Source organism: Dasypus novemcinctus, chromosome 2 (genome assembly GCF_030445035.2).
Source record: "Dasypus novemcinctus isolate mDasNov1 chromosome 2, mDasNov1.1.hap2, whole genome shotgun sequence".
NCBI lineage: Eukaryota > Metazoa > Chordata > Mammalia > Cingulata > Dasypodidae > Dasypus > Dasypus novemcinctus.
The window spans coordinates 58,213,053-58,285,141 of record NC_080674.1 but is presented as its reverse complement, the minus strand read 5'-3'; positions in this window follow the sequence as shown (position 1 = coordinate 58,285,141).

Below are 72,089 nucleotides of genomic sequence, written 5' to 3'. Positions count from 1 at the left end.
TATTGGGAAAGTAAAAGCCTTTTTAAAAGATAACTTTCAAGTAAGGCTATATCCAAGAAGCAAGGCATTGATCAGATTTTCACTTGTGAACGAAGTCACCTAAGGAAAAGAATTCTTTTCAAATCTCTCCTGAAGAGACCTATAACAACATAGGTTAAAAATATGTCTTGGATTGACACAAAAATGTCTTTTGCTAAATCTTCTCTCATTTTAAGAAGAGTTATATTATAAAGTGAAACATGAGCCTTCTTTATAGTTCAGAAAAGTTTGTGACCTGATTTTTATGGCAATTCTGATAGCTGGAGTAGTGTTCAAATGGCCCTCTTCAAGCCACAGCACTCCTCTGTCCCCACTTCTCACTGGCCTATTTCTCCTGACAGACTCCTTTTCTCTTCCTCTCATTTCCTTTTCTTCCAACTCAGTTTAGCCCAATTCCCAACAATTTTCAAGCCTTTAGTATGCACAAGGCGCTATAAAGATTTCAAATATTGATAAAGCATAGTTTTTTCACTGCGTGGAATGGACTAGAATTAAAAACCCTTTTAAAATGGAATCCAGGGAAGACAGTGTAACTGGAAATGGAAAGGAAACATACAACAGACCCTGAGAAGCTGGAAGGTGGAACTTGGCACAATGAGCTCATTACAGACAAGAGTAAATATACAGACAAGGCAAATATATTCCCTTACCTGGGTATCTTTATCTTTAAAGGAAAAAATTGGAAAACATATGAAAATTATGTTTTTATGTGACAGAAAGTCAGCAAAATATAAAGGACATCTGAACTTGTTTAGCATGGCCTTTATTTGGGTGTTTGGTTAATGGGTCAGCAATGTTTGAATTAGTAACAAAATAAAAATATACCCAATTCATAAACTTATATATTTTTTTCATTAATTTTTCTTGACTTTACCTCACCAAAATCACTGATTATGTTGCTTAGTCAAGATTTATAACATAATTTGTGTTCTATTAATATCAATGGACTAAAGGATTAAAAATATAATCATCTACATAGTTTTCAAAATTTGAATGTATTTTTCTCAAAATTGTATTTGAAAGTAAATATAAGTGAAGGTCATTTTTCTTGTACATTTCTTAAAAATGTTATGCTATTTTTCTTCTAAAATATTCAAAATTTTAAAAATACCATGGTAAAATTTTAATTAATGACAATATTGTAAAATATATCTAAATAAAGATGAAGATTCTTATCTAATTTGGAAAAGCTAATTTATTATTCTTAATGATTTTTTAAATAGAAATATTTGAAAATTTAGTGCTCAGTATAGTTGCTAATAAAAAGAATTGGCTTCACTATATTACAGCTAGACCTAAAAGTATGCCCCCTGAAGTGTAACACGATTTATTAAAACTTGTTCCTCATTCTCCATGTGCACCCATGATAAATAATGTACTGATTTAAGAGTACTCCTAAACCATGAATTGTCAATGATTAGAAGCAGAAAAATGAATGATCAGCATTACTGGGAAATAACAGTTGGCCGTGTTAGAATTTATTGCATTCATGCTATGTGGGAAAAAGAATATGACAAGTTAAAATAATTCACATTATCTTTCTTAAGAACTTCCATTGCTGGAATTCCTCCTGTACTCCAAAGGAGCACGCAAATTCAACAGAGGCAATAGTAAAACCTACCAATTTTCATGGCATTTGGAGCAGTAACCTTTTTTTTTCAAAGAAAAAGGGCAAGAGATATGCGGAAGTATTTCCTTGGACCATAGAGCATTTGTGCAGGCACTGAGCTTCCGTTCCTGAGTGAAAGAGATGCTTGTGAGTTTTTAAATATTTTTAGTATAAATTTATGATATATAAAGTCCTTAAAAGCTCAAGGACTTAAGGCAGAGACACCTTTTATGCCAGGTCAAGGGACATTATTATCCACCATCTAGTACGCTATCATATACACAGTGAGGCTCAATAAATGTAGTCGTTTAGTTGTTACCAAAACTGGCAAAAAATTAAACATATGTGGGGTGAGAAGAACATAAAGAAGCAAAGCATAGTAGTGATGGTTAATGATTGTGGTGTATTTATTAATTCTATAAAAATAATATTGTGAGAAATGAGGATGAATGCATCTTTAAAAATCCTAAATTTGGCTCGTTCCCTGCCGCCGTGGAGCTACGCGGAGGGGGAGGCTCTGGGAGTTTCAAGACTCGACTAACCCACCGCTGCGGTGGAGGAAGGCACTGTTGCTGGAGAGGTAATGGGCGTCAACACTGCATTACAAGAGGTGCTAAAAACTGCCCTCATCCACGATGGCCTAGCACGTGGGATCCAGGAAACTGCCAAAGCCTTAGACAAGCGCCAAGCCCATCTTTGTGTGCTTGCCTCGAACTGTGATGAACCCATGTATGTCAACCTGCTGGAGGCCCTTTGCGCTGAGCCCAAATCAACCTAATTAAGGTTGACGACAAGAAACTAGGCGAATGGGTAGGCCTCTGTAAAATCGACAGAGAGGGCAAACCCCGCAAAGTAGTTGGCTGCAGTTGTGTGGTGGTTAAGGCCTATGGCAAAGAATCTCAGGCCAAGGATGCCATCGAAGAGTATTTCAAATGCAAGAAATGAACAAATAAAAAACTTTGCTCTCAAAAAACAAAATTGCAAGTTTGAAGCATGGGTAAGAATTCTATGGTGAAGTTATCTATTAAGCAATTGGAAATCTTCAACTGGATCAAAATAAAAGAACTTGTAAGGTCTATCAAAAATCACACTTTAATTTTTTTGAACAGTTAAAAAAATACAAAATTTTCCAAAGAGTAATGTAAAAGATTCCTAATTTAAAGATAGTATATTAAGTGGGTGTTTCCTTTTACCCTTCCTTAAAAATGAAAGTCAAAAATCAAAATGCAAACTCCAGTTTTTTGGTAAAAACTATTAATAGAATAGCTAAAATGCCAAGCTACAGAATAAAAGTGGGGGCTGTACATGCAGTGGGAATCAAGCAAGGGTACATAAGAAAGATTGCAGAAGGAACCAGAAGAATTTATGTAGTAGGACTGAGGAAAAAAAAAACAAGAGTAAGACCAGAACACGAGTTACAAATGCTAAATCCTTTGTGTTTTTTGTTTTTTTTTTTTAACAGCAGGCCAGTGGTACTCACATTGGGAAAAGACGCAGATAAGGGTGGAGATAAACTAATAATCACACAGATAAGCTATGTTTGCAGGAAGGTGTCTGTCATTATAGCAGCAAAGCAGAAAAGATATTTTACATTGTAAATAATCACGAAGCCGGGAGAAGTAAATGCTAGATGAACTCCCCACAAATCCAAGGATCATAAGAAAATTCCAGGTAACCTGGAGTTCAGAGTTGGCTTTCTCTCACATGAATTTTCTTTCAATACCTTGTCCAAAAAATTTTACATCCTTCCAAGTGGAATGCTGAACATAAAAGTCCAGTGTAGCATCTGTACAAAGATATAAGGAAATGTCATAGAAAGAAAACTAAAAAACAAAGGGCATTCGACTACCACATGGGAGGTCCACGGTGCAAACCCCGGGCCTCCTTGACCCTTGTAGAGCTGGCCCATGTGCAGTGCTGATGAGCACAAGGAGTGCCGTGGCACGCAGGGGTGTCCCCCATGTAAGGGAGCCCCACATGCGAGGAGTGCACCCCGTAAAGAGAGCCACCCAGTGCGAAAGGAAGTGCAGCCTGCCCAGGGATGGCGCCACACACACAGAGAGCTGACACAACAAGATGACACAACAAAAAGAAACACAGATTCCCGTGCTGCTGACAACAACAGAAGTGGACAAAGAAGAGGCAGCAAATAGACACAGAGAACAGACAACTGGGGTGGGGGGTGGGGTGGAAGGGGAGAGAAATTAAAAACCAAAACAAAACAAAGGACAAATAAAGAAAAGCATCAGAAAAAAAATTACCATGGAACAGATTAAAAACTGTGACAGAATATTTCATCATGAATAGTTCCCAAAATTAATAAATTATTCACCCCTATAAAAAGAAGACAAAGATGAAATATATTTGTTAAGAGAAGAGATGTTGACAGTAAAGGAGGCAAAATGTGAACTGAAAAGCTAAACAAAAAATTACATGAGTTAAAGAAAAACTGGAAGGAATACAAGTTAGAATGGATAGTATTAAAAGAGCAGTAATGGAAGTAGAAAGTGGATAATCAATGTGAGAAAATCAAAAGTAAAAGGAAATAATGATTTTTAAAAATTTGACAGGGAGGATAAGCAAAGGGGATACAATAATATACATAATTTGAATCCCTATAGAAATATAGAAATAATTAAAAAGCACAAATTTATAAAAATAAAAGTAAGGAATATATTTCTGAAATTGAGGAAGACTTAAGGTTAAATATTCATATGGCATATCATGCCCCTGGGAATAATGACCTAGATGAGAGAACATCAGTCATATCCTAGTTAAACAGACCTCAAATATAAAGAAACACTATGGTGGACAGTCATGAAAATCCTCTTATCTCTCTTATAATAAGAGAAATCCAAATTAGAATTATACTGATATATAATTTTTCCACCCATTGGTTTGGCAAATAAAAAAAATAATTGGATAAAGTAGCTGTTGGAGGTGGTATGGAGAAATTGCTTCACTCATATACTTCCAGTAGATGTGTAAATTGGTATGACCCACATTAGGGGAAATTTTCCTGTAATTATTGTAAACCTCAAATGCATATCACCTCTGATGCAATGATTCCTCTTTTAGAAATATATCCTATAAATATAATCATACAAATGTGAAATGACATCTGTACAGTTTATCCTTTGCAGCATTATAGTAGCAAGGAATTAGAAACAATCTAAAAATATATGTATATAATACCGTCATACAATGGAATATTATACTGTCTTCAAAAACATTAGGAAGCTTTTAATGTACTTATATGTAATTAGAAAGATATTTTGTGAAGTAGAGAAAGCCAAGGGGTGGAAAAGCTTGTAAAATATGCTATCATTTGAGTTAAAAAGATGAATGAAAGAAGATATGTGCACATGTGCATGACTGTACTATATCTATGCCTGTGTAACTCAAGAATATTACACAAAACAACTGATAATGTAGGTTTCTTCCAGAGAGGGTAACTGGAGTGGGGGAGAAAAAATAATAACGTTATGCAGAAAATTTGGAAGCTCCACTAAGATTCATATGCATTTAAGAACTACTTAAGTTTTGTAAGCAGTCAGTTACTGGAGAAAATGAAGTTTTGTGGCCTAAATAAAGAAATGTGAATCAAGGAAAGAGGGATAGGTTAAAAAAATTTGACTATACTAATGTTGTTCAATAGAACTTGCAGCAATGACTAGAATACCCATAATTCTTCATCATCCACTACGGTAGGCCCTATCTACATTGAGCACTTGCAATGTGTCCAATGCAACTGAAGAACTGAATTTTAAATTTCATTTCATTTTAATTTATTTAAATTCAAATGTACGCATGTACCTAGGGGCTACTCTATTGGCTAGCAGAACCATATACTAAAATTTAAATGCTGTGCTCTAAGGTCAAAAATGTTGTTAGAATAAATAATTTACAATTTCTTCATGCTAATATACCCCTCTATGTACAAAACCCCAGTCTTCTGAGTAACTTTTTTAGTCTTTCTCAAACTTCTCTGACCCAGAGCCAGGGCCTTGGCTAGGCTACACAGTGTCTTTGAGGAAATCAGAAAAAAGAAGCAACTCCACAGGTAGATGGCTTGACCAATGATTGATGACTTGCTATGAATTAAGAAGGGTGGCCCTTTTTCTGCCAGGGCCCATAGATTTGTAAGTACAGCATGAGCTGGGTTTCACAGCCCACTCATGTCCTGTTGAGATTGAGGTACCCTCGTGCTGTGAAACTCCTGCACAGTTTTACACAGTGGCCCTGCGCATAACTTTTATTCACAATTAAAAGAAGCGCTAACCATTCGGCGATTCAATCATAGCACACCCAAAAGTTCCAAATACCCATCCCTTGACACACACCATTTGTGTCAACTACTCAAGACTAAGTGTTGGCTCTCGCCAGATATGAACTTTCTCCCTTGCTTTCTTCCATAATTATTCTTTTATCTGTAACCATAGTAATGCCTGCCTTAGGACATCAGTTTGATTATTAGACAAGGTAATTTATGTGCAACACTGACCTGTTCTGTAGTCCAGAGTGGATTCAGAATAAATCTTAGTTCTTTCTCACCCACAGATGTGGCAGGTGTGTATATTAAAGAGAACTATACCCATGGACTTTTTAAAGGCCATGTGAATATTCAGTGGAGTGTATACAAAACCTTAGAGAAAGTACATGAAGAGAAATGGGGGGGTGGGGGGGTGGGCTTGAATGGGACCTCACATATATATTTTTAATGTAATATTATTACAAAGTCAATAAAAAAAAAAAAAAAGAGAAATGGGACCTAGGAATAACTAGGAAGCTTGTGTGTGTATATATATGTGTATTTGGGGTGATGGGTCTGTTAACTGAATTTAACCATGGCACTCACTTCAACAATCCCTCCTGACATTCCTGGCTCTGTCAATGACACCAAAATATTTCCATCAAATAATATAGCATACTCTCCTGACCTCTAGGCCTCTAATCTGAATAGTGAGGTTCAAACTTGTCCCATTTTAAAGATGAGGAAGTTGAGGCTCAAATATTTTAATTGATTGGCCCAAATTCACACATTTTGAGTCAGAGTCCAGTACTTGACCGAAATTCTGAGTCTAGTTGTATTGTTTTTCACTAAACTTCTGTTGCCTAAACACAATATGCCAGTAATAAAATATTTGTCTTTCACAATTAATATTACTGACCCGAAATAAAGTTTGAATTACAAGTAAAGTTTATGTATGCTTGGTCACCCAAACTCATTAGAATTTATTTGGGGATGAGTCTTAACTCTCACGACCATCTGAACTTGTATCAGAGGTCACAGAACCACACTCTTCAGTTTATACACAGTGGTAGTGATTCATCCAGACTGAGTCATCCATGTCCATCCCCGCATCTTCTTATGACCAGCGTCACAAATGAGAAATAATTGGTCAAGCTAAAATTAGGGATTGTTTCTCTATAGAAGAAAAAAATAGTTTATCAAGGCACTGATCCCTGGGGCCTTTGACCCATTTGCAAGAAAAAAAAATATTGCAATTTTCTACATATTTCAGTAATACCCAATGCACTAAATAAAGTCCCCAGTACAGCACACCTACCACTTGGTAATGCACATATAAATTCTTATTTCAGTGTCTTTTGACTCAAAGGAAGGATAGCCAAAAGGGGGTCTGATCTATTTCAGACCAGGTCCCAAATTAAATATAGCCAATTTAAAATTAATCAGCACAGTAGTTATAAATAAAACAAGACTCAATTGAGCTGGTAACACTTTCTCCTTGTCTCCCACTCTCTGAAGTGTTGCAAGCTTACCTTTAAGTCTAAAAATGGGGCAGCCTTGCTGAGTCATCAATAAACTGCTGTCCTACACTTCACAAGAAGAGAAAATGCTCTATAACAATACTTAAGAGCTTGCCTCTCTGAGCCCACACTCCTGTCTTGGAACCAGTCTCAAATGCCATGACCATTCTGGAAAACTATTCTTGGCATATTAGACCATTGTCAGTGACTTAGAGGCACCACTCACTTTGGCATTGAAAGGGGACTTCTCTCTTTACAGAAGTAGAAATGAAGCTATCTACCTTAGCTCCATAAGTCACCAAATTCCCCTTATTAATGATTTATTTTTAGAAAAACCTTTGCTCCTAAGAGAACTTGGAGATTCAGACAGACTGTTAAGGCTAGAAGGGACTTAAAGAACAGGAAACACAGCTCTTCATTTTACACGTGGAGAATGCAAACACTGGACTATCAGCAGCAGTATCGCCTGTAATAGTAGAGATTTTTTTAACTCCAATATTATAGATTTGTAAACTGCTAACTTCTTATGATAAGATGAGTATGAGGATGCAGCCTGCCCAGGGATGACGCCACACACATGGAGAGCTGACACAACAAGATGACGCAACAAAAAGAAACACAGATTCCCGATGCTTTTGATAAGGATAGAAGCAATCACAGAAGAACACACAGTGAATGGACACAGAGAGCAGATAACTGGGGGGGCGGGGGGAGAAATAAATAAAAAATAAATTTTTAAAACCAAAGAGATGAGTATAACAAGATGAAATTCCAGTGAATAACATATAATGGCTTTATATTTATTCATTCATTCAATAAATATTCAGCACCTAGTTGTGCTAGTTCCTTTACTAGATGCTGGGAATACAATAAGGGTCATAAGTCACATGGTTTCTGCCCTCTCAGGACTTAGTGGGTTATACAGACAGTAAGATAGGTAAGTATGACAGCATGCTACTTATATGACAGAAGTACAAGGGTGCCACCAGGAGCACATCAGTAGAGAAAGAGGTGGAGAGGGAGAGGTTAAAGATTCTTAACCTAGATTTGGTCATCAAGGAGAGGGCTTTCCAGATGAAGTAACCTTTAAGCTATGACCTAAACAATGAATTAGAGTTAACCTGGATTTCCAGGTGAGAATGGAGGTAAAAAGAAAGAGTATTCCAAACAAGCCCAAAGACAGAAGGTAAGTGGTAAGGCAGGCTCAATGAACTGAAAACCATTCAGTCCCACAGAAGCCTGGATGGTCCAGGACAACCTTGAGGCTAGAGAAGCAAGCAAGGGCCAGATTATAAAATGAATTGTTAGAGACTGAACAGAGAGTGTGTATTTTTGTCCAAGGGTTTTGGAACCTGCTGTGGGTTGAACTGTGTTTCCTCCCCAAAATATGTGGACCTCCTAATCCCCAGGACTTCAGAACGTGACCTTATTTGGAAATAAGGTCTTTGCAGATGAAATTCAACAAGTCAAAATGAGGTTATCCTGGGTTAGGGCAGGCCCTTAACCCATATTATTGGTGTCCTTATAACCAGGGGAGAGGAGACGCAGACAGGCAAGGGAAGGTTGCCATGAGCCACTGAGGCAGAGACTGAAGCCCAGGGATTGCCCAGCCAACCACCAGAACCTAGGATGATGCAAGGAAGGACTCTCCTCTTCAGATTTCAGACTCCTGGCCACCACAATTGTGATACAATAAATTTATGTTGTTTTAAGCCATTCAGTTTGTTACAGCAGCCCTAGCAAACTAAGATAGAACCCAGTGATGAATTTTAACAGGGAAATGATATGATCAGTTTTACATCTTAGAAAGATTACTGAGGCTGCTACATTGTGTGCTGGGAATAGATTAGAAAGAGCCAGGACTTAAGGCAAGAAAACCAGCCAGAAAGAGGCTGCTTAGGCATCCAGGCAAGCAATGAGATAGTGTGAACTAAAAATAGTGAATGCATTTCAGAAATAGTCATGCAATTGGATGGACAGAACTAGGGTTTTTACCAGGGCAAACAGGAACCTACCAAAGGCATTTTCCTCTACATCTCTCTTGATCCATAGTCCATAAATCTTGGAGGTTACCAATCAAGCAGTCAATAAATTTCCCAGAGTAAATCAACCAAACTCCAATGCTGTCAAGTTGGTATCGTCTGGGTTTTCAGGATAAGGGTTATCAAAGGTCTTTCACTCTATCATTTATCTTTACAAATGTTTACTGAGGATCTGCTATTTTCAAGCAATAGAAATAAAAAGGACAAAGAATCATACAAAAATATTCCCGCATTGTGGGAGAGACAGATGTGTTAACAAATAATTATAAAATCATGTCCTAAGTAAAGTGATAATAACTCTGACTGATTTATGGAAGTGATAATCCAAACTATATATATATATCATTAAAGGCTTTATAGAAGGCTTTAATGGGTGGCTTTATAGAAGGCTTCCAGGGCTGAGTCATTAAAACACTTAGGAACAGATAAGAGAAGGGAGAAGGAAGGAGGGATGGTACCAATGAATGCATTAAAATTAGAAGTGGCAAGATTTCTAGATGAGGGTTAGAAGCAGTATTGTGCAATGGGGAGCATGATGTGAGAGGCAGAGCACTGAGAGAGAAAAATCAAGAGGCACCTAGATATGGAGACATTATGGAGGTTCTAGTAGGCCATGTTAAGAAGCTTGGGTTTTCCACTGGACAATGGTGAACCATTGGAAATAGCAAAATAAAAGAATCATAGAATCATATTTATGGTTTAGATACTGATATTATGATATTTTTATGAGACTAGGACCTGAAGGGACATTTCTAAGATCAGGAATGCAAGTTAGTAGGCTGTTGAAGTAGTCAGAGAGAGAAATGTTGAAAGTCTGGCCCAGGGTGATAGAAATAGGAATGTTGAAGTAGTCAGAGAGAGAAATGTTGAAAGTCTGGCCCAGGGTGGTAGAAATAGGAATGGAGAGGAGAATCGAGTGAGAGAACTTCTCAGAAGGAAACATTGACAAAATTTTGTAATTGAATGGATTGGAGTCAGTTAAGGAAGCAGGACAGTTAGAAAGACAATTGGTTTCTAACTTGGGAATGATGGGTGGATCCAATAATTGAGATAGAGAATCTTGAAGATGCTTATTTAATGGATTACTTCTGTATATTGAGTTAGAAGTGTTGAGTAAAATACAAGTGGAAATTCTAGCACTTTGATATATACGTGAGTCCAGATCTTCAAGAACATAAAAGATTTTGGAGCTATCAGTATACAGATGGCAAAAAAAAAAAAACCTTTAAGAATAAATGGAAGTGTCCACTTGTTTATTGGATAATGTATATTAATATGCATATCAAATGCATATTAAGTACTTTGTATGTGTATAGGAACATAGCATAGAATGAGAAGAGACATAGGACAAGAACAGAACTCTAAAAAGACTAAAATTCAATAGGTAAGAGAAGGCAGAAGTGTCTACAGAGGAGACAGAGAAGAAACCATCAGACAGATTCAAGGAGAACCAAGAGTATGGATATTATAGAAGTCAAGAGAACAGAGAGAAAGATCAATAATTCCAGGAAGATAAGGATTATAAATGACTTTTGATACAATACAATTTATTGATTTTATAGTGACAGCAGAGTCACCATGGCAGTTATTAAGAGAAATGGACCATCCAAGTTGGTCTCAGTGTAATGGTCAACTATCTTAGAATCTTCAGATGCTGGTTTCTGTGGTTTCTGGTCCCCCACTACTGGGAAAATAATTGGATCATATATGATGGCTAGGCACCTTCTGCAGAAAGACATGTATTTGAACTAGATAACCTTGGATATTTCTTAAAACTGAGAGATTCTATGATTATCGTGATACATAATCTTCCTAGATTTATCCTGTTGCAAATATAATTAGCTCTCATCCTTGATTTGATGCATGAGGAACATTAGGAAAGTAATTTCATATATCAAGTTAATCTATAATATTTGATTCCCACATTTTGAATATCAAGTGCCAGGAGTCTGGATAACAAGGAAGACCAGCCCTATCTCAAAAGATTTATTTGAATCTATTCAGTCCCTGTGTTTGGAGAGCAAGAGTGCAAAGAGTGAGGGATATCACCATATTATGTCTTAAATATTGTCATATATAATGTAGGAGCTTAAATGAATGATTTTGTTTTTCTTTTTAAGTCAGTCAAAGCAAAGGAATTCTCTGAAGTAATGTTTAAGGAATGTGGATTCTTCTGTAACATAGAAAGAGCACTGGACTAAAACTCAAGAGACCTGTGAATTAGTTTTCTGATCAACAGTAACCTGCTGGTTGCATTAAGCAACCTATTTAAGCTTAAACTTCTGTGAGAGTTTGAAATTCTTTTATGAATCACAAAAAGAGAAAGATTATATTTTTGAACTAATCAATTCTTTTGGGTGTGAGATCCTTTAGACTGGACTACATCAGTGAGGCATGACTCAGGTTGAGTCTCTACCCTCTTGATATAAATGGATCTGATATAAATGGAGACTCAGAGAAAGACACAGAGGAAAAAGAAGGTGTTATATTGATACTGCCATGTGAGAGAGAGGACTGCAGGAAAACAGAGAAGCAATGAGGGCTGATAGAGGTTCCAGAGTCTGGAACCAGCAGGGCACAGAGGCACAGAGGCACAGAAAGAAATCCTGAGGGGGTGGGCCCATGGAACCACTCAAGGCTTAAGATACAAACCCTTCCGTATGCTTGATAGCTCACAATTGAACTTGGGAAGAAAGCGAAGCAGCTAAGACTGGGAGAGGAGTTTGGAAATAGACAAGCCCTATGCCTAGTTCCCCACAGCTGAGTTCCAGGAGATAAGAGATTCTAGGGGGGAAGACAGAGACCACAGTAGAGATGGCAGCCATCTTTGCCACATGGCAGGACCCCAGAATCAACAGTAGCTGGTTTTGCTGAGAAAGCATCTCTGGTGGGGTCTTGATTTGGACACTTCACTGTCTTGGAACTATAAGTTCTTTTTCTTTTAAAAAAGATTTATTTATTTTCTCTCCCCTCCCCCTCCTGCCGCCCCAGTTGTCTGTTCTTTGTGTCTATTTGCTGCTGCGTGTTCTTCTTTGTCCACTTCTGTTATTGTCAGCGGCACGGGAATCTGTGTTTCTGTTTGGTGTGTCATCTTGTGTCAGCTCTCTGTGTGTGCGGCACCATTCCTGGGCAGGCCAAACATTCTTTCACGCTGGGCGGCTCTCCTTACGGGGCGCACTCCTTGCACATGGGGCTCCCCTACGCGGGGGACACCCTTGCATGGCAGGGCACTCCTTGCGTGCATCAGCACTGCGCATGGGCCAGCTCCACACGGGTCAAGGAGGCCCGGGGTTTGAACCGCGGGCCTCCCATGTGGTAGACGGATGCCCTAACCACTGGGCCAAGTCCGCTTCCCTAAATAAAATTCTCACTATAAAAGCCAACCCATTTCTGGTACCTTGAACTAAGAAAATTTCCCATCTGTAAAATTTGGTTGGAATAGATAATCTTTGAGAACCCTTCCAATCATTAGCTGATAGGATTAAAGGCATGACTCCACTCCATGCCTTGTTATGACTACTGAAATACAAATTAGTCATCTCAGAGCATATCCTAAGTGTCCAGGAAAGCATGTAGTCCACCCTTTGGAAAGTCCTATATTATTTCCAGGTAGAAAAGTGAGGTGGAAGGTAAAAGCTCTTGTTTTCTTAAAAGATGAGAAAATTCATATGTAAGTCAGGCAAAGCATGTAAATTTCCTAGCAATTGTCTTCATTTAGGAAAATTAAAAATCCTCAGAGAAACCCCAAACCTTTATCAAGACTTTTGCTCTTAAATACCTACCAAGTTGCTGTCATATTATTTGAAATTCATATCTTATGAAATGACAAACATTGTACTAGGCCTGAGAGAGATTTTCATGAGTAGAATTGCAATGTGCTGCCAGTCATTTGGAAGGAAACCTCAGAGAGTTTAAAAAATTAAAGCATCTACAATTCAGAAGGAGGAAACAGAGTATCAAATGTTTCTCATTCTTGCATCAGAAGACTGGCACAAAGGAATGGAAGAACAAAAGAGATAATTATCCAGAAACACTTGGACATAAAATTTAAAAAACCCAATCATTCAGCACTGGAAAATTATATGTTAAATTTTAATTTTCATCTAAATTCAATGTGAAGTACATTTAAGAACACTGAAAAATAGATAAATGAAGGGAAATACTTTATCTTTCCTCCCTCACTTTTCTAAAACTCAAATAAATAGGGTGAAGGAATAGGAATGGAATGTTTTTTTTATTTACTTGAGAAGCACACGTAAAATGATAGAGAGATACCTTTTTTAAAGCACATATTTTGTACCTGGGACTGGGAAAATCCAATCATGACCCAGGTTATGGTGAACTCTTCAAAGTAATGTAATGCAAATTAACATCAACAGGTTCTAGATAAAATCTACAGTGGTCCTAGCATCAAGTCAGTTTAGTCCAAAACTACCTTAGGGTTCTAAGATCTCCCCAAAATGCAGATATTTGTCAAATGTTATCAGGAGATCTGCATAACTATGGGGAATGAAGAGGGAATAAAGAATATTAATATGATTAATCAAATCACTAGAAGAAAATGGATTACTTTATGAAGGTTGTGATAATGAAACACCTGAAGCATGAAGTCCAAATTTTAGTTTCCTAAGCAGTATTCCCAATATGTTTACAAAATCTCTTTCCAGATTCACTTACTTTTATATTTTCCTCTCACATCTTTTCATAGTCTACATGTTCTTTCCATCCAAATACTACAACCACCCATGATCCCTTCTTGCCTCTTGTCTTAAGTAGAGTGTTCCAAAACACCTTTATAGAAACATTTGAAGGTAGACCATCTATTCTGGAGTATCCAAGGAAGGATGGTATGGATCCTTGGACCAGGAAGGCAAAGAAGCCAAAACAAGATGCATTGTCAAGCAGATATCCATAGTAGGCAACTGGTGTTCAATCCCACTGAAAAGTTGGAATAGACTATAGAACACAATTTAGAATTGTCATATTCAAAAGACATGAAACTGGAATATTTATTCTCTAATTTCATCCATCACTGGTCGAGAACTGTTTCCAATTTGTCTTGCTTGGTGACAAAGTCTTCAGGTAGAGAGTTGAAAGTGCTTGCAGTAGGAAATGGATGGCATTTACTGACATTTGAGTGGTAAGAAAATATGGGTAATATACAGGACCATATCTCCATTTCTCAAAGATATTTTACACTTTATGGCTTCCATACATATGCAAATGCTATTTCCTCTGCCTAAAGTGTCATTTCTTCTCTCTTTTTTCTTCTTCTCCTCTACCATTAAAAGTTTACTAACTTTTTAATCAAAATACCTCCCAAATCTGCATATTTCTGTGAAACAAAGGTCATTTAACAGTTTTTCTCTATGGAAAAATACTATGATAGATAACCTTCACTGAGTACTTAACAAGTGTCTAAGCACTTTTTGAAGGAGGTACTATTTATACCCCCATTATACCGAGAAGAAGCTGTGTATCAAAGATAGTGGATAATAGAGACAAGATTCAGGATAAAGCTGTCTATTTCTAGAACTCATATTCTCAAACACTATACCACAAAGAAATATAAATTATAGCCAGCTAAGCTCCGAAAGCTCAGCCTCTAGTTGTGGATGCAAGCTGTTCACATAACAAGGTAATCCATATCTGGCAATTGACCAATGAACAGAGTAAATATCAAGCCTTCCTTTGTATAAACAAAGATAAGTGGATGCACATAAACCCTGAATGGGATGATCTATATTTGGTCTTGACCCCTCTGCCCTACGTGTCAGTTTCCCCTGCCATCTTAAAAGATTTGGAAAATTTTCAGTTCCCTGATTCCTTCTAGGTTTCTGAGTTCTAAGAAAATGTCCCATTTATAATGTTGCAAAGTATTATTACCTCCTTGTTCTCATGCTGGGGTAGTTTATTCATCCAGGAACTAAATATAGAGGAGAAGGCAAAGAAGACCAAAACTTTACACATTTTCACAATAAGAACCATGCTTGTGATCAATTTAAGTCAACAATTATAACTTATACAGGCTTATAATTACACAGGCTAAAATTAAGCATTAACTCCCCATTTCCTACCAGCACCCTGACCCTTGGTAATCTATATTCTAGTTTCTGACTCCATGAAATCGTTTTTTCTAATTACATTACATCACATGAGTGAGATCATATAATATTTGACCTTTAGTGTCTGGCTTATTTCACTCAATATGATTATCCAAGGTTCATTCATGTTGTTGTATGAATCAGAACCTCATTCCTTTTGATTCTATTCATCAGACACTTTCATAATCCTTCCTCACTATTGTAGTCAGTTGTGGAAAAAAATTAAATTCTAAAATGGTAAATCATCTCTTTTCCTTCTTTAGAGGGGATGATACAAAATGTAATCATTAAAAAATATAATATAATATGATCATTAAATTAAACCTAATTAATATGATAGTTCCTGCTGTCCATAGCAAATATCTATGGAAGGGATGGTATGCCTGTTCTATTTCCTCAGAAGAATTGCCAAGACCTGATCTATGGCTTTTGTGTTTCATAACATAAAGTCAGCAGGTAAGCATGAATTAAATTAGGTAATAAGCAACTCCTTGTAATTTTTCAGAAGAAAATAAATTTCCCTTTGAAGACTGATACTTCAAGGAAACAAGGATTAAACAAATCTACATTATAGATTATAAATCACCTAATGTAAATTCCCATTGATTTTAAAGTTAGAAGAAAATAAAAGAACTAAGTATCATGGAGGAATATGCAGTGATGCCTCTCGCTACTCATTATAATTTTGCACTAAGTGGGGTTGACTTATTTCTTTTCCAAAAAAAATCTCTGATTTGCTAGAGCCATCAATAAATAAAACTGCAATGTTCCCTTCGAAAGCCTCCCCAATGCAACAAATCTTGGTGGTGTCTGGTAATGGAGGTAGGAAAATCTCTCTGGATTTTGTATTATTCTGTGCATTTGTCTCTAAAGAGTGCCGATTTTTGTTCTTAAATTCTGCAAGAGAACAACTCCCCCAGTTTTTATCTGCAGCTTTCTCAGAACCTAGGACTCAGACATAAATCATGGAAGCTGAGCTGATGACAGACAGAGTGACAACTCATACTGTGTTCATAATCACCCACTCTCTCCACCCTATTTCTGGAGAAAGCCTTGTGCACCAGATTTCATCTTGGTCCTTTATGCAAATACACTCATAGTGCTCCTTCCCTCCAATCTCCCAGATATGCCCAAGCTTGTCCACACTAGCCCAGAGAGCACAGATTAGATTTAAAATGAGCCACTTGATAAAGAGTTGTGTAATGACCAGCCTGTCTATCCCTTGCCTTCTGATTCCAGTGCTGGAACCCTTTGATTCCCAGCTGCCATTTCATGTAGTGTTTAGAATCACTCCTGTTTCGTATTCAGTGGCACTGGTGCAGTAGATTCAGTGACTGCATACTTGGCCTTTCTGCTCATTGCTCTCTGACCTCTGTGTTTTCTCCGTACCTCTGTGTTAATACCTGGGCTTCAGCCATGTTCCTGTAGCCCCATTTTATTGATCAGAAAGTTGGGCCTCCATCCCCACCTGAATAACCAGAACAGGGTTCCAGCAGTCCCAGGAACTGCATCTGTAAGAGCATCTTCCAGCTGAGGGAACTCACCAAGTAAAGAGGCCTGACCCTTCCAGGATGACCTTGTTCCTCACCTACGAAGTCCTGAGCTTCTTTTCTGGTGCCATCCTTCATGCAGCAAAAGGAAACCAGCCTAGATACTCAATGGACAGCTGTGAAATCCAGGGAGAGAAGACTCTTAGGCTTGTTTCAGTGTACAAAAGGAAACCGTGCTAAGAGCTTAAGCAGAAACACAGCATGATGGAAATGGCCTTTAGGAAAATAAGCCTGAAAGAGGAGGACAAATAAATAAATACAGATAAATATGCCTGCCATTAAATATGCAGCCCATTAAATACATTTCATACTAGCTTCACCTTGCCATGGATACAAGTTCATTGTGCTCCACTCTTCTTACCCTCAAAGTGAAAAAGAAAGTTTTCTGTGGGCTGGGTATTCTTATTCTCACCAGGTTTATCCTTTTTTATATTACTTTACATCTTTAAAAAAAACAAAAAACAAACCTGATGTGATTGTGCCTAGTAAAATAAAACTGTGATGGCAATAAGGTACTTAGAAAATGTCTAGAGTAAAGTTGAATTCAACTTGGGCTTTCTCAAATATCTTAAGTGCCCTTCCAAAGGTTTGAGTTCCAAAATAATTCAACATGCATTTAGTAGGATGTTTTCCAAGTCTTACTTAAAGTGAGGTGGGCTTTAAGGAAAACAGAATCCAAAAGTTTCTGATCCCTTTACACTTCAGTAAGCTAAATGAGATTTCAAAAGAGGTACTTGATACGCAAGAAAATCTTTTCTTTTATGAGGTTTTATGAGGTTTTTTCCTTAAAAGGAATAAGAAGAAATCTAATGCAAATCAAGTCAGAATTCTCCATGTATAATCAGAAACTTAAGCCACAAGTATTCAACCTCAATGTGTTTCTTTGTTTTCTAGTAAAGTGCCTATCGCGCTTGAACACTTTAAGAGACATTTCATATCCATGGTGGAATGCCTACTCTTAAATCTTAGTGTTCATTTTCGTTGCCACAACCTAGGTCAGCTGAGCCAGAGCATAATGGACTTTCAACAGACATTGTTAGCAAACTGATGTGAGTATAGATTTTACCCTGAGTCCAAAGCAAAGTAAGAGGGACAGCCACAGGGCACCCAGGTAGAAGAAGAGAAGCCTGAAATTCACAGGAAGAACACTTAAAAAAAACACCCAACAGACCAACTTAAGATGTCACTGATTATATTCATAAGCCCTTATGAACCCTAGAAATATTAGACACAAGAATGAAGGTTAGAGAATAGTAATTTAATAACTATGCAATCTTCTTGGAAGCTTTTCTCTGCCTCTTCCATACACAAGAATCTTTAAAATGCTAAGTGCACACCACTAGCTTGGCCGGTGGAAGAGGGGACAAGCAGACTACCTAATCATATGGTACAGATGTGCATTTTTAAAGGCTGATGAACATCATAGTAAAAATAAGCACACATGTTTAGGAGCACATACAAGAATGTAAAAACTTGGTTTGAGAAATGCTCTATGAATTACTAGCTGAATAAGCAAAGCAAGTCAGTGAGTCATTCTATAACTCAGTTTCCTCATTCGATTAATTGGATAACAATATCTACCTTACAAGGTAGTCTAAGAATGTCATTCTAGAGATTAAGTTTAGTTCCTTCCATACATGTGCCTCTGTTTTCTATTTGGAAAATAGAGGTGTACAGCTATTCTCTTCCTTGCATTTTATTAGCAAAGCCTGAGATGACCAAGAACTGATATTGAAATTGCAAACTGCAAAGCATCTAAAAAAGAAAGACATTGTATTATTCAAAGAGATCTTATCACTGGGGTGGGAAAAAGAAGTGAAGTCCCATAGGGAGACAGACGAGATAGAGAATATCCAGCTGAGCTTGGTCCTCCTCATGCATCAGGTAAAAGCCAGCCTGGCTCAGAGATAGGAAACTGGCCTGGGAGGGCTGGTCCAGAGGGCCCTGAACCTGGTGGGCTTGACCCTCCACCATCCACATACCTGCTGCACCTGCATACTCACTAGTTGGGTTTTCCAAGAAGCCTGATAATTTAGATGTTTTCTAGACTAGGGATTACCCAAGGCCAAACCATTTTTACCAAATCGTAAGAGACTCCCCCAGACCACACTAACTCCTTGAGCTTTTAGAAAAATAACTCAGGCATTAAGGATAGGAGTCAGGTCCTTGTCGAAAGCAGATGGACCAATCCAAAGTGGGTAATTTGAGGATTGTATAATAAAGTGAACATTTTTAAAAGTATAGGAAAAGTTTAGGGAAACCAAGGGGGAAAGCATTATTGGTCTTGAGCCAAAGGGTCTCCAGCGGCAAAGATATCTGTGTAGCTAGAGTGTCCTTACAAAGAGTCCATTTCAGGTGAAAGCCTCTCATTCTCAGGAAGGGAATCCCTTGGGTAGCTAAATATCCTCACCTCACTCTCCCTCTTCCATCCTATCTCCTGCCTTTGGCTAGGAGACAGGCCTGCCTCTCAGGGCAGCATGAAGCATTGATCCAGAGGGCAAAGAGAAAACACATAGCAATAGAGATCCCATAGATACCAGCTAAAACGCAAATGGTCCTTGACTGAACAGGCTTAATTTCTCAGAGTAGATGCTAGCTTCAAAATGGGCCTTACAGAAGATCATGCCCAACCCTTTTATTTTATAAATAAGAAAACTGAGACTTAGGAGAAACTTGCTCACAGTCATACAACGGGTGACCCAGATTAAACAGCAGAGTCCTAGGAAAGCTCTCTTTTCTGCAAGGATACACTGGCCAGGAGATCAGCAACACCATTCTCAACCTAGCTGAGCCAAAACATTGTATAACACTTTGAAATCCCTAGGATATCAGCCAAGTTAAAGAAATAGATGGTAGCAGTAAACCCTTTCTGAGCTCCCCTATCTCTACAGTACCTGCAGCTTTTAAAGGGCCACCAGGTTAACTAAACAGTTCAGAAATGAAAATTTGCCTTTGTTCTTTTTAGTGCTACAGAAAATGTCTAAAAACCCTGAGAAAGACCACCATAAAGTCTAGATCAAACTCAGTGTTTTACTTCCTTGTGAATTAGCAATAAAAAAGTTACCTAAACAAAGCTCATTGTTTGAAGGTTGATTGTCCCCATATCCTAAAGAAATGAAAAGAAACTATACAGTCAGCAAAGTACAAGATTAAAAAAAAAAAAAAAAGCTCCACCCAGAAGCAAATAGATTTCCTATAGAAACGTGATATTTCTTATCTAAAGGAAAGTTTTTTGTTTCCTTGTCAATCAATCCCAGCAGATCTTCTGAGGATTGGCCCCACCTTGGGCTGTGGGGAGCTCAGGAAGGAATGTGGGAGGGAAAAGGGGAGAGGCAATTTCCTGAAAGGTCAGCTGCTGGCAAGTGTCTGAAGCCTGGGAAAGTTGTGTCGGAATTCCTCTCCTTAGAGAGCTCCCATCCCATCAAAAACAATTCTGTGAACCGCTGGTGGTAACTCCCAGGTCATGGGCTGAGCAAGCCCGTCCACCAAAGGCGGGTTATGCCAGAACATGTCCTGGACTTTCAGCCGTGTTTTGTTGACTCTCTGTGTTGTATCCAGCCGCCAATGTGTAATATTGTTCTAAAGGCAAGTTCTCTCTGAGGGAGACAATTAGCTTCACCCAAGATTAAAGCATAAGAATAATTCAAAAGGCAAACCACAGAAGAAAAGTTCTGTTAGGACTCCTAGATTGTCAATTTCTAGGCTCTGGGTTGATGGTTCTTCCAAAGAAAATATGTGCTTTCACTACCAAAGCGATCCATTTCTAGGCAGTGTCCTATTCATCTGCAGAGATGTAAGTACTTGGATGGCATCCTTCCGCAAAAGGCGGCTCAGAAATCATATAACCTTAAAGGGTCGCATTTCCTGTGCTTCTCACCTCACCTCAATTCTTTCACCCACGCCCTTTGAGGACAATACTTGAGGAGACATGCTGCAGAGACTTTCTTTCTTGGCCAAAGTACCACCGAAAGTAACACTTAGTATAGGATAAGTGGAGGATAAAATAGGCTATTTCTAGATCAGTATCCCCCATACAGAGAGGTCTCTTCTCTGACTTCCAAAATTAAACTATGGATGAGGAAGCATTTAGGCCATTATAAAAGTTTTCCTCCAGTGCAGAGGGGAGCCAAAATAAACCAAGAAAAATCGATAAAAAATGCCGTACTCCAAACAAAATTTCCTACTTCTTAAGAGACTAGTTGGACAGCAGCCTTTGGAATAATTTATTTGCCTTATTTTCTCTGTCATTTAAATATGAGACAGATACTTGGTTTCCTGAACTTTTTGGACACTTTCATGGCCTTTAAATCTGGTACACTGGTGACCCCTAGAGGCCACAATTTTGGTCCAGGCTCAAGGTTACGATTAAATAATTTGTTGCTCTGGGAAGAATGTGAATGCATTATCAATTTTACAGCTGAAAAATAGCTCTTGGTTCCTATGGACACAAGAGACTCCAAGAAATTATCATCTGCCAGGTAAAATCCCCAAGATGTCAAATGATCCATTTTCCTGTAAATGAAAGAAGTTCGAGGTTGATGAAAACCTAAGAAAAGATAGGAGCTTCCAAAATGTAGCTCATTTTCTGACAGATTTCCAACGTGGCTGAAACATGAAAGGTTAGCTTAAGTGGATTACTTTAGCTATCCTTTGCCCCTCTCCCAAAGTATCCTGCCCAATTCTCAGCACAAGCATTTGAAAATGTGAGAAAAAGCATTCAAAAAAGAAGGTATTCTTGAATCCCTATAGTCTGACAGTGATTTGCATTTCCAGAATTTAAATGAAATAGCCAGCCATGCTTCACCATGTTTTCCTTTACCGGAAGAACTTTTCAAGCTAGCTGAATGAAGTGGGAGGAATTTCTCAGGGCCATGGAAATTAGGTTGAGGCATGATAGTGCAATGGGACTCTAACATCCCTTCAGGTGTCCAAGAGGTCCTGGGGCTGAGCTGCTTTTCCATTCACATGCAGTCAGAAGTCAGGAGTCTTGAACCACTTTCACTCTTCCCTAGTCACATAGCCTTCATGCTACTTATCAGTAGGGACAGAAATCAACCTAACACCTCAACTAGCCATTTTTATGACTAGATCATAGTGGCTTTGAATAAAAATTATTTACTTATCTAAAACTGTCTATGTTTTGGGCACTTTGCCAGTTACTTATCATATGTTATCTCTCATTTCACAACAACCCTGCAAGGTAAATGTTATTCTCCTCATTTTATTGATAAGAAACTGAAACTCAGAGCAGTCAATTTGATCAGGGTCACACAGCTCATACATGGTAGTTTGGTTATATTCCAAAATGTGTGGTAGTTTCTTTTTTTTTTTTTTTAAAGATTTATTTATTTATTTAATTTCCCCCCCTCCCCTGGTTGTCTGTTCTTGGTGTCTATTTGTTGCGTCTTGTTTCTTTGTCTGCTTTTGTTTCTTTGTCCGCTTCTGTTGTCGTCAGCGGCACAGGAAGTGTGGGCGGCGCCATTCCTGGGCAGGCTGCACTTTTCTTTTCACGCTGGGCGGCTTTCCTCACAGGCGCACTCCTTGCGCGTGGGGGCTCCCCCATGCGGGGGACACCCTTGCGTGGCACGGCACTCCTTGCGCGCATCAGCACTGCGCATGGGCAGCTCCACACAGGTCGAGGAGGCCCGGGGTTTGAACCGCGGACCTCCCATATGGTAGACGGACGCCCTAACCACTGGGCCAAAGTCCGTTTCCCCGTGTGGTAGTTTCTAATATCGTTAAATGTTAGAGCAGGAGAGGACTGTTGCACTCATAATTTGATCTTCTCACTTTATAAATGAAGAGACAGAGTAAGTGAAATTATGTGACTAAGGTCACATATCTCAGAGGTAGAGATGGTATCTTACTTCCTAAACCAGGTAAATAGTCTATTGTAATTCCTTTCTTGCCTTTGCAGCACAGATACTACAAAATCATTCTCCTTTAGTGATCTCTCTCCTGTACCTCACTTTGGTCAGGACAAATAGGTCTTGAAACTCACAATTCTGAAAAGAATTATGATAGAGATTTGAAAACCAGACTATATTTCTAGAATCGGACATTTTACTCTTCTCTAAGAAGCTACTTATTATATGACTTCTGGAAAACCCCATTAATTCACCAGCAAGTCAATTTCTGCTCCTAATATCACCGTTTAGTTCTGAACAGAGATATACTATCCTGTTAAAGTTTACAAACAAATGTTAAAACTGTCAAATTTTTTTTAACAGAATAATTCTACCAATAATAAACACATGGGATGATAAAAATACAAAAATATGCAATCCGTTTATTATATAAGAAAGGATATTCAATCCATTTTTGCTTCTACTCTTTTCTACTGCCTGATCCTTGGTCCATCCCCCAAGGTAATACTTTGGCATTAAGGTACTAGTTCTTTTGAAACTCTTATCAGTGAAATGTTGCTAGCAGTTCTAGTAAATATTTGCTAAATCAAGAGGTTAAAAAGTTAGTAGCAAAATGGTGGTTTGAGGATTATCTGGAAATTTTAATAATCTCTTTTAGCACTGTCCTTATATCACTGTTGATACAAAGTTTTAATGACTCATTTTCGCAGAAAAAGGAAGGGGTTTCTGGGAACCGCCCAGGTCTTGGAGGCCAGGTGTTAAATAGTAACAAGTCTCCTTAATTATTAGAATTCAGGGGCTTCCTATCTGACCTGAGGAACTAGGCAAACTGAACCTTCTAAGTTTGACCTTTAGGAATTATTAAGAGTTAGGAAAATTCCCTTGTGGTTCAGCCTGTGATCTGGCTTTTTAGTAGTGTAAAGGTACAAGGAAATAACAATGTACCATGTAGGGTGGCCCCATTGTAGGACTGTGATAGAGGAAAGAGCAGAGGGAAGAGACTTCAAAAATGCTTTTGCTTTTATTGCCTTTCCTTGAATTTTGATATGTGACCTGTCTTGTTCCAACTTCAAGGCCAGCTGGCTAGCTGGCACTACAAATAACAGTAATTAGAAAAACCCTGTTCAACCTTCTCTCCATCCTTTTGCCGTGGTAGAGCAGTTAACAGTAGAACTGCAGCAGAGCTCCCAGCTAGTAGTAAATCGAAGGCATTTTCATGAGGATTATGTGCTGCTCACCTTTTTCTAGTTCCTACTCTGGGAAGGATGGTTTGTATAGTGTTATGAGATGTTTTTTCTCAAGTGCCAACTCTTTTTTTCTGCTGTGGACACTTGCTGATGTCTCTCTTGGGCTGAATGGACTGCTGTCTTATCTCTCACCACTTCCTAAGTTCTGCAGTACAGAAGCCTTAATGCATTGAAATCTTCCCCCAAACCACGCCATAAAGCCTTCTCAATAAGCTGTTACCTACTAAAAACTAAAAGCAGGGGCAAAGAGAGCCTTTAGCTGAGAAGTGCTATAGGTAATACCATGGAGAACAGAAAAGAAAGCACTTAAACGTTTTTAATATAGTTGTCTGGATAAATATGAAAAGCAACATTTAATACCTCTCTAAATTTCTCTGCAGGCTGAAAAAGCAAAACAGGTCTCCCTACAACAAAATAGGAAAAGATAAAAGTCATGCAGGGGAAAAAAAATGGATTTGGCTCACAGATAAAATATTGCTTCTTCATATCCCAGAATATGGAATATGTGATTTTCAATGAAGCAACAGATTGCCTGAGACCTAAAGAACAAAGAGGGAAACACAGAAGAACATGACATCACCTCAGAGATGCCCACTCTGATGGCAGATATTCAATTGGAAGCTGGGTTTTTACCCATTTCCTTTGTGATGCCCTTTGCAATGCACCTCATTTAATCCTCATGACAACCACTAGAAGATAGGTAATTATTACATTATTATATTTTGCTGATGAGGAAACTGAGGCTATATGAGGTTAAATCAAATGTACAAAGTCAAGCAACAAATAAATGCGTGAGATTTGAACCCCAAAGATCTTGACTTCAAGACCTGTACTTTTAACCAAGCTCTCAGGTGAAACTGCAAATAGCCTGCCAGAACCTGTTTCCAAGAGCAATTGTTTCAGTTATAGAATTGGTTTTGACTTAGCCAGGGCTGCTTGATAGCACCTGCATCACTTCAGTTCTCACAAGACTGGAATGCTCTGTAGGCAGGGACAGCGCCCAGTGCAATGACTGGCCCATAACAGACATTTAAATGTTTGTTGTGAATTATCCCTCATGCTCAGGAGAAACAAGAAATTTTGGAAATAGCCCAGACTTTGGACTTTTACTAATATGGATCAAAATGGCTATTAGTCCTGACAACTTACTAAATCTCTCTCAGTCTTATTATCTTCAGGTGCAACTTGGGATATTACCTCAGGATAATATCTACCTTAGACATGTTTTTAAAGATGGAGTAAGTCTGTTTATAGCAAAAACCTACACAATAATTAACACATTTCAAGGACCTAATACATACCTCTTCCCTTTCCTGAATAGATCAATATACAAAGACCATTAATTTAAACCTTTACCGGAAAGAGAAGTCAATATCAAATAGTAAATAATGGTATTAATAATAATGATGATCATGATAATATTTTAAAATGAACAAAAACTTTCAAAACTCCAAAAGGAAGAAATGTTTTTGCAAGATGAAGACTTACCAAATTCTCCTAAGAGCAAGTTATTTAGCACATAGATAAGTACATATTGTATGGAAATACCTAGCACTCATTCTGGTAAAACTGATTCACTTCAATCATAAAATCCAGCAGGAAGCTGAAACCCAGAAATCCGAGGTTTGAAAAATAAATGGTTCCTGAGAATATGCGTTGAAAAAGCAGGGGTTATCTACAAATATTTGAAAACCCCTTTTTAAATAACTCATCTCATAGAGCCAAGTAATTGAAATTGATGACTTTTTAAAAAAGAGACTCACAAAAATATTGGTTTTCATTTTTCATTCTGAAAAAATGTATTGTGGAAAATGATCTGGTCTAGTGTGACCAGATTTTCTAGTGTGAAAAGTGATTTTTTTTCTAACCTGCATAAACCTGGATATTTATGATTTTTACAATAAATTAACAAATAATAAATTCCCCCTAAGATAGGTCTATAAATGAAGGCTTTTATACCCAGACCACTAAAAGTCCATTTATAAAACAAATCAATATTATTAATACATTTTAATAAAGCATTAAATCCATCCAAAGTGTGCAATCAATTGTATTCAGTGTAATCACATATTTGTGCATTCATTATTTCAATCATTCTTAGAGCATGTTCATTATTCAAATAATAATAGAAGTAAAAAACTTATCACCTCTCAATCTCTCTAAGCTTCCCTTGCAATACATAGCTGCTATTCTTTTTCCTTTTCTCTGGTATACTTGTACTTACATTTTGCAAAAAGTCTTATATATGCGATATCACCCATATTCCTGTTTTACATGAGGTTTTATTATCTCATATGGTCCCATGTTACAGTTTTTAGCTTTCCTTCTAGTAATGTAGATGACCTTAGACTTTCCCTTTCAACCACTGTCATACCCATGTAATAGCTCTGCTAATTACAACACCATCATATGCTTTCACCATTTCTGTTCATTTCCAAAGATTTACAAACAACTGTTTTCCCAGTTTTGTGCAGATTAACCCTCAGCTTTCCATTCTCTATCTTCCTTCTGTTTTCTGGTGACCTATATTCTAATTATAAATTCCATAAGTTTACAAAATTATACAGTATATCTAGTTCATAGCAGTGCATTCATACAATATTTGTCCTTTTGCGTCTGGCTTGCTTCACTCAGCATATGTCCTCCAGGTTCATCCATATTGTCATATGTTTCATGACTTCATTTTTTCTTGCCACTGCATAACATTCCATTATTATGTATACACCACAATTTGTTTATCCATTCTTCAGTTAATGGACACCTGGGTTGTTTCCAACTTTTGGCAATCGTGAATAACACCGCTATGAACATCAATGTGCAGATGTCTGTTCATCTCTGCTCTCAGTTCTTCTGGGTATTTACCTAGTGATGGTATTGCTGGATCACATGGCAAGTCTATATTCAACTTCTAAAGAGAGTCTTGAAAATAATATATTAGGATGCATAACATACTAGCATGTAACCTTTGGAACAAGAATTCAGAGTGACCTTGTATATAGTGGGCATTATTTCAGTTCCAAGTAATAAAATATCCAACTAGGAGTAGTGTATTGGGTTATTTCTCTTATATATCATATTTTATCAAAGCTGAAGCAATTTCAATTAACACAGTTACCATTATTTTGTGTTTCCAAAGAAAGAAATAGGTTATCAAGTAAGAAAAATGCTTTCTTATCACTTCAAATTTCTATTTGAAATACATGAATTAAGCATGCATCTGTATCGTGTCACTTCTTTATATACTTTAAAGTGTGAAATAAACTGGTTATCATTAAAATCTTTCAAATTCAGGTCCAACTCTTCTGTTTCACTTTCAACTCAAAATGGTCAGTGACTTTTTCCACTCAGTATTGGTCTCTGTGCCCTTAAAAGCATAAGTAATGCAGCATTTCTTAAAAATGTCTTTTAGAGAAGTAAAAGCCACTGAGCTCTGAAGCCAGCTTTAAAAGTAGGAAAATTTCCACTTTCAGGAATGTTGCTAAAATCCATCTAATTCACCATCTCCCCTATATACTTCCTTGGTTCTCAGGGCTTGAAAGAGTGCTCTACTATGGTCTCCAGACCACTGATACACTTGTATAATAATCTCAGAGATATTAAAATGTCAAGATAAATGTGCACCTTAAAATTAATGAAATATTGTAAAAAGAAGTCTGAAGACAGGTAGCCTAGGGTAGGTTCAATGATGATAATAGGAAAGGGGCTTCTTTCATCTTTCTGATTTCATGTGACTGGTAACCTCATGTTCACAAGATGGCTGCTATAGTGCCAGGCATCATGTACACACTCAAAAGAGGGAAAGGGGGAAAAGACAGGGTAGCACTGGCACAACTGTCATTTTATTTAGAAGGTAAATCTTTCCCAGAAACCTCCTACCAGGATCTCACTGACATTTCATTACCCATAACATAACAGTCACATGACTTCATATACTACAAGGATAACTGGTAAACTTAATAGCTGGAGAATGGAATTTCATGGCTAATCTAAGCTTATTTTAAAATGTTAAATGGCCTTGTGCAATTAGGTGTCCAAACAAAATCAGGATTCTTTTAGCAAGGAAGAAGGCAGGAAATCATTGTTTGGGAAGCAACTAGCTATGAAAAATGGCACCTTGCTAAAAGAAAAAGGGAGGGAAGGGAAGGCAACAGTAGACATTTTTTTAAAAGTTTAGTGACCTCTATCTAGTTAACAGTTAGTGAAGTAACTGGTTTGAGGGCCAATACCAGTCAAGTTGTTAGCAGAGTGTACATGGCATTTTGTATAACTTACTGACTTTATTAGTGATCTAGAAATCACTAACAGATTACCCCATTTTAAAACTGGCAATTCCAAACACCTAATTTCAAATCTTTTACTTTTATGTTCTTCATCTCCTCCTCCCTACCATATATTGGATATTTTAAATAAAATTCCTGCTATAAGATATCAATGTACTTAATCAGTTTCTCTGTTTGAGTTTAAAGATTACAGTTAATTATAAAATTCAGCTTGGATGACTTAAGGTTAACATCTTTAAAGTCTTATTTTATAGGTTATTATTTTAATTTTTTATATAAATAATGCCATGTATGGGGCTAAAGAAGGAGGATAACGAAGAAGATCGAGCTTTTTGTGGCCATGAATGTACTGAGCTGCTCAATATATAGATACTTTGTATTAGCGTATTATATACATTTCCTCCTGCAATTAATTAGTGATAGAGAAGAATTAATTCCTCTAATACATTTTTCTGTGGGGTTCATTAACTGAGTGCTGAAATAAAAATAATATGAAATCTCCAATAAGCTCCTCTCGGCATGTGATAATGCCTTACTTAAGAATGATTTTGGAGCAAGAGTCTTGAACTCCATTCTGCCTTTTGTCAGCTGCTATTGAGGTACATCCTTGCCAAAATGAAAAAGAGTACTTTAAAGTGGACAGAAGGGATTCCTTTTCTCCTTTCAGCTGAGTAGTTCAATTTGTACCAAGCTTTGATGTAAACATGATGAGAAAAAAAGAGGAGCCACCTAGTGAGTTAAAGCAGCCCAAGGCGAGAGACGGAATCAGCTTCGAGGTCAGCTGGTTGGGATGCCAACTTGGCTCCACTACTTTCCAGCTGCATGATTTTAGGCCACTTATTCTCTAAGGTTTAATTCCTAAACACAGTTCCTACCTAGGGTATATGCTCAACAAATGGCTGATATTATCTAACATCCAGGCTCCTTCTCAAGGAGGCTAAATTTGGAAGATAAGCGTGCACTTTGAGCGTTTCTCAGCAAACTTTGGACCCCAAAAACCTATCCTACCTACCTTGTGGCAAGCCAGTGACTCAGGTATTCAGATAAAATTTAGGGAGAGCATCTCACAGATTACAAGGTCCTTATGGGCAAAAATTCATTATTGTTTGTACCTATTCTTCCTATTTCTAACCCTGATCTCCATTTTTAATTTTTTCGCATTCGGAGAATTTGTATTCAAGCAGCCTTTCCTTTTAAATAATCTGCATATTCCAAAACATAGTTATAAGGAAACATTAAAAAATATAGAAATTTAAATGCTATATTTATTGTGGAACTTGAGAATGTCAAAATATTATAAACAATAATGCCTTCCTCTAATTTAACAATTAAAGAATAATGACATCAAACAAGAAGAAATTTTGAAGTCTTGAAAGTTTATTTCCTTTTCTATTTTATCCATGCTGATATTTAGACTTTTAAAAATTATAGTACATGTAAATTAACCTTTATTTAAGCCTCAAATAAATCAGAATTCTGGTGAAGTGCTATATAAACCTGAGTCTTCAGATCATCTATCAAAACCTCTCTTTTGTGGGGATGAGGAGGTGATTTACGCAATCTGTTATCGTCTTCTTTCTTCATGATATTATGAACTAAGAATAATACCCACCCTCAAAAATTTCTAACTGCCAGATTTTGTCTATGCCTCCTCCTTGCCTTGCCTTACAAAATGCTTTATGATCTAATCCCTGGCCACCTGCAATTCATTGCTCTCTCTCTCTTGCTCATTATACTCCCATCACACAGACTTCCTGTTTCTCTCAAGCTTGCCCAGCATGCTTTTTACTCAGAGCATTTGCACTTGTTTTCACATCTTCCTGGAACTCTCAATAAATATTCTTTGCCTTCTCCCTTTTTCTGGGGGGGAGGGGAGGGGTCCCTGCTCCTATGTGGCAGCGGTTCCTGTTTCTTTCAATTTCTTTACCCTGAATTACGTTTCTTCATAATTTTAAGACTATAAAGTTCTCACCCTCCTAGGAAAGAGCTGATTGATATTCACCATAGTAATGAGTACCACAGCACTGATCTTCTTTTATTTTAATACATTAGGAAATAAATAAATGTTTGGAGAGAGAATTATACTAATTACATTTAAATACCCTGACTCCTTTATTTATATATAATTGTGAGGGAAAAAAGAAAAACCTATCAGATCCTTTTCCAAAAGGAAAGGAAATTGGGAGAAAAGGTAAGAAAATATCCCAAGAGGGATGAATAGTAAGGAATTGTCACCAGAAGGTATTTGCTGGGTTGTCATAGAGACAAATAAAACATGTGTTTAGGACACCAACAAAACAGAAGCACCAAATTTAATTTTTAGGAAATAATTTTATAGTTTAAAAAAATCACAGCAACAAAAATGCAACCATCATAGGAGAAAAATCAGAATGTATTTTTTAATGTGTAACATTTTTAAAAATTACATATAAGGGGAAGCGGATTTGGCCCAACAGATAGGGCGTCCACCTACCACATGGGAGGTCCAAGGTTCAAACCCAGGGCCTCCTGATCCATGTGATGAGCTGGCCCACGTGCAGTGCTGATGCGTGCAAGGAGTGCCGTCCCACGTAGGGGAGCCCCACATGCAAGGAGTGTGCCCCGTAAAGAGAGCTGCCCAGCAAGAAAAAAGTGCAACCTGCCCAGGAATGGCGCCACACACACAGAGAGCTGAGGCAGCAAGATGATGCAACAAAAAGGGGACACAGATTCTGGTGCCATTGACAAGAATCCAAGCGGATACAGAAGAACACACAGCAAATGGACACAGAGCAGACAACTGGGGCGGTGGGGGAAGGGGAGAGAAAATTTTTTTTTAAATTACATATAAGAAGGAAATGTGTCTTACCACCTTTTCATTGCTTAAAGGCCTCCAGAGATTTTTATGTAGCCCTCCTGGGAGAAGTGGAGAAACCTGGCAAACATTACCTTAGCCAGGAGATCAAGGTCAATATCAAAAGTGGTTAAGGTCATGTTAATAGTAGGTACCTTGTATTTTACCTCTGTGGTTTTCTGCCCCAGAACACATAACCCCAGTCTAATCATGAAAAAACATCAGGCAGAGCCCACTTGAAGGACATTCTGCAAAATATCTAATCCTTAAAATTGTCAAGGTCATCAACAACAGGGAAAGTCTGTGAAAGTCACAACCAAGAGGAGCTTAAGGAATTGTGGCAAGTAAATGTAACGTATCATGAATGGGGTTCTGGAATAGAAAAGGGACATTAGTCAAAAACTCAGGAAATATGAATAAAGTGTAGGCTTCAGTTGATGATAATGTATCAGTATTGACTCATTAATTGTGACAAATGTAGCACACAAATGTAAGATATTAATAACAGAGGAAAATGGTAGTGGGGTATACAGGGTTTATAGGGACTCTACTATCTTTGCAATAATTGTATGAATCTAAAATGGTTCTAAAATAAAATGTTTATTGAAAAGAATTTTTCCAAGATTATCCTGCTGCTTGCTACCCCTCCATCCCTTAAAACTTTTTTTTTCTTCCTGCCTGTAACATTTCTTAATTGTTTCAAAATTCTGGGGGTTGAAAAAACAAGATAACAAGGAAGATTGATGAGGTAATCGGAATAGTTAAAAATACCAATTTTCCCCAACTTCTCTCCCAAGCAGTTCATGAAATGGCACCTAACCCACTCACTGATTTCTGACAAAGCCTGAAACTCTCCTATTAGGTAAAAACTCCACACTTCCCCTTTCTGCTCTGAGGCAAAGGATGCCTGGGAGAGCAGTGAAGAAGTGGGGTCATCTTTATCATGTCCTGGATGATAACAACTTTTCCTCCTTTGTACCACAGTCATTTATGTGGCCCAGGGGAAATTCACACAAGTTCACATACAAAGAGAATCTTGGACTGCTTCCCACTTAGCAAAAAAGAAATCTGATGCATTGGAGGAATTGTTCATTCTTTTGATGGGAATTGCTCATGCTTTTCAAAGGCAAAGACATTTAGAGAAAGGTAAAGTCCTAGACTGAAAGTTGGAAATCTAGATTTCTTACTTAGAAATCGAGCATGAAACTCAGAACATGTCTTTGGACCATCATTTTAACCTCGCAATCCTTTAATATGTTCATTTGTAGAAAGAGAATAATGGTAGTTATGAAATTCTATATCTCAGTGTTTTCTAGTCACATATAAAATTTCATAGACATCTATTTAAAATCTAGTTGAATGATCCTTTGTGAAAAACTGATTATCCAAAATGAAGCTGGTGTTAATAGTCACCACTGAGAAGTTCTGTGTAATCAACAGAAAAATAGATGCAACAAATGCCAAGTAGTTTAGGAAGGAAAGAGATCTTGCTTCATTTAGTTGAGAAAGTTTGCTCAATTTACTCAACAATACCATTAGCTCTTTTTCTCCCCTTGGACCTGAGAGGGTCCCCTTGGGTGCACAGTACATTCAAGCTGCCGTATGGACCCTTTTCTCCCTTTTCCAAGTCTTTCTCTACTCTGACTTTCCTCCAGTAAAGTACTCTTTAAACTGGAATATCTAATTACCTGGAGGCATTTTAAAGATTTTCCAAGAGATATGGAGAGTTGTGTTTAGAACAACCGATTCTCTGGTCTTCAGTTCTCATATTGACTTTCTCTAAAGTTGCCCTGCCTGAGGATAAGCCTGTTAATGGAGGTTTGGATCTCCTTTCACGCTCCTTTTATAATAGCCCTTCTCCATTTTAAGAAGGTAGTCTATACATAAAAGCTGCTAGATCAATTCAATATCCACTTTTGGGAAAATTTATTTTGACTTCTTCAAAGGACACACAAACAATTTCTATGGATAGCAAGTTTAAATACAAAAGGCAAAACAGTGAATCTTTTAGAGATGATAAATCTTTATAGGAACGCTTCTATATGACCTTGGGATAGGCAAACATTTCTTAAATAGGGTACAAAAAGAACAAACCATAAAGAAGAAATTTGTAAAATGGGTTATATTAAGATTAAGAACTACTGTCTGTCAAGAGCATGAAAAGGCAACCCAGAGTGAAAGATAAAATTTTGCAAAACCTGTATCCAACAATAGAATTTTATCCAGAATATATTTTCTAAACTGCTACAAATCAATAAGAAAAGATAATCTAATGGGAAAATGGGCAAAAGAAATAAACAGGCACTTCAACTAAAGAAATCTAAAAAGCCAATAAACATTATAAAATAATGCTCAACTTCATTATTTACCAGAGAGATGTAAATTTAAATCACACTGTGCTGCCATTATATATTCATTAGGGAAGCTAATTAAAAGAGCAAATAGAAGTGTAGGCAAGAATATGGAGCACCAAAAATCTCATTTGTTGGTATATAAATTGTTAGACTATTACGGAAAACTGTCTGGCAATATATACTAAAGCTGTACTAAAATGTATATTCTATGACCTAGTAATACAACTTTTAGGTGTATACCCAAGAGAAAAGTATATATATAAATTAACCAAAAGGCATGTTCTAGAATGTTCATTAACAGCACTATTTCTAATAGCTCCAATCTAGAAAACTGGCCAAATACCCATCAATGGTAGAATGGATAAAGAAATTATGCTATGTGGCAATAAATTTGAGTAATCTGCAACTACACACAACAATATGGGGTGAATCTTTTAACTGTAATGTTTAGCAAGGGAAACCAGATACAAAGAAGAACATAGTGTACTCTTCCATTGATATAAATTACAAAAACAGGAAAAAATTGGAGGGGATGCAGGGAATAGTGACTGAAAGGGATTAAAAGGGTGGTTTGTAGGGTATTGAAATACTGTGTTGATTTGGGTCCTGGTTACAGTGTTGTTTTTATTTGTAGAATTTCAGCAACCTATGCGTTTATGAAACAAAATTTTCTGTATTTATACTTCAACATAAAATTAAAAATAAAAGAAAGGTGCATCACACACCAATTTAAAATTGTCCCAGGTATAAATATCACCAGGATAAAATTAATGTTAGTGACCCATGTTAAGAAAGTGAATGACTCTAATGACCAGGTTATAGAACATTTGCAATTTGCATGGTTTCCAATTCTTTACTTTCAGCAAAATTGAAAGAGGACCTAAATAGGATGTTTTTTTAAAAAATAAATTGTTGAAAAAAAATTTGATGATAAGTAACTGTGATTGCAGTCATATGAGGAAATAACAAATTGAATGAGATTTCTATAATAGAACTTTCCTCCAATCTACTTATTTATATAAACAAAGTTTATAAGAGTAAACTTCAAAAGGAATAGAAGATTCTAAATCATATTTTGTTAAAGCAGTAAGTAATATTCATCCTCAGATACATGAACTAATTTCAGAAAGCACCCATTAAAAGATATTATTTTATTTTACATTTAACAATTATTCATTAAAGTGTTGCCAGCTATATTTGCAATCACTTATGTCTTAACAAAGGTCATTATAAGGATAGCACAGTCCGGAAGACCCTTTCAAAAACTACTTCAAGCCTTCCTTTTGGAAACAGAAAATTTAAAAACAATTAATTACCATTTATATACATATTTGTTTTGCAGAGAAGTATAATAGGGTTAGCAATTAATATTTTCAAACATAAAAAATATTACATGAAAATTTTACCCTTATAAAATTTTGTAGATGTAGTAAAATGAAAATACAAGTTTGAGGGGACAAAAGGTACAAGATAAAATTTCCAACTTAAAGAGAAGCTTTATCATGTTTTCTTTTTGTAAATAAATGATGATGGACATCAAATTACTATGGTATTTTGATTCTACTGGGTGCATTTTAAAGAGCAATACATTTAATTGTAAAATATCGATATTTACAAGTGCTAGAAATTATAACCTTTGAAAATATTTAACCTTAATATTAAAATGTTAGTTTTTCTACTTAAAAATGTCTAAGGAGCTGGATGGTTTTATAAAATTATGTTAGGGACCATGCTAAGAAAATAGGATTAAATACTCTGCTCAAGCAGAAACCACAAACGTGGATTAAACCTAAAAGCTGTTATTTCAGACCATTAAAGAGGTCTGGGACTATGGTTCATTCACACACAGAGCCAAGCATCACTGCCACAGAGGAATTGTTTGGGAAAATCTTCAAGGTAAAGCTGTGCTGCTTAAGATAGACTCTAGTAAGTAAAGATCCCTGGGAAGTTCACCTAGGTTCCTCTTTCTATTCCTCTATCCTGTTGGCCCAGCACCTATACTGGAACCCCTTCTTCACCTGTAGAATAGATATTAAAAATCTCTGAGAATCAGTAGAGGCCTAAAGCCAAATTGATGACAACACCACATTCTACAGAAAGTCCAGACAATGCTGCCAGATTTGCTTAGAAGTTACCCTAACTGGTACTTCTAGCCTTTGTCCATCATCCATCTTCAAGAAACATAAAGAAACATAAAGGGGTTTAGAGAATGAATGAAGATTTCTTAGAAAATATTTGCGAGAGAACATGCTGTTTCTTTTCCTCTTCTTAAATTCAGTGGAGGAGTCTTTAAAGGAACATGTTATGAAGAGTGGCTGTGTCTACCAGAAAGGGAAACTGACAGTTCTCTCTCTCTCTCTCTCTCTTTCGCACACACACACACACACACACACACACACACACCACCTTGCCTGTTCTACTAAAGGAACTGCCTTTGATGACAGAGAAAGCTACTGCTAGGTGCTAGATGGGGAGGGGTTAGACATCCAGATTTTATTGAGGCAAAGACCTCATTTTATCATGGATTAAATGGATGTTAGTGCAGATCACCGAGCCAGCTAGAAATGGCTCTACCCAAAAGTACCCCCTGATGGGTCAAAGTGACTCTGCAGAAAGGGGCTGTGAGGATGGCACCCCCAGAAGGAGCATGAAGGGGGAGAACAACATCCTCACATCCTCGGGGTTAGGGGTAATGTGGTTGGCTGAATAGTGGCCTTCCAAGACACCCCCCGTACCTAATCCCCAGAATTTGTGACTTTGCTACTTTACATGACCAAAGGGACTTTGTTGATGTGATTCAGTTAAGGATCTTGAGATGGAGATATCAATGTGGATAATGCTGGTAGCCCTAATGTAACAAAGGGCCTTGTAAGGGAAAACAGGGGGTGTAGGAAAGTAAGAGCCAGAGGAGATGTGATGATGAAAGCAGAGGCAAGAGTGATGTGATTGCTGGAAGGGGGCCCACCAGGGGATGTGGTAGCCTTTAGAAGCTAGAAAAGGAGAAATGAGAAATGACAGTGCTTACAATAAGGCCAGAATGTGAACTATTGACCTGGAAATTGATACTGTGCCTTACCCTCTGGGACTTTTTTTTTTCAACTCTGGAAAACTAAGTTTCCCCCAAACTTTCGTGAATTCATTTCAAAGGAGTTTGTAGTTGGAATTTTATCAGAAAAGTTCTCTCATACCCAATTAAAATTCATTTTGTATATTTGGTGAAACAATAAAGGAAAATAAAACTATTTAGAAGTTTCCTAAATAGCTTGCCATTAATAGAAATGCTAAGAATTTCCCTAAGGCTAAACTCCATAAAATCCAGATAAGACTATGAGGAATGGCTCAAATAGACCACCAGGGAACTATGGTTCCATCTCCTATAATCTCCTTTTAACTAGTGAAAGATTTAGTCAAGAGAAAATCAATCTGGTTCTTGAATTTAGTATGTCAAGTTATTGAGGAAAAGCACCAAGGAAATAATAACAGCAATAATAATAATAATCAGAGGCTTTCACAGCAGGTTTCAAATGCCTGGTTCTCCAGCTATGTAGTTAACATAGATACTGTTAAGAAAATTCACTATGAGGTAAATGTTGCCACAAATGGGTTGTGTGATCACCGGTCTCTTGTATAAATTTGCGAGATTTCCTAGCTGTAAAAGAAAATGCCTTCAGAACTATTGATTCCAGCGCACAAACGGCCTCATGGGCAGCACAAAAAAACTGTGGCTTCAGTGCTTTTGCTTTGGTCAGCACTGTGCACGTTTTATCCTCTCTACAAACCTTTTTCAGTAGCAGCCCTGATCAGCATTCAAGTTGCTAACTATAACTTTACACCATTAGACTCTTAACATTTGTACTGGACTATTAGCTCCTCGAGGGCAGAAACTGTCTTATAGCCTGTGTATTTGTTTTCTTTTGCTGGTTTAACAAATTACAACAGACTTAGGGGCTTAGAACAGCACACAATTTATTGTCTTACAATTCTGGAGGTCAGAAGTTTGAAATGACTCTCACTAGACTAAAATCAACGTTGAAGCAGGCCTATGTTCCATTCTGGGGACTCAGGGAAGAAAGTTTCTTTGCCTTTGCCCACTCCTGCACACCACATGCATTCCTTGGCTCATTGAATCATACCTCCATCTTCTAAACAAACAATGATGGACCAAGTTCTCAAGCTGCTATCTCTCTGATTCTCTCCTGTCCCCCTGCCTCCCTCTTCTATTTATGAGGATCCTTGGGATTACTTTGGGCTCACCTAAATAATCCCCCCATTTCAAGATTAACTCATTAGCAATTTCCATCTGCAACTTTTATTCCCTTTTGCCAGATGGCTTGCCCCATTCACAGGTTCTGGAGGTCAAACCATAGACATCTTGGTGGCAGGAGGGTCATTTTCTACCTGTTGTAGTCTGGAATTTATAGTCCTTAGCACAATTCTAGTGCATGCCAACACTCAAATAAATCGACTGAGTGAATTAATTAATAAATGTCTCTCTCAGCGCATACAGGTAGGTGCTTCCCTCTATTCAACTGTAGGAAACAGCCTACAGTTAAAATGCACATTTGCTCATGCCATTTTTAGTGGGATTTTGGAGGAGGGAGAGAGATGGAGAACAGTTTTTCAAGAGTTTAAATTAACATCTCCTTAGACATTGATACCCAAAGTAGAAAATCTTAAAGAAAGAACACATTCAATTATCTTATCTTAAAATCTTATCTATAGCTTAATATATGAAACTTACTCTCATCCCAAGAGCATGTGATTCTTAAGTAGACCAGAGGATTGAAATCAAAACAGCTTAATTTTCTGAACACAGCTTTGCATTGAAAATAATTTTTGTATTTTGCCAAGTCCTTATACAGGAATCAAAGCCATACCATATATGCAGGGAAAGCTAACTAGCAAAGCATGTTGACCTCCCATGCCCACAGAAATGTCTTCCCCATGTCATACCTTCTTTCTGTTCCTTGTTGATTGTTTGTCTCTCCTTTTAGGCCATGAGCTTCATGAGATTGGTGTTCATATGCATCTCCAACTCATTAGTATAACCCCAGAAATATGCACAGTGTCTGGCATATATTCAATTGATGATTAGGAAATGACATTCTGAATTATTATACACAAAGTATACTTTGAATCAGAGGCAGCTTTCTTATCATCAGGATATTTGTCATTTGAAGTGTGAGACTCGGGCTTGAGACATATCTGATGCCCTCTTCAAACATGAGATCTTGATTGTCTTGAACAGACATTCATTTGTCAGTTAATCAGCAAAATGTTCTGTGTCCCACATGATGACATAAGAAAATCACATATTACCACTTTGACTGCCTTCCTGACAGTGTCACAGGAGTGGAAATTTCCTTTCAGTGCATCATAAGATTTGAGTCTTTACAAAAGAAACATTTTTGTGGGCGTTATATGAGAACATTTATAAGCAAAACTTATAAATCGCATTTGCTTGATTTTGATTTAGTTTTTCAAGTCTAAGTCCTTTGAAATTATAAGTAATCTTTTGCAATTATTAAAAAAGTGATTCATCCTGAGAATCAATTCCAAATACTTTACCTTTTCAAAGGGGCTGTTCATCATGGTGAGTAAAGTGATTTTCAAGCAATGTTTCATGGAACCACAAAATTTCCTAGAGGATGACACAAAGTCTGTTTACAGGAAACATGTATAATGTGTATCAAATCCCACCCCCAACATGGCATGAAGAGCTTTGGTTCTACGGCATGGAAAACAGTTTAAAAGCAATGGCATGAGAATACTAAAAATATTATTGGAAGTGATCTCCCTTACTCCTAAATTCTGTTTATCACCAGTTCAATCTGCATGAGCCTAGTTGCCTAAAATCAATGAGGCAAGTATGGACCTTACAGGTGATTTTTTATATGATCTTACATACATTCTAGGTAGACTTATGAGGGAAGAAGTGTGGTGTAGACTGGAGGTTTGAGAATGTGGACTCTGGAACCAGACTCCCTGAGTTTGAATCACAGCGTGGCCACTACAGGTTGTGTGACCTTGGACAAAGTTTCCTAATCTTGCTACCTAAGGAATGGTTTACTCAACTATAAAATGGGGTATGATAATAATAGAAATCATCTCATAGTATTTCTGCAAGCATTAAATAAGTTAATGTAAACATTGAGGTACAGGGGTTGGCACAGGGAAAATATTTTTTGAGTATTTACTATTACTATTACCATTTCTGGACACATCAATTGTCACATATCTCCCCAGATAATCTCAGTAAATTCCATGCCTTTGAATACCATCCAAGCTATGTAATAGTCCTAAAAGCATAGCTCCATCCATGCAGGTTGCTCTTCTGAGCTCCAGACGCATGTGACTAAAGTTCTCTTGACATGGTCCTTTGGATGGCCAATAAGCATCTTGAACTTCATGTGTCCAAATCAGAAATCTTGATCTTCCCCTACAAATATTCTCTTATCCAAGTCTTACAGAGTAATTAGCATTGCCATATACCCAATCGTTCAGGTCCCAAATCTTGGAAACATCATTTGTCCTTACAACTAATCTTACCAGCTCTACCTATGAAATACATCCCAAATATATCTGATTTTTTCTGTAACCGTAGCATCCACCTCATCCAAAAAGTCATGAGCACTCGCTATACTACCTCAGCAGCAGCCTCACGCACCCACTCTTGGCCCCTTGTCATCCATTTTCCATGGTCTCAGTCACAGTTCAAGAACATAAATCAAGATAGAAGACTCCCCTCCCAAAGGTCTCTAACGACTTATTATTAGCGTAAGAATACGATCAGAACTCCTCATTGTGACCCAAAAGGTCCTAAATGATCTGGGTTCTGCCCTCTTCCACCTCAAGTCCTATCACCCTGGCCTCTGTGCATGCCTGGAACAAGGCAAGCTTTCTACTGCCTCAAAACCTGGATGCTTACTTTCCTTCCATCCCAGATGCTTTCTCCCAGGCCTTTGTGTGGTTGGGTCTTTCTAGTCATCTATCTCGGCTCAAAGTTTCCTCCTCAAAGGTCTCTATTCCCATTCCAGCAGCTGTTCCCAGATTAGATTGTTATTACGTTAATGTTTTATTTTCTTTTCTGAACCTGTTACTAGCTAAAATTGTCTTGTTTACTTTTGGTGTGTCTACTATTGACTGTTCTATGCTGTAGTATGTAATAGACCCAAACACAAAATAGGCCTTGTGATAGACAGAATAATGGCCCCCAAGAGGTCCACCTCCTAACCCTGGAACCCGTGATTATGATACCATGCATGCCAAGGGGATTTTGCAGACGTGATTGAGTTAAGGATCTTGAAATGGACGTTTATCCTGGATCATCTTGGTGGATCCAATATATTAATGAGGGTCTTTATAAGAAGGAGGCAAGAGGGTCACAGTCAGAGACAGATTTGACGATGAAAGCAGAACTTGGAGTGATATGATTGCTGGCTTTAAACATGGAGGAAAGGCCCATGAGCCAAGGAATGCAGACAGCCTCAAGAAGCTGGACAAAGCAAAGAAACTGGTTCACCCCTAGAGCCTCCAGAAGACCAGAGCCCCCCCGACACCTTGATTTTAACCCCAAAAGACTCAGTTTGGGCTTCTGGCCTCCAGAACTATAAGATAAAAACACTTGTGTTATGTCACAAATCTTGTGGTAATTTGTTAGAGGAGCAATAGGAAATTCACACAGGCCCTTCATCTGTGGTTGTTGAAAGAATTAAATAATTTTAAGTATTGGGGACACAGCAGGGAAGAAAATAACAGACAAGTTTTCTTTCCTGGAGGCAACAGTCTATGAGAGGAGCAAAAACAAAAAAATTAAATAACAAAAATATATTATGTAGTAAAGAAGAAGGTGACAAGTACTAGGAAAAATATATACCAGGGAAGAGAGACAGGGAATGCTGCCGGAAGTTTTTGCAGTTTTAAATAGGATTTTCAAGGAAGGTTTCAAAGAGAAGCAGACAGCTGCACAAACACCTGAAGGAGCCAGAAACGCAGACCTGGGGGAAGAGCATTTAGGCAGAGAGAAGGACCTGAAATGGTGGGGTGCCTGATAAATTTAAGGAGCAGCAAGGAGGCCAGTGGAGCTGGAGCAGAGGAGGGAGAAGAGAGTAGCGGGGCTTGAGTCAGCAAGTGTAGGTGAGGAGCAGACTGTGGAAACCACTCAAGGACTTGTTCCCCAGAGGGGGAAGGTGGGTTCTTTTCTCCCAATACATCTTTTTTAAAAAGTTAATAGATTACACAAAATGTTACATTAAAAAACATAAGAGGTTCCCATATACCCCACTCCCCACGACCCCCCCACCCCCAGCATTTTTTTTTAATTGCATTTTTTTGAAGATACATAGATCTTTAAAACCAATTCCTGTGACACCAGAGTTTCAGAGACAAAACGTTTATTTGGATGTGCAGGCAAAGGAGGTCCAAAAACTGCCTTCCTGATCTGCAGAAATTCTAATATTTTATAACATCAGGGTACTAATAAATAATTGGAGTGGAGCTGTGTACAGGTTCTTTCATTAATAAATATTAAGGGGTTGAACCAGTTGGGGGTGGACCCTAAAGTGGGGGGATTTAGGAAGTTACAATCCTTTTCAGAGATTGAGGTCCTGGAATAAGGAAGCACAGAGTAGCCCTCAGTCACAAGGTTTTCCACGTGGCTATTAGCAGAGGAGGGTGGAGTAGTGAGCATACACAGGGTGAGATCAATCTAGAATTACCATCACAACAGTAAACGTACACAAGGGTGAGGTTAAGTCTAGAGGGGTGGGACCACTCAGCCAGCTTCAGTAATTTCAGGTAGTCATGTTTTGCTATTTTATAATATAAAGGTATCTATATAATGATATAGCAATCATATTTATCTGTTAGTGCTTAACCCTCAGTTACAGCGCCTTATGAGCAAAGGAATGCTGTCATTCAGCACAATGTCTTTGAGATATGTCCAAGCGGTTTGTACCCACAGGCACTCCTTTTCATTGCTCTTTTTCATTTGCTTATCCATTCACCTATGGAAGATGGTTTGGATTGTTTCCAGATTGGGACAACTAAATAATAAAATATCTTTGAGCATTTGTGCACAAGTTTTTGTGTGACCGTAAGTTTTAATTGCTCTAGGATAAATGCCCATGAGGGTAATTGTTGGGCCATAGGGTAAGTACGTTTAAATTTCTAAGAAACTGCCTAACTTTTCCAGAGTGGCGGTACCATTTTGCCATTTTACTATTCTCACCAGCAATGAATGAGAGATCCAGCTGCTTTTCATCCCCATCAGCACTTGATATCGTCAGAAATTTTTATTTTTGCCATTTAAATAAGTATAGTAGTATCTCATTGTGACTTTTATTAGTCAATTCCCTAATGGCTAATGATACTAAACATCTTTTCATGTGCTTATTGGCCTCTGTATATTCTTTTTGGTGAAATGTCCTTCAAGTGTTTGCCCATTTTCTGAGTTTTTTTGTCTTCTTGTTACTAAGTTTATAGAGTTCTTTATATATGCAGGATATAAGCCTTTTGAAAGATAATGAATTTGCAACATTTCTTCAATCTGTGACTTTTCCCTTCATTCTCTTAACAGGGTCTTTCACAGAGCCAAAGTGTTTAGTTTGAATAAAGTCCAAGTTATTGATTTTCCTTTTATGGATCTTGTTTTTAGTGTTATGTTTCAGAACTCTGCTTAATGCTAGGTCATAAAGATATCTTCTTATGTTTTATTCTAAAAGTTTTATAACCTTAAATTTTACTTTTAGATCTATGGTCAATTTTTGTACAAGGTGTGAGTTTTAAGTCAAGGTTTATCTTTGTGCCTATAGATGTCCAGTTTTTCTATTGCCATTTGCTGAAAAGACTGTCCTTTCTCCATTGAATTACTTATGCACATCATTGCCATACTTATGTGGTTCTATTTCTAGATTTTATATTTTGTTCCATACTACACTGTGTTTTTAGTGTTGAATTCCTTGTCTCTCTCTCTCACTGGGCTTAAAAGTAAGGATTGAGTTTTTCTTAACTCTGTTTCCAGGGCATTTGGCATAATATCTGGCCCATAATAAACATCCAGTGAATAAAAGTTTAGTAAATGAATGAAAGAACTTGGTTCCTTTGGTTTTTGTAAGTGATGATCCAACCACTTTGCTTACATTTTTGCAAGAAGGGATGGGGAAATCATTTGCACAAAAATATCTGATATCCTCTAGTATTTACTCAGTGTTCATCTGTTCACATCTTCTCACAGATTTTAATCAATCAAGACATTACTATATTTTGTGTAATATATGTACAAATGTACATATTATAAGAGCAATACAATATGAGATATGGTCCTTGTCCTTAAGGAATTTGCATCTGGCACTATATTGTAGTGGTACGAAGCAAGACTTCATAGTCAAGCAGAATTGAAATGAGTCCTACATAGCCAGTTACTAGCTGTGTGGCTTTGGACAGGTTATGTAGTTTTTAAAGCTGCAGTTTCCCAATATATTCAATGGTGATAATAATAGTAAGCACATCATATGGGTTTATAAAGAGATCCAATGATGCAGTTGTGAAAGCCTCAGCACAGTGCCCTCCTGGTATTAGTAAAGGCTTCATGAATGTTAGCTGCCATTATTCATTCCCATTTTAATATGCTAGATAGAAAATGTTCTCATGGAAAATATCACTGTGACCAAATTCTCCTTTAAGGAGGATTTGCCTGGACTCCAGGAAAAGAAAAAGTCCCTGTGTTATTCCCAACTTGAAACCTAAATCAAAATTATTCATCTGTTTTCAAAACAGCTTCATGATAAATGGCCCTTCTGGTTTCCAGCTAAATGGCAAAATCTTATATAAATAAACATGGGAAACTTTCAGATATCAAGAAAGTACATTTTCAGGATTATAACAGAGGATGTAGAAGTATTTGTTCAATAAAGAAAAAAATAAATTCCTAACTTGGCAGGACATATTTTGATTTCAGAAGACTGGTCACCCCAAAAAGTTAAACAAAACTTTCTTCTGCTCCCAGGAAACCATTTATGCTTCGCAATAAAATGGGACTTATGTGAATCTGATACTCTTTTCAATCATTAATCCATTTCATTAAATATCCTAATGGATTCTAATAAATTTTCTAATTGTTCTATACTCTCTGTGAAGAAATTACTGTGTGCTAATTATAAACAAACAAATCCAAAGACATTTGGTGTTTTAACATGTTTCACCCTTCATTCACACCCAGTATATTATAATTTCTCTATGTATTTATTTAACATTTTCTTCTGGAGATAGTAGGGGAGGAAATGACATGGAAATAGAATTCTGATCCCTCAAACTTATATTACAATGTAGTAATGACAATACTTACTTCTGCAGTAAGGAAGATCCTTGCCTTAACGGAGTCTTAATAGCATCTTAGAAGGGATCAGGCAAAGACAAGGTATTTATGAGATTTAGGGGCCTGATTTAAGGAGAATTTTTCACTGGCAAGAAGTGAGAGAGTTTACCTGGGACTGAGCAAAGTCAATGACAAAATGGTTAGGATAGGTGGACAGCAGTGAGATCTGGAAGACAGTCTTGGAGAGTAGACGATTGTACAGTGAGCTCATTGAGAGACCTAGTGAGCTGAGTATGGATATGAAGTCATCTCAGGGGTTTATTGTTCAGAAAAGTGAATTTTCTAGAAGTTTGTGAAATAAACAATAAAATTATTTGTAATTTCATCTTCTGGACAAGAATTTCTTGGAATAATAAAGTCATGTTAATAAAGTGTCGGTGAGCTGTGTGGTTGCAGCTGGTTTGGTTCTCAGGAGCATAAAGCATGTGAGATTTGGTGCATGAAAACCTCATTGCCTCCCAATCTCACCACTGGCAGTTCATGGTTCAGAGATCCTCCCTTTGTATTTTCTTTGGGTTAAGTCATTGATGTTTCCAGGAATGCCTCTCTTGAAGGTGTAGGAAATTACATTATTAAAAGTATGAAAAATTAACCAGAAATTATAAAGCCATTCCCCTGAAAGTCCCTGAGTAAAATGGGCAAGGAAATAAGTGTTTCAAAGAAGGAGGGATGGGGACCTGACAGTTGGACTAGAACTAGGGCCACTATGTCGGAAAGATGGGCTACTGCCCTAAAGGCTGCTATGGCATAAGGAAGCCATGGCAACTGCTGTGAATTGGAGTGTGGGTATGGGGAAATGTACTGAAAGGAAAGAGCAGCCTCTCGTCTTGTCTAACACTTTGCAACTACTATTTAAATTCTCAGAGGAGTCTTTACCAAAAATCATCTCTTTTCCTTTTACAAAAATATCTCCTGGGGTTTCCACCCAGTGCCTCCTAAAGATCATAAGTGTCCTTTGAGTAAATGTACTGCTGTTTTCATTGCAATGGAATTTTGGAGTTCAAACTACAGAGATATCAATGAAATTAAAAATACACAGTATAAGTCCATTTCTGTAACTCAACTCAGGTTTATTTTATTCTAGATCATCATTGTTGTTTTTCTATTTTACTACCCTTCCAGTCAAAAGACTTCTCTTCAATTCTGTAGTTCCTTTTCTACATTGAACTTTGTTTTCTACATCAGATTGGTTTTTGTCCTTTATTTCTTTTTCCTTCCCTCTCACCCATGAAACATTTTTATTCTATAGATTAAATCCTTTGATAAGGCTTTTCTTTCCATTCTGCTCACAGTAAAATTTCATTCCCCTAGACTGAAACTCTGACAGGCACTTCTCAACCTCCTCTCACCCTCTAGACTCTCCTTTATTTCATCTGAGAATTCTTTTTAAAGATTCACTAGGAAAGTTGATTTCCTCATTCTCTCCAATTTGCCTCTCTTATTCTCAGTTCTTTTTTCATTCCCTTCTGTACCCACTATTCTTAGAAGTTTTCATTTCCTTTCTATTTTCATAGATGTCATCTATTTAACCACTACCACTAGCCTCCATCAGGATCACCAACACACTTGGTTGCTGCAGCTGTCTTCTGTCAGTATATAAAAGACCATCCTTAAGTAGCACTGTAGATGATTTTCCTTAAAATATTAATACTCATAAAACAGGCACTTCAGGATATATATGTATATATGTACACATATAGGTGTATGTGAATATATGTGAACATATAGATATATATGCAAGGTCATTTTTTCTTAAGACAAACATGGCATACTAGTGGACTAATGAATGAAGTAAACAAAATGTTTACCTTTTCTTGGTATTTTGCTTCATGAGGAAAGTATCCCAAGAAAGGCAAATTAGAAGAAAACTTAGCAAGGACCCAATATACATGGCTTCTGTGTGCCAAATTAAAGGTGTGGGGATTTAATTTAAAATCTACGGGAGGCCATTTAAATGGCTTCAATTGGTGACAAATACTATGTATGTACATTTTAAAAAGCTCTCTCAGACTACAGGGTAGAGATTCAGTCAATTAAAGAAGACAAAGCGTAAATATAGGGAGAAGAACTGGAAGGCGATTCTGATAGTCAAAGTGAGAGAAAATGATGGCTTGGATTCCAGTGATGGCAAGTGAGATAGAAAAAAGCTGATAGATTAGAGGAATAAAGGTGGATGTTAATAAGGCCCTGTGAAAAATGTAATATTGGTTAAGGTCAACACTTAGGTTTCTGACTTACATAACTCAATAGAAGATGGCACCATCTACTAAGACCGGAAACACTAGAACTACACTGTCCAATATGGTACACACTAGCTACATGTGAGTAGTAAATTTTAAATTAAAATTAACAAAAGTTTAAAAAAATAAAACTCAGTTTTTCAGTTTTCAAATGAGACCCATTTGAAGTGCTCAATAGCAGTTTTCTTTTGAAAAACACTGTACTAGTAGAGAACTGTGTAATAGTGATGGTCAAGGGCTGATTACTAGTATTTTTAGGATTTTTTAAAACTTATGGTTATACATATCTAATGTCAAGAAAATCAGCTCAAAATAACAGCTTACTTTTATATGCTGATTTTCACAACCCCTTTGCCCCAAATTCATCACAATAATCTCACCCGTACAGGATTTAGTTAGCACACATCACTTGGAGGGAAGGGAAGTAGAAGTTCATTGCAGTTGACTGTGTTCCCCCAGAATACTGAATGCCTTAATTTGTGTTTTCCTGAAAGCATACCTGGAAAAAAGAATTGGAGTGAAAATAATTTATTTTGGAGGTGATCCCAGGAAGCACAGAAAGTGAGAGTGGAAATAGTGGAAAGCCAAAAAAGAGTGAATTAAAGAGCAGATTGTTGCTTGTGGGCAACCAGGGGTTAAGCCTGCTGGGGACCTATGGGAAAAAATAAAGAAGACAGCTCAAAATTCTCCTTCCAAGTGTCAATAAAGCTAAGATATTTATTCCCCAATTCCTATTCCTTAATGATTGCGGGTGGATACCGGTTATAAATTCCTAACCCTTCCAGCCTTCCTGAAGTACTAGCTGAGCATACCTTTATGTGTAGAAAAAGAAGCCCAGTAGAGACAAAGGAAGTCATTGGCATCCATAGGGATTCTGAGCAAGTGACTTCAGGTCATATCTGAGTATATGTGGGGTAGGCATCAACCTACTCCATATTTCCTTAGTATTTCCCTTAGTATTTCCTTCCATGGTCTGGGGACCACCTAAAGGGAGTATTGCCCCACAATTCATGTAAGCCAAGGGAGAACACCAACCCACAAGGGTTTCCTCCAGCTAGAGCGACACCAATTCAGTTTTGGGTATGTATTTTGAGTTGTCTTTGAATCATCAGGAGATACAATGCACACACCTGGATATACAATACTGGAACTCAGATGAGAGACCCAAACCAAAAGTATATATCAGTACATAATCTCCAAATAGTGTTATTTGAAGCCAAGGGAATGAACAATATTGCCTGGGGGAAGAATATATGGTGAATGAAGAGGAGGCTTAAGCTTGAGCTCTGAAGAACCGTCCAAATCGTCAATAGAGGAAAATGAGTCTAAGAAGAATACACAGAGAAGGAGTTGTTAGGGAGGAAGAACAAACAGCTCAGAGCCAATGAGGCCAGCAAAGGGAGTATTTCAAGGTCTTCACAAACATAAACCAACAAAAGAGTGTCATAGCAAAATCTACAGTACACTGCAGTTAGAGTTGAAAGATTCATTATAGAGACAATATACTCATTTTAATTGAAATGTCCTAAAGGAGAAATTGAAGTCTGTGTGGTTCTTTTTGTTCACAGACTAAAAATGTTACACATAAAATCGAGTCTAATTCAATATTGGGATACTTATGATATTGATGCAAGTTGGGAGATGACAGAATGTAGAAAATTAGCTTTTATTCATTTCTAAAGATAATTAACAAATGGAAGCATCAAGTATTCCATCTGATCTCTGTATATCACATTATCTGAATTTCCACGAAACATTTTTGCACATGTAATGTAAATTTTGCTATCTTTTACACAATTTGATAAAAATATAATAGAATCAGCATGGCAGAGAAAATTATTATATAAGATTTTCACTCAAGTATTTACAATAAAAAATAAATTAGATCAAGCATGAGTCAGATAAAACAAGTTACAAGTAATCAGCTACTTCCAATGCATACTAGGAGAAGATAACTTCTAGATATAAAGTATGAAATCTTGGGAAGCCCCATATACAGGATGAAGCTTCCTGAGAGATCTGGAAAATTCAATTAGAAATAAACACTTTCATTATTTAAGGGTGGGTAGAATATATATCATTAGACCTACAATAGAGTACCCCAGTTAAGATGTCTTTATGCGCTGCAAACTCTTTATGTGGTCAGACCACTCACTGAAATAAGTGTGAGATATGTGTGCGCATGAAAGAAGAGAAAGACTGATAATAATTGATAAGAACAAGTTCACCTACATAAAACTTCATCGGAGTTTAATAATTCCAGGTCCTAGGCAAGTAACAAATGAATGGAATACTCCCTAGAAGAAGAAAAAACAGAAACACAAAACACAAATACAGCTCAACTGACAACACATGATTCCTTCCTTTGGGTAGGGGCCCGAAAGAACTGACAGAATGCCAATCCCAAGTCCAGACTGAAAGAGTATGGGTTCAGAGCAGCTTCCCAAACTTTCGTATGCATATGAATCACATGAAGACCTTGTTAAAAGTTCAGATTTAGATACATTGGATCTGGTGTCTAACAAGCTCCCTCAGTGTTGCTTCTGCTGCTGGTCTTTGGACTACATCTTGAATAGTAAGGTTGGGACAGGATGTATAAGTGGAAGTTTTATCCCAACAAGGGTGAAAGGCAGAGTAGCTGTCATAGCTGAAAACTGGGCAAAAGACTCAAGAGAAACTTAAGCAGAAGAACTATAAGGAAGGACATCACATGCAGGTGGCCAGAGGCAGGAGGATATGTCTAAACACCATCCACAAAATTCTCATGGGAAGGAATCAGCCTCTCCTCATAGAAGGATGGAAGTATCTAGGCAGTTGCTTAAAACATGAACAAACTCTTGCTCAATTGTATGAATCAGCAGAGGTGTAATGAAGACTGAAAAGGCCAGACTGAAGCAGAACAAGTAAAGTAGAGCTATCCATTTTATAGACACCAGCCACAAACTGCTGAGACTTTAAAAAATGTAGGCCAACACAAAGGAACTCACCTTTAGAACATTGTTCTTACGGTGAATGTAAACTTGCAGACAAATAAATGACACCTACCTCATGAGCATGGACCAGTGCACTGTACCAATAGACACTTCCTAGTAGCAAAAAAAAGCAAATCCATATCTTTCCTTTCTTATAAGCAGAAGATATCCCTTAGTCTAGGTGAGTAGCTCTTTGTAATATTGACAACATTTCAACCCTCTGGGATTTGGGCAAAGGCCCTATGGTAATAAAAGGTACCTATTCCCTTTTTTCTCTTTTGTGTAGATATATCCTTTAAGAATCTCACTAGGAAGGGGAGAATTTTTGCGAACGGGATTAAAATAGTTAAAATTTCAGGTCCCATTTCTTTTTCAATCTGAACAGCAGAGAAATTACTGGGTGGCCATAAAGTCTGAAAACATAGATGAATATATGAAATAAATGGTTTGTTGATATTATAATACATGACATGGCTAATGACACATAGTTGGGACTTTATGGCCCATCCTCTCCTTACTCTGATGCCTTCTGTATAACAGGTTTTTTAAGATCAACTAGGTCAGAAACATCAAATGCACAGTGTATGAGTGCTCATCTTGTCATAATGTGTTGTGTCAGTGGGTGGAGACCCATACAATGAGTGGCAAGGTATTGTACCTCCATCTTGGGGAAGCTGATGGTCTCAAACAGAGGGGAGGGTGTCTCTCGAGAGCATGGGTGGCTCCCAATGGGGAAGGACAGACTAGTTTGTCAAGCCCCCAGCATTGTGGCAAGTATCTATGAATTTTGTCCTTCAAGCAGTGAAGCCTGGGTATCACTATGGGCCCTGAGGCGGGGAGGTGGGAGAGAGAGGAATAGAATAGATGGAAGAGGGAGTAACTGGGGGCAATGAATGTATTCTGCATGATTGTGCAATGATGGATATAGGCCATGTTAAATTTCACCAAAAATTTATAAAAGTGTATAGTCTTAAATGTAAACCATATTGTAAACCATAATGTAACCATGGTTAGTAGCTATGTTTCAATATTTGTACATCGGTGTAGTAAATCTTTTTACATCCACATGTAAAAAGATCATTGCTGGGGAAGGGGTAAAAGGGGGAAGATGCTGGGTATATGGGGGTCTGCATATTCTATATGTGACTTTACTGTGACCTAAAGCTTTTATGAAGACATAATAAAAAAAAAAAAGATGTAAGACACTGAGGAAGAAATGGAAGAGATTGTCTTGCTACTGTACATGCAGGACAACACCTATTACAGTGATGAAAGGCAAAACATAAAAAAAATTTATGATATTTTTCATTTTTTAACACCCCAATTTATTTTTTACTTTATTTTAGTTTTTCTAAATTATTATGTACTTTATTTTTAGTCTTTAAACCTATCATTACTATTTCATTTTCCTATTAATTGGATCTGGCAATATATTAGGCTTCATTTTTTAGGATGTTTTGGATCACAGAAGAGTTCAACTATGGCAGGGGAGGAGCATTGGTGTGGGGTGTCATTGATGGGGGATGCATGGGTGGGAGGGAGTTTTCCAGGGCATAGATATGTTCAGATGTCTGTTGGGTATTGACATAGTGGGTAGAGTTTCACACGACAATTGAGGGAGTTCTGAGTTCCCATCTGGGGGAGCTCTGTCACATTCCCCAATGGAACAGCAACAATTCCCCTAGTGCAAGGGCAAAGACCAGTGAAGAATGATGATCCAATGATGGCCCCTTGATACTGATGACTATGCTTATGAGCCTGTGCCCTTGAAATTTCACTTGGCCTAGAGCTTCAGGGTGCCTAAGAGTTACCTCCTGAGAACCTCCATGATGCTCAAATTTGGCCACTCTCCAAGCCAAACTCAGCACATAAATGCATTACCTTCCCCTCAACATGGGACATAACTCCCAGGAATGAGCCTCACTGGCACCGAGGGATTACTACCAAAAACTGGCTGGTGATGCAAATAGAAAAAGACCTTGACTAAAAGGGGAATATGGTAAAGACAAATGAGTTTATATGGCTAGGAGACTTCAAAATGAGCCAGGCTGTCATCAGAGGGGTCATACTTATGCATATTTCAATAGGATCTCAGAGACAGCCAAAGTAGATACCACCCCAGAGAGTGGTGATCCTGAGGGCTATGGAGACACCCACGTCCTATGGTCATGGCAGATGGCTCTGGAGTTCAGTGCCTCACCAGTGGGCCCTACTTTGGAATTTGTGCTTCTGAGTGTGAGGGAATTGGACTCAGATGTGCCTTCTCTACACATGCCCCTTCTGTTACTTTTACTGAACTTGTGGCTGGTGCTGGGGTTGGTATATGCCCAGGACACTTGAATCTCTGAACTGTCCATGTACCAGCTGGGCCCTGAGCCTCAGCAGAGTTGCAACACCTACCCTCCAGTTTTTTGGACTTACCCAGGTCATCTAAGAAGGAGGTGAGGATGGTCAATCACCACACCAAGGAACGGAGAGAGTCTACAACTGCAAGCAGGAGAATCCCATCCATCAGCCATGTGGGATCTAAGCCCTCCTTCAATTTAGAGCTGGAGTGGGCATCGCCATCCCATGGTCCTCAGGATGGAGGAATAAAATATGGATTAGAGTGGACTTACTAGTGTTCTACTATAGAATTATTATGACTCTAGTAACAGAAGAAATTATATCACTGATGTGGAGACAGTGGCCATGGGAGTTGCTGAAGGCAAGGAGAGGGAGAACAAGGTGTGATTGGGGGCATTTTCAGGACTTGGTATTGCCCTGCAATGATATTGCAGGGACAGATGCAGGACATTTTATATCCTGCCATAACCCACTGAATGAACTGGGAGAGAGTGTAAAATAGGATGTAAACTATAATCCATGCTGTGTAGCAGTGCTCCAAAATATATCCATCACATGCAATGAATGTACCACACTAATGAAAGAAGTTGTTGATGCGGGAGGAGTGAGGGGTGTGGGGAGTGTGGTATATGGGAAACTCTTATATTTTTTATTGAAACATTTTGCGTGATTTATGAATCTTAAAAAAAAAAAGAATTAAAAAAAAGAAAAAAAATGCACAGGTTACTATTTTAATCAATTGACATATTCCTCATTTACCAAAACGTTGCTTCATACCCCTGCATAAAATCTAAGCAACTGTATGAAATAAAAAGTGTGACTGAAGTATAACCTTTGAATCCTGAAATATTTGACATAAGAAATGATTTTATTCCTACTGAGGGATCTTGAAACTCTGCAATATAACAACTACAAATTTCTGGGTAAGATAGAGTTGCTAGGTAAAATGCAGGGCAATCAGTTAAATTTTTGAATTTCAGATAAATAAAAAGAAATATATTTTAGTATAAGTATATCCCATTCAATATTAAAAAAAAATTTTTTTTTACTCTTTCTTAATACTTTTCCTTTTCCACTGTCTCCATCTTCTAATTCTCCCATCCTCTTTAAAAACTTCCAATTCTGATATTTTATATAGCTTTTTCTACAAAAGAGTTTCTTTTTGTAAGTCGTGCCAGCTGGTATTAAATGAGACATATAGAAGATACCAGAAGTTGCTCAAGGGAAGCTATGATAGTGCAGAATGTTCCGTTCTAGTCACAAAAGATGTCTATAAGTTAAACAAACTTTTTCTTTCCTCAATTAGAGTCACAATAAAATGAGGTAAAACTTAAGATACACAAAAATGGTTTTGTCAGATGAAGGTGGTCAGTATTTGAGGGCAGAATCATTATTATAATCATATTCACTATAATGATTATAATCATTATTATTTGTTATTATTTATTCTTTCAGCAAACATTGCATCAAACACAGGGATTCTTCTGGGCCCATGGAGCAGCTCAAGAGAAGAGAAGATGCAGAAATGCTCAGAGGCTGAGGCCCAGGAAGAAATGAGTCCTGTGCCCAATAATTTGCAGCTGAACTCAGGAAGAATGCAGAGCTCAAACCTCAGCAGAGAAGGGTGGCCATCTTGCTTCAACACATGATAGCTGACTTTGGTGAGAAATCACCTCTTACAGTGCCTTGATTTGGACTTTTCATGGTCTTAGAACTGAAAGCTTTTACCCTAAATAAATTCCCTTTCTAAAAGCCATCCCATTTCTGGTACTTTGCATTGGCAGCCCTTTGGCAAACTAAAACAGTTTACGAGTTTTCTTAATGCTGCAAAACATTGATGATAACAAATAAATCCATCTGGCTTTGAATATGTGAAAAGCACTTTTCTTTTTAAAAAAATATTTTATAACTCTAGAAAGCATGTGGAAACTTACCAAATAAAAAGTTCCAAAACTAAGAAAAAATTGCCAATCAGTTATAATGGCAAATTGCATTGTCTTCATATATGGATCATTCTTTTTTTAAAAAAAATCAAAAGAAAAAGTAATTCTGAAGCATTTTCTGTAATTTTCTTAATTCAATTATGTTCTAGTCTTTTCTACAGTTACAGCTATAGAAATATAGTAATTTCAGAAAAAGGGTGATTTGGAGAATATTTACTATTTATGCTTTCAGCAAATACTGCATTAAACACAGGTAATCACAAGAAGAGTGAACAAGACAAGCACTCTGCAGGAATTCATGGACCTTACAGGGGCATTGGAAAGATAATTATGTGATTAGTGTATGCGTGATTAGTTTTATAAGGAAAAACATTATTTTCTATTTGTACGGTGTTTACATTTATAGAATTATTCATAGAATACTATAAAAATATAATGGAAAAATCAAATCAAGTTTTGGGTTTCGTGTATGTTTTCCTGGAGGGAAAATGATATTTAATAAGGAATCTGAAAGATGATAGGCATTACCTTGATGAAAAGATAAAGGAAGAGTATTTTAGAGAAACATCATAGATGAAGTTCCTGAGACACTGAGAAAAGGGCAAAGGGGCTGGATGAGTGAGTTGTGAGATATAAAACTCAAGAAGTAGAACAGAGCGATTTGACTGGGTAGTGGTACATGCTAAGGACTTTGGACTCAAGCTTAAAACAATGGAAAATCACCAAAAGGACTGAATATTTTTTCTCCTCATTTCAACTATGTTGTCCTTTGCCCTTAGTTCATCACAATAGCAAGAACAGGACAATGCCCTGACTTACCCTAAAGAGCAGGAACAAGTTTAGAATAAAAGAAAGGAAATAATGTTCATTTGGGTTTTTTTTTTTCCTTATTTGAGATGTGACTAAGCAATAATGGAAATTTCTCCAGCTTAAAATAACCTGGATTTATTAGAAATTTTTCTACCCAGAAGGATAAATCAGTCATAATATGTAAAGATATATTTCAAGCCTGTCTTAGAGCTTTGAAAGGTCCCAGTTTACTGGCCGTGGGGTATGGAATCAGCAGGGCTGAGGTGTAGTGTTCAGGTCATCAAAGATGCAGGAGCTTGGAATGCTGTTCTTGACTACAAATTATGATTCCAGTTCTTTACATTTTAGGTAAGCATTTAAATTCAGTGCTCTCAAACAAATATATATATATCGAACCTGGTGGAAGAATGACTTTACATCTGTTTCCAGTCTATGCTATTCACAGTTAAGTCATCGTAAGGGTAAGTTTCTTAGACGTTCCAGTTTCCCATCTCTCACCCCAAGCTCCCTATAAGCTCTAGGTGGAAATTCGTGAAGTTACTTCTAGAATCCCTTTCCCATCTTCACAGGGCTACTTGCCTACTTTTTTATGTTGTACAAGAAACTATCAACAACCTGGGTACATTTATGGGGCTTAGTGGAAAAGTAAATTAAAGGTCAATTTTCTTGGTTCATTTTCCCAGGTATACCATTTCCTTTATATGCCTAGAACTGAGACACTCTTCAAGAATATTTCCACATCTGTGTCCATACAAAATGTATTTAGGAAAAAAGAAAAAAGGAAAAAATGTATTTAGGATTTTTTAATGTTTTCCAACTTTACATAAATAGTATTAAATAAACAATATAATGTTGAATAAGAACAGTGAAACAGTATAAAATGAGACCTAAAAATTGCTATATATGTAAATTAAAATTATATGCACACTCTATCAAGCAGGATAAGTTAAGATGTACTTCAGTAACGAACATTCTAAATCACAATGGTTTAAAACAACAAAAGTTTGGGGTTTTTTCCGTTTATTTTTTACTCACACTACATGTCCATTGTGGGTAGGGGAGAGTGCTGCTACTCAACATCCTTATTTAGGGGCTCAGGTTGATGGCGCATCTGCCATCTGAAACTACCATTTGCCAGCATAATAGGAGAAGGTATGGTGAGTCACAGCCTGGTTCCTAAAGCTTTGCAACCAGAAACCTTACACATCGGTTACACTGAGGTTTCATTGTCCGAACAAGTCACATGGCTATGTCTCAAGGGAGCAGAGAAGTGTGAACAACTTGGAAAGAGAAAAACTTGATTATAGATGGAGAGTCTGAGTGACCACCACAGACACAAAATTTCAATTAATATTTTATAAGAATACTTACAAATAAAAGTATAAAATTAAATATATTAGACTGGTCGCCTATGTGAGGTAGAATAGAGACTATCGAAATGGAAATGAGGATAAAAGAATGAATGAATGAATGAATGAGTGAATGAGTGAATGAATAAAGGCAGATATTATTACTCCCACTGTACAGATGAGTAAACTGTGAATCAGAGCTTTAAAATATCCCGAGGAACTCAAACTCAAGCCTAGTGAGGCAATATCCGATGTCCTGTCCCTAAGTCCCTGGATCTCAGGGCTATGTGCTCAGGCAGATAAGTATGAATAATTTAATTAATAAGAGATTCCTTTCTACACAATGCTTTGAACAAAATGCATCAATATTTCCAAATCTGCCTTTATTTACTTTATTTGATTTTGATCAAGGGAATCCCATATTTCCTAAAATAAGAGCTCATTTTTTCCTCCTTGGTCAGCCCCTTAATAGCATTTTGGAAAGAGCAGGGAGTTGGAAATCCTGAATCCTGACATTTTTTCATGTACTACTTTTATGACTTTTGACAAATTACTTAATCCCTTTAAGGATCAATGTCCTCATTCATAAAATGAGGATAACGATGCCTAATCTAAAGGGTCATTGTAAAGATTAAATGAAAAAAGGAATACAATAAAATGATGCAGTACCTGACCTGACCCCTAGAAGTATTCTAAACATTTAAATTTAGCTTTTTTTTGTTTTTTTGCTCCAGTCTGTTTATTACTCTATTTTCTCTACTTTGGTCACACTATTGCTAGTGGAGGCTGTACCTCCAAAGTTGACCATTAATGTAATGAACCAAAATGTAAACCAGTCATTAAGGCCTTCATCTTGATGGTTTAGCTCTCATAGTTCTACAAAAGTGGCTGTAACAAATCTCTTTTTGAGCATCTTGTATTAATAACATTGCTTAATCTGAGGTAAAACCCAAATAAGATGTGAATAATCTCTGAGGATTTTAAACTTCCATTTAATTGGTCCATAGACCAACTGCATATGACCTAATATAATCACCAGTATATTCTTTGAAAGCAATGAAAGTTTTAAGATACAGTGTTTAAAAATGATTATTCTTCTGTTTTTCAATTTTTGTTTTACTACATAATTATGCCTTCCTGAATGACTTATTAACTTTTATATTATTTTAAAAGTATGAACTCATAAATGGTGTCTTTATTGTACATATTCTTGTATTATTTGCTTTAGTCACTTAGTGTGTTTTAAGAACCACCTATGTTGATGTATGAAGCAATAGTTCATTCTGTTTTATTACCATGTGGTTTTCCATTAATGAACCCACCATAACTTATTTATCCATTCTACACCTTTAGAGTTATGATTACCCTTGAGTAGGGGGTAGATGGATACAAGAGGGGTGAGGTCAAGAGTGAGAAAACATGGGATATATATTAAATATTTTCCATTTATAAGTTGGGTGAATGTTCTTTTTGTTATTCTTTGTATTATATATATATTCTTTTGTATTTATAAAATATTTAATAATTTAAAAATCGTGGTGGGGAAGAGGGCATATTACACTTTATCTGGCTCAAAGTACCATCAACATCTCATCAAAGGTAAACTTCATTGGAAGGTTTTGTTTTTAATTGTTTATTTTTAATGAATGAACTAAGGGATCAGGAATTGGTTCTCTTTGCCTTCTTAATCCTATTTCATCCTGATTGTGGCAGTTTGATATTACTGATGAATTCCAAAAAGAAATACTGATTGTGTTTGTAAACTGGTCTTTTCTTTTGGGCATATTAGATTGTATTAGACTCAGAGGTTTCACTTTTATGTTATTAAATCAAGATTAGGGCTTTTATTTGACCACATCATTAGGGGCACTCCGTTTGAGTCCCCACCTACAGCTAGTCTACAGTTGTGGGCTAATTAAACAGATGCTCAATCCAAGACAGGGGAGTAAATATACGGAGAAGGAGAACACAGAAGCAGGTATGCAGGAAGAGAGAGTGCTCCATAGACTTGGTCACGGGAAGAGAGATGAGCCTGACAGTCTAGAGCTGACCTTGTGGAGACGACAGAGTGTCTGAGCCCCGAGAGAAATGAGCCCCGAGAGAAATGAGCCCCAGAAGAGACGAGACTTATGCCAGCCTATAGCTGAGATGGGAAGAAGCTGGGACCACAGAGCCTTCAGAGGAAGGAGGAAGGCTGAACCCTCACAGATACCAGTCACTATCTTGCATCAACAGGTGGCAACAGACTTTGGGTAGAAAAGTGCCTCTTACGGTACCTTAAGTTGGACTCTTTAGGGCCTGGTAACTGTAAGCTTCTACCTCCAAATAAATACCCTTAATAAAAGCCAACAGAGTTACGGCACTTTGTATCAGCACTCCTTTGGCTCACTAATACATTGAAAAAATGGAAGGACTACATGCAAGGTTATCTGGAGCACTTTGGCATCTGAAAAGTGTTTCCTTTAGCACAGTGAATTATCAATCTGATTACTTTATGAATGGGATGCAAAGTCACTGAATGGCCACCAACAAATTAATTCATCAATAATTTTTATTGATTTAGAACTAGCTGCCAAATAAGACCAGCATATAGGAGACATACCAAAGCATTTGCAAAATGTTCTCACAGTCAGAAAGTCACATATCGAAATAAGAGACAGTTGATGAAATAACATGAGGAAATACTTGGTATAGACAGAGGGGACAGTTTATTCATTCATTCATTTAATCAATCAATCATTAAATATTATTTATCAAGTACTTACTATGTGTCAGGCACTGAGCTAAGTGCCAAGGTCACAAAGGTAAATTTTACCTAGGCCCTTCCTTCAATAAGCTTATATTCTAATGCTTATACTATAACAGTACTTTGAAAAAATTTCCACTACAGAATTCATTGAATTATATTGTCCTAGCTTGTTTGTCCTGGGCAATTGCTTCCTCAGAATAAAGTGTATATCTTATTGTGAGAGCCTTGCACAGTGCACGGTGGCTGGTGAGAACAAGGTCTCAAGAAATGTTTATTGTGTGAATAATTAATGAAAACTGGATTGCCTGAGAAATCTGGTTCTCCCAGTTACCTTATATTGTTTCCTTCCTTTCAGCTGATTTACTTGTAAGATTTTGTCTTTAGAACCCAATATTCTTCAAGTTACTGTCCTTAACCCCATCAGTCACACCTCCAGTGCTTCCACCCCTTTCCTACCCCCAAAGAGGATTTTAAAATTCCAATAATTACAATTTAGAGCCATTAATGGGAAACTGGAGTTTAACAATGGAATCTAAGAAAACATTCCAGAGAATTATTTGTTACACTTCCCTAAAAGACAGTTTACTGCCCCAGAGCTCTTTCATAGAGATTGGAAAGAGCTAACAGAATCTGTACCTTTGCTCACTGCACAAACCAACTTGGATAGCAGACAGATGACCTTTGCACAGTTAGGTGGTCAAAGAAATTAGCAAGAAGGGAAGCAGCCCAGGGGAAGCAAAGCAGAGACAAGGATTTTGAGAGCCAGGGGAATGTAGCACTCTGGGACAAAAGAGAAAAACAAGATTGGAAAATTGAGCTTGGTGTCTTGTTGATGACAAATGGGAAAGGCGATTAAATAAAGCCTGTGATTCTAATAGTTTAGGATATAATAATGGACTGTGAAGAAGAGAAGATAGGGAAGAAGGAGAAGTGGGGGGGGCAGGAGAGAAGTTCCCCTGTATTTATTACAGATTTCCTATTGGCTGATTATATGTTGATTTATTTACCCTCATCAGCCTTCCAGAGGGATCAGCATTGAGTTGTGGGTGTGGTAAACTGTACTCTGGTATAAAGGCCAGCCATCTACCGTGGCTCTTCAGAAGTCCCATTCCTTTCAGATGCAATCATCTAAAAGTCCCAAGCAACCTAGTATTTTTTTTGTGGTGTGCAGCCAAAGACCTTAAGAAAATGCCTTAATTTCTAGTTCTTAACTTCTGTGGGTTAAAACCTCAAAACTCAGTCTGGCCTTTAATGACAAATTCTTTTGATATATCAAATTTTTGTTTATTTATATTAATATTTCTCATTTTAAGTTGATGTCAGTGAATTTGGATATAATTATTATGGAGCATAATTTAGCATAAAAATCCCTGGAAAAATCAACAAATATTCCCTCATGTCTCAGTCTACAGAGATGTTTCCAACACAACGGTATTAATCAACTTTGAGGCCAGAAACTGTTTTTTTCTTTTTTCTTCTTCTCTTAAATCCATTTACATATTTGGATTAGGCTGAGAAAACAATGCGTGCCTAATAAGCATATTCTCATTGATATTTAAAGAACTGATTCTACTGTCCTCATTAAGCCATCAGAGGATATTGTATTAGTCAGCCAAAGGGGTGCTGATGCAAAATACCAGAAATTGCTTGGTTTTTATCAAGGTTATTTATTTGGGATAGGAGCTTACAGATACCAGACCATAAAGGATAAGTTACTTCCCTCACCAAAGTCTATTTCCAAGCGTTGGAGCAAGATGGCTGCCAACGTCTGCAAGGGTTCAGTCTTCCTTGGTTCTTCTCTTCCAGGGTCTTGCCTCTGTTTCTTCTGTGAGCTTACTTCCCAGAGCTCCAGTTTAAGGCTTTAGCATCAAACTCCAACATCAAAACTCCAACATCAAAAACCCCTAACTCTGTCCTTTGCCACACCTTTTATCTGTGAGTCCCCACCCAGCAAAGGGTGGGGACTCAGTGCCCTACTGGCACAAGAGATTTACATAATTACTTCATGTAAACCTATGAATCTGATATAATCTAATATGCCCAGAGGAATAGATCAGTTTACAAACATAATCCAATATTTCTTTTTTAGAATTCATCAATAATATCAAACTGCTACAATATGTCAAAACATTTCTCACTCTACAACCAGCGTTGCTTTCTCTATACTTGTTTAAAATTCTTATTTTTCCTTGCTTAATCCAAGAAACAATCATCATGATGTGCAGGCCATGGGCAGAAAGCTTTCCTCTTACCTGGTGGGCATAAATACATCCAAATGGTGATGTCCACGTCATCCCTCAAAATAGGTCACTGAGTCAAACTTGCAGAAGTTGTTAGAAAGAGTGAGCAAATGCCTGTTCAAGCAAAGGCTTGGATTTCTCTACTTTTCTATTTCTGAAAATGATCAAAGCATGGTTCTCAGTATAAATGCCTTAAAAGTTTCTTCTATCAGTTCAATTGCTTTATTTTCTACTTATTGATTGTATTAGTTTGGGTTCTCCAGGAAAGCAAAACTGAGAAGATATACCATCAGATTTATTATTGGAGTTGGTTGATGCTACTGTAGGAAATGGAAAGTACAAATTCTGTAGAGCAGGCCACAAGTTGGGAACGCCAATGAAGCTTTCAATGAATTTCCCAGGAGAAGACAGCTGGCTGAAATAGAGATAGAAATTCTTCTTTCTGACTGCTAAAATCATCCAATCTCCCTTTAATCCCTTCAACTGACTGGTGGAGACTTCTCTAATTGCTGAAGGCAATCCTTTGTTGATTATAGATGTGATCAGCCTAGATGCCATCAACTTACTAATGATTTAAATCCATGTAATATCTTCCCAATAACAATCAAGTCCAGTGTTTGATCAGACAACTGGACACCATAACCTAATCAACTTGTCACATGAACTTAATCATCACATTAATTCAGTATTAATAATTGAAGTCCTTTCGGCATGTCAGGCCCTGAGCAAATAAGCCACGGCCACTAGCATCATGGAGTTGGAGAGGACAGAGAATTAACCAGCCTAGTTCAAGACAGCGTGATTAGACTAGGACTAGGAGAAAGCAGGAAGCCCAATGAATCCTCTTGGGAGCCACCAGTATGGTGGATGCTGGCAAGGGAAGGCTGCCACAAGTCCCTGTCATTTGTCACCTTTGCACTGCCACTAGCCTTCTTGAAAGTATTTTGGTACTTCATCTGGTTTTAAAAGTAAGTACTAAAATCACTTTTGGAGGTCATAGGTGCAAGAAGCTGACAACTGAGCTTTGGGCTGGAGCAAGGCAGGGGACTTGGAGCACATCTCTTCTCTTTCTTTATCAATAGGCTACACAAATAAGCAATTATAAAAGTCTTATAAATTAGATGTTCATTGTCTCCTTTTGATAATCCATGTGAAATCCCATTGCAATATAGTATGATTCCTTTGTGTCTACCCCAAAACATAAATCAAAGGATTAACGGCCTTAAAATTTATCTAAGTAACAGAAAAGGCCTTGAAAAAATATCTTTGTCTTTCCACAAATCTTTTCATTTGTTATCCTTAGGGGGGCCTTTCTCTGTCTGCTCTCTTCCCCTGCACAAATGAAGAACAAAAGACTTGTCAAAATCCTGGGAGATTAAAATCTCCTTTGTCTACTGATTAAGGAAGAATGAACCTTGAAATAAGGGTATGTCATAGATCACCTGAGCTGAGGCATTAAACAGAAAAGTTAACTTTTAAAAAGAATGTATGGAGTTGAAAAAAGAAAGAAAGAAAGAATTTCTGATTTTGCAGGCAGATAACATATTGCTCAAGAAAATAGGCATGGAGTTAGTAATCAAAGCTTGTATTTTAACTTTTAAGAGTCTTTGTTGAAATACTCTTTTAATCTCAAATCACTCTAATTAACCAAAGTCAATAATAAATAACATGAAAAATTAACTGTATATACCTTGGTTTCCACACCTGTAGACAAGCATTCCTGAGAAGAATCTAGAATTCAGATGAAGTCAAGGAGAAAGAGAAGTTAGTTCACAATAGCACTTTACTACAGGTTTTTGGAAAACATTGTAACAATATTAGGATCAACCAAACCTAAAAGAAAATTTTAATTTTCCCACTGCTAGAGAAGCATCAGTAACTCTTTGGGCTTATGGGAAAAAAATCTCTGACTCCAAAGGACCATATGTAGGTCCTCCATTCTCCATTTTCCTGGCACACAAACCATAGAAAGAAAAACATTTGCAAACTTACATTAGCTGGGAAATATACAATGCTCCTCTACTTCCACAGTAAAAAGATGAAATAACATACATAGGTATCGGTTTCCCCTTTCTAGATTGTTGCTGGGTTTTACCAGAGTTTTCACTAAATGCATTTATTCAATATCTGCTCAAGTGTTTTAAGGTTTAAGATCCCTTTAGGGAAACGGACTTTGGCCCAGTGGTTAGGGCGTCCGTCTACCATATGGGAGGTCCGCGGTTCAAACCCCGGGCCTCCTTGACCCGTGTGGAGCTGGCCCATGCGCAGTGCTGATGCGCGCAAGGAGTGCCGTGCCATGCAAGGGTGTCCCCCGCATGGGGGAGCCCCACGAGCAAGGAGTGCGCCCATGAGGAAAGCCGCCCAGCGTGAAAAGAAAGAGCAGCCTGCCCAGGAATGGCGCCGCCCACACTTCCCGTGCCGCTGACGACAACAAAAGCGGACAAAGAAACAAGACGCAGCAAATAGACACCAAGAACAGACAACCAGGGGAGGGGGGGAAATTAAATAAATAAATAAATCTTTAAAAAAAAAAAAAGATCCCTTTAAAAAATCATCTCTCACTCACATGCTTTGTCCACATGAAGGTTCCTTTCATCTAAGTTAAGGTAAACTCATTCTAAGAATTGGATGGTCCTTCAGAATGGTCCTTCAGAATGGTCACTGAGGGGGAATTGCTATGGTTGTTTGTAGCAAAATAAACCTACCATAATTTCAGAAATCATGAATAATTTTCAGTCTTGATGAGTATCTGAAGTCACACTTTACTATTTTGCATCTCACTCAAGGCTATAGCCTAGTCAATTAAGTCTCCTAAAACCCAATTTTCTTACCTAAATTTTAACAACGACAAAAATCTTTTCTGTCTACTCATTTCAACCTTCTAGGATATATATACACACATATGTATATGCGAAGATAGAAATTGAACATGGTTTTATAGTGGTAGCAATCTTTCCTCTCACCTTAGTGTTGACAGATATTTTAGAAATATATTCTTCAACTTTTTAAGAAAGTCCTTTCACTTGAGTTCCTGCTGACAGGTTAAAATCGAGCAATGTTTTTTCTCTTTTTAAATTAAGGCAACAAGAAAATAACTTTCTTTGTGCCAAGCAAGAATAATTCATCTTCATCACTCTCTCTGCATTTGAACAGCCTGCAGTATGACTATAAGGGAAACAAGCAGAAGGGCAAGACAAAAATGTTCCTAAGAAAGATTGCCACTTTTCCTTCAAAAGCATGTAGTGGCAGAGTGCCTGTGAATTGAAAAATATAAATTATCTAAAAATAAGCAAACATTATGTATCATGCTAAAGCTTTATTTATCATACAGCTCAGAGAAGACTAAATGTAAATTCAGTGCTATTGTTCCAATGAGGGAAATAAGCTCTTGAAGGTGTTGATAAAAGAAGCAAACCTTCTATATTCTTCCTTTTACCTAACTACAGCCTCTGAAGTGTCACCTTGATGAAAGCTAAAAGTACAAGGCACAATACACAAATAGCCCAAAAAGTACTTCCCTTCACATCAGTCACTTGGAAAGAAAGGAAAGTGAGAGATAAAGCAATAATTTAAAAATTTTTTAAAATAATAATTAAAAATTAAAAAAACAACAACATTGAATTACACAATTACATATAAGCATATGATAAGACATACCTCAGAAAATGGTAAAGTAGAAACACCAAGTCACCTTGAATAATTAAGGGAGACTATTACCAGATGAAACCACAAGATTATCAGAGTAGGCTTTTCTGTTTCAGGATAGGTGGACTAAAATATTGATTAGAGTCAAAGCCAGTTTCAGAAAAATTATTCATATAAGTTTCTTAGGATGCCAGCAGGACTCCATTGTGATACGGTGCTGATCCTGCAACTCTTTCATTCAGCAAACATGGATTGAGTCCCTGCTGTGTGCCAGGCACTATGATAGACTAGGAATACAAAGATTCTCAGGAAAAGTCATTCCCAATGAAGACCCAGCCATGAGGGAAGCGGAATTCTAAACCCAACTAGCTGGTATGTAATTGTTCAAAAGAAGTTCCCAGATCACTGGTTCCTAAACTTTAAACTGCATGTGAGTTGCTTGAGGATCCTGTCCAAAGTCAGAATCTTAATTCAGAATGCCTGGGCTGGGGCCTGAGCCTCTGTGATATCTAACAAGAGGTCTTGGCATTACATTTTCAGTAGTTGGCACTAAATCACAAATTGATTTCAACTATTTCTGCAACAGCAATTGTCACGGGAATCAGAGGGAGTATTGGAAGGGGGAGGGGGCAGTAAGAAAGGTCTCTTGTGGCCTGTGATTCACCAGGATATCATGCAGAAGATGGTGAATGGGTGCTCTCCATTTCCTCTGAAGTTTAAGAGAGAATAGGGAGCAGCACAGAAGCAGTTTAGTGATGCAGAGATGCCTTTTGATTGGAAATCCTGCTAATGGCTAGAATGAGTTTTAAGGTGGATAATAGAATTTTCTAACCTAGAAAGCTAAGGGGAAAAAAAAGAGCACATGGATTTTTTATCTATCTTAATGACTCGAAATGGCGCGCTGACTTTTCAGTCAGTCAACTCTGGAAGTCTATTAGAAAGGAAGTGTATAAAAATGAATTTTGATCTGTTCAATACATTCCTATGATAGACTTAAAAAATAAGTTGATCTTTGGTCAAATCAATTTTTATTCTGTTCAATACATTCCTACGATAGCCATGAAAAATGAGTTGATCTTCGGTCAAATCAAGTTTGAAGATACTTGGCATACTTAACCAAATCCTCTCCAAGGTTTAGGCTATTGAGAGAGAAAAGTATGAAAGATTCTCATATCTTGACAAAGGCATCAAGATAATAACTAGATATGAAACATAGTTTTCTTAAGAAATGTTTATTTAATGCCTGAATGAAAAATAAGTCAAAGGAAATCCTTGAGATTTTTGCCTTATAACTTGTAGACTGAAGAGAATGAAAATCTATTCCTGTCTGCAGCAATGGGACGTTAGTTATTTTTGTATTATTTCACATCAACCTCTGTATCAAAATGTGTTTTCCAGAACAAGAGGTCTATAAGATGTTTCATAAAGTCTTCATGATTTAATAAGCTCAGGGAATGCAGCATAGCATACCATCTGTCTTGGGATTCCCGAGACATATTAGTTTATACTAAAAGCTCTGAGGAGTTCTGCAGTAAGGAAATTTGTTTAATTTTATTTAAACCTATGTTTCCCAAACTTAGCTGGCAGTAAATAATACCCTTTTTCCACTCAATCACTATGGACCATGCATTGGTGAATAGGTCCACTATTTCTTAAAACCTAAATTTTGAAATTTAAAAATCTTGAACAATGAAATCCTTTACTCACTTCATTTGATAACCTAAACCTAGATGGTATCTGATATGACCTGACTGAAATCTCTTTAAGGTCTTTATGTTTTCCACTCATTGTGAATATCCATATGTTTTGAAGCCAAAATATTAATGTGTTTGATTATAGGTTTGCCCTGAAACCAAATTGTCCAAAAATTCTGAATTACATAATATATTTGGCAGTAAGGATTGTGGATAAAGGTTGGGGGACTTTTATTACGTTGTTCACAGCTCCTCAGACTGGACAAGGTTAGGCACTAGAATGCCAGTTCTCTAAATCCCACTAGAAATCTCCTTTTACATTTTGTTTTCTAATGACTTAACTACCTAATTCACCTGTATGGAATAACTTAGAGAAATAAGATGAGGCTTTTAATTTCTTTCTTGGGCTGTAAGACCCAATTGTGAAAATTTTATCAAGAAACAAAGCCCCCTCTTGATATAGAGGTGGAGTGGACATCACCATACCAGGGTCCACAGGATGGAGGAATAGAGTATGGATTAGAGTGGATTTACTGATATTCTACTATGAAAATATTATGATTAGTAATGGAAGAAATTGTAGCATTGATGTAGAGAAAATGGCCACAGTAGCTGCTGAGGGTTGGGAGAGAAAAGAAGAAATATGATGTGGGGACATTTTCAGAACTTAGAGTTGTCCTGGGTGGTACTGCAGGGACAGATGCTGGACATTGTATGTTCTACCATGGCCCACTGGGTGGACTGGGGGAGAGTGTAAACTACAATGTAAACCATTATCCATGTGGTGCAGCAGTGCTCCAAAACATTTTCACCAAATGCAATCAGTGTCCCACGGTGATGAAAGAGGATGATGATGTTGATGTGGAAGGAGTGGGGGGGGGGGGTATAATGGAGACCTCATTTTTTTAATATAACATTTTTTAAAAAATGAAGAGAAAAGAAAGAAAAAAGAAACAAAGTGAAAATATTCCAGCAGTTTGACATTGTACTTTCCCTCTCTTTTGGAAATGCAACATTCAGAGATTTATGAGGTTTTGTCCTGAGCCCAAAACATAAAAGCAGCATTTGTAAATTTAAGAACACATTATGTTTCCAACATAATTGGCATATCACAATCTTACATTTACCACTAGGAAAGAACCCCCTTATCCACCTGCATTATTTTTCTAGGTTTGGCTGTTAACACACATATGTACACATTGTTTTTCTTTCATGTGCTTTTCAAAAGTACGGATCCAGAGGGGCAGGAATTGCCTAGTCAAATTTCTAAAATGTTGCTCTCTCACTTAATAGGGAAAATACCATTTTATTTGGAACTACAAATGAGAAACATCTTCAGATCTCTGTCTAGGCTGGAAAAGATTCCAGTGCAGTAACTCTTCCACATTTAGGCCACAAACATTACAAGCCTTTGTGTCCAAACCTAGATACTGAAGATCAAAAATAAGTAGGCCTTCATCTACTTAGTGGAGCTATAAATTAATGGTTCAGTGGCTGATGCAATTGAGGACTTTTTGGTTTCCTGGATCACATGTGGGACCAGGTTCACATTCCCTGCTGACACTCTTCCTTCTGCTTGACCTTGGGAAAATGTGCTGTTAAAAGTACATCAATTCAGTAGCTTTATAACATTCTTAGTACCTGAAATTCAACTATGAAATTCCTCCAGTAACACCAAAACTTCAAAAGAAATATAACACCCGTGTGGTGTGTCTCATAGTGGACTCTTCTGGTCATGTCATTTCTTGATAATTGCTCGTTATAATGGCTTCCTTGCAATAGTTTCTGTGCATGTCTTTGTCATTTTCAGAATGAAAGGGGCATAGATCTCCTGACCATTTTTTTTTTAAATTCTCTTTTATTCTTTTTTTTTTTTTTTGCTTCTCTGTTAGTTAAGTTTTGTACATATTGTTTCTTTTCAGTCAGGTACGAAGAGTTTTAACATTTCTCCCTTACATCACTCTGTGGTTTCCTCTAAATATGGTACAAATCTTGAACTGCCACATTTGAAGAGTGAAAACAACCTTAGCTTATCTTAGCAGGTTATACTTGGCTTTACATTTGGTTATAAAAGTATTGCTGTTTTCAGCTCCTTCTTCCCCCTTCCCCTTCCAGTGGGGGCTGTCAATATTCTACAACTCCAACTTAGCCCTCCCACCATCCTGGGTGGCTCAATATTCCAACCACAGTATGGAAGTGACCCAGCAGGCAAGGTCAAGGATTTAGTCTCTCTCTGCCACACATTATACATTTGAGTTTTTTGGAAGAGCTCTAGGTATCTGCAAACCCACTGATTTGTAATCTGTTTCAATCCACTGCCTCATTAATGCAGACAACAGTTTCTAGTCATGGCACTCTAATATCCTCCTAGCCCTGAGACCATGCCATAAACCCAAGGTAACTTTGCAGGGCTCTGCCACCCAGCCCACTTCTTCTCTGTCCTTTCTTCTGGTGGCTTGGGCCCTGTCTATTGTACCCCTACCTACCTCACAGTCCCCAACTCTGAATGGACTGATTGCATCAGGACATGACCACAGTGGTCTGCCTGACATAAATTCCAGGCAGCAGACTGAGCATCCTTACATTGTATAAATTAAGTGTTGCTATAACCAAGTCCAAATTAAAGAGGACCTTGAACACTATGCACTGGACCACTGGCTACCTACCACAGTAATCAGCTTTAGAGCTGAGCCAGTTCACCCAATCTCCTGCTCCCAAGAGTGAGAAGCTTCTTCAGCAGAATCCAGCCTAATACTGAGATCCTATCATCCTTCATCCCTTAAGCTCTCCAAAAACATAGTGGTGTGAGAAGTAGTCTCTAGCCTCAGGCTGGGACATGGCACAAGCTTATAAAACAAACAGACAAAAAACATTTACAACTTATGAAGGAATCCCTGAGCATCTCAAAAAGACTGTAGGTCTGGAGTAGGGTAGTGTCAGCAAGACTAAAAGTGGACGAGTCAATTGTACTTGATAGCTGATTTCAGTAACTACATTTTTCACTTCTGAGTCTTGCTTAGAGTTGTCTTAGAGTCTCAGTGAAATCAAGAGTGTTCCCATAGAGCTTCTCAAAGACTATGAGTTCAAACAGACTGTGGCAGAAAGCATTATGCAATGTCATAAAATATGATTTGTAGCTTCTGCTCCTCTTTCATGATTTTCAGAGCTTGAAAGTACTAATTAAATCTACAGCCCTTCAGAAGGGAAGTCTAAAAAAGTAATATTCACTCAAAGAAGCATAAGGGAGAAAATAATCAAGTTGTCTTTTCAAAAATCCAACTTCGAAGACATTTGTCATTATATTTGACTGATTAACATCAAGACCCACTTCCATTTTTGGGAAATCGGCCAATAAATAAGTCTTAGAGAGAAACAAAGCCAGTGATGATAGTAGCTAAAAATGCCAGATACTCAATCTGTCAGCCTTCCTTACACCAGAACATAAGCTCATGCCCAGGCACCACAATCCAAGACAAACATCCCAGGCTTTGAACCAGAAGCTACTATCATAAAAAAGAGAGGATCATGGAAACTTTCTTGGATAGTGTTGGAAATTGAATTGTGTACACCACAAAAGACATGTTCAAATCCTAACCCCTGTTCCTGTGGGTAGAAACTCATATGTAAAAAGGACCTTTAAAGTTGTTATTTATTAGTTCAGGTGTGGACCTATTTGTGAATAAGATCTTCAATTATTTTATTCGGGAAAGACCAAATGGAGTCAGAGTGGTGACTTAAAAGGCAGAGGAAATTTGGAAGTAGTTAGTTAGTAGAGGCCAGAAGTTAGTAGAAGCCAGAAGTAGGGGAAGCGAGAGTGAAATTGCCATGTCATAGAAGATAGCTCTCCCCAGAATGCTACAGACTTTGGAGAAGGCAGAGACTTGCTAACACCTTCATCTTGGATTTCTAGCCTCCAAAACTGTGAGCCCATGAATTCTTATCCTTTCAGCCAATTCATTTTTGTGGCATTTTTCACAGAAACTCTGGTAAATGAAGGTAGATAACATCAGTAAAAGCAGCCCAAGAGAGAGTTCCAGTGGCCCAGCAGGCTGGATCGTGTTGAGAAATCCATCCCTTCCAAAGTAAAGAGTGAGACACTTTTAGACCAATCTGTGCACCTCTGTCATTAAGGAAGAGCTACAACATTTTGTGGGCCATTTTGAGTTTCAGTGGCAACCTATCCTACATTTTGGGTGTGGTGTTGTCTCCCATTTTGGGGATGATACAAAAACTGCAAGTTTTACATTGGCCCAGAGCAAGAAAATACTGTCCCATTAAGTCCAACCTGCTGGCCCTTACATCCACTGCTGCTCAAGGTGTCTATGACAAATAGGGATTCCTGTGTGCCATAGTTAAAACTGAGGAAGTGGCAGGAGAATCACAGTGAAGACTCTAAAGTTTAGGAGCAAATTCTAGTGTTTTTTGCAAAGTAAATATTCTTCTTTTGAGAAATGGTTCTTTGCTTAGTAATGATCCCAGTGGAAACTAAGTCCTTCACCATAAGACATAGGTGGTCTGTGACTTGAGTTGCCCATGATGAACTTGTTCTTTCCTGATTTACCTATCCATAGATTTAGATGTGCTCTTCAGTGTTCCATCATCAAAGGAAAGTGCTAAGCATGGGACGAGGACCAAACCAGTTCTGAAAACACAAAGTCCATATTCTCAGTATGCCTATACCTTCCTCATTTTTACCCCTCCCTCAAATTCATGCCAGGACCTCTGGGGAATTCTCTATGTCAACTTTATGTCATCAGAGGTATGACATATGAGGCTCAGGTACAGTTATGTCTGAAGGACAGTAAAGAGGAAACACTCCCAGTGAGAAAAAATTTAGAAACATCTAATTGTCCACATTTCCCAGAATTTAAACTACTGTGTAGAAAAGATCTACATTGGCAGTGATGTCTAGGATGGATGAATAGAGGCTAAGAAAGAACAAGTTTGCAAGTTTTGTGACAAGGCAGTTTGAATAAAGATCTTTTTGAGGATGGTCTCAGAGTTGTGTAAGTATTTATGTTCTAAATGAA